General features: G+C 47.2%; 1 protein-coding gene across 1 annotated transcript; it reads right to left on the bottom strand.

The window, feature by feature from the left end:
• Positions 1–23,248: 23,248 nt before the first annotated feature.
• Positions 23,249–31,084, bottom strand: OTX2 (orthodenticle homeobox 2). The gene is made up of 5 exons (XM_074908906.1): positions 30,795–31,084; positions 30,495–30,586; positions 26,550–26,766; positions 26,018–26,169; positions 23,249–24,584 (listed from the first exon to the last, which is right to left on the bottom strand). Exons 3-5 carry the CDS (start codon positions 26,644–26,646, stop codon positions 23,964–23,966), a joined length of 870 nt encoding a protein of 289 aa, XP_074765007.1. The 5' UTR covers positions 26,647–26,766; positions 30,495–30,586; positions 30,795–31,084; the 3' UTR covers positions 23,249–23,963.
• Between the last annotated feature and the right edge of the window lie 40,270 nt (positions 31,085–71,354).

Below are 71,354 nucleotides of genomic sequence, written 5' to 3'. Positions count from 1 at the left end.
CAGTCCCAGACACTGGCTGTGCAGATCCTGTAAGCGGAGCCGAAGGAATGAAGCTGTCAGGGACGGATGGGCTGGAGGTGCTGCAGCTAGCCCTACGGTGCACGTCCATGGACTTCCCATGGTACCTGGCTGCATGGGGCAGGCAGGATGGGACATATTCACCCGCCTCACTCTGCTGGGCCTTCACTGGTTCGGGCTCTCCCAGAGCTTCACTTTTTTATCTCGACTTCTCACAGAGCTCCTGCCCAGATCTCAGCACATCCTGGTAAGGGCAGTGTGCTGTCCAGTGGTTGTCATTCTGGATGTGGTATGGCACCATCACCTGTCCCTTCATTTTCTTCATGGGTTTCTCCCCCTTCTCCTCTTGGCAGTGGAAGAGATCCTTGTTGACAGTGCAGCTCATTCACATGTTGTCACTAGTAGGGATGGTGGCCACTGTAGGACCAGGGGCGTTGAGTGCTGATTTGCCCAACAATTTCTTGAAAGCCTCACTTCTGAAAGCCTTCCTGGTTTCAGTTGAGATTGATGATCACATGGTGTCACTCCCCTCCTGACACTCTGGTGTTGCCATCAATTATTTCCTTCACAGGTTGGAAGGGACCTCCTGGTCTCCCTCCTGCCCAGGAGTGGCTCTGGGGCCTCCCTCGGTCACCCTTCTCAGGGTGGTGCAGTTCAGCAGCTTCTTGTCATCACACATAATATCTGCCCTCCTATTTCCCCTGTCCTGCTCAACAGAACTTGAGCTGGAGGGGGAGGATTGCTGTTGTTTTGTAAAAAAAAAAAAAAAAAAAAAAAAAAAAAGAGGGTTTTTTCTCTCTCTTTTGTAGTAACTAGAATACTACAGATTATAAAGCAAAAAAGTAGGATGAAGATACATTGGAGTAGTGGAGAATTCATACATAAATCACATCTCTATATACTGCACATAATGTCAAGGCTGGTGAGAAGCTTAGCCATGTCCTACACATGGACAGCTTTTTAATTACTTGATGGAGTGACTAGCTGTGATTTGCAGAGAAACCTGGGAACGAGACATCTGTCTCCCACTAAACGAGGGCAATTGGTGAGGTTAGGTACCTGTTGTCTTTGAAAAGGAGTCCAACCCTCTAGCATGGCCATGGCCCAATGCATGTGTGTTATAACTGAAGCAAGCAGGAGCCAGGCTAGGGTTCAAGTACCACGAATCCATTCCCACCTCTTGTGTCCTTGCAGCATGATGCAGGTATCCGTGTAACCCCTCTGCCTCCCTCTAAATAATGATACTGCTTCTAAGGAGTCACCCAGGCATCGTGTGGGATATCCTGGGCTGTTGTACATGTCTTGCCTTGAAATCCTGGGTTGGATATTGCTAGCTGGCATTGTGTCTCTCTGCCGTTGGGCCAGATCTCAAGGCAGCAAAGTATGTCCACAATGAACAAGATTTTACTTTGAGAATGAGCCCTGGAAACTGGATTATAAGTACTTGGCTCAACATAAATAGGACATGATGGTCTGGTCCGTTTATACAGATAAGTATGTGTTTGGGGTGGATGTAATTGTGTGTTGTACGTGTCCATGTTGTGTGTAAAATACACCCATACACACTGGCATAGATTCACTCTATTTGTGAATGAACTATGTTTCATAAAAATACGTAGCACCGCAAGAATTAATAGCAAAGGCGCGTTGCCACAATGAACATTTTATGCAAGCTTATAGGCATAATGTAATGAACAAAGTGAGACGAGAAACACCGAGAACAATATCTTCACTCTATCAGCAGTTTACTTCAGTCTACTTATGTATGATCAAAGACTACAAATATAGTTTAAACAGCATGAAATAATCGCCAGGTTTGCAACGTGAAATAATTTTAGAAAAAAAAAAAAAAAAAAAAAGAAAAGGCAAAACATACAACGGGCTCAATGCCACAATGCAATGGGCGTGTGGGCTCATTTTGTGATGAACAGCCAAGGAACGGCAGCGGCAGGGAAATGAGGCTAAAGGAGCTAACCTCCCTCCTACCTCTTCTTTGAAGATTTCCACATTCTGGGGAGAGGGTAATGAAAATATTTTACCTCCTCTATTACAGATGTGTCAATGAACAAAAAAAAAGAAAAAGCCCAAACAGAAAAAAAAAACAACAGTGTAGTGTAATGCAATTGCAAGGCAGATGTTGGAGGGAGGGCAGGGTTTCTCCCTCAGGCTGCAGTGGTGGAGAAGAGCTCAACCAAAGGCACATACAGAGCAGTTGAATTATTCCCAAGGGAATAAAGGGTACCAAAACTCACTCCCTGCAGCCCACAGAAAGCGTCTTCTGCTTTCCCTCCCCTGTTTGCCTTGCTTAGCATGACGCCTCCTTCCGCTCCAAAATCACATAGATGAGTTTTTCCATGGCCCCTCCATATCCAGACCTGCTACAGGGGACAGACTGATATCCCTGACTGTGGAGATAAGCCAAATGCATCCTTCTCCTCCATTTAGCACTTCTAACCCCCTCTGCCCTCCGCCCCCTCCTCAGACAGGCCATTGGGCATCGGTTGCTGATTCCGCAGCAGTGCTGGGTGGGAAACCTGAGCAGAGGAGCTGCTCTGAGGGTTTCCCATATCCCCAGTAGGTCCCTGCACTGGGGTGCAGCCGAGCAGGCAGAGTGGTGGGAGGAAGAACAACCCTCCTGCCCTCTGCAGATCAGCCTGGGCTGGAGGCTGCAGCCCTCCTCCAGGACTGGGAGATCAAGGCTTGGGATACAGCTGGTGGTGAGGAGGGCTGGCATCCTTGTGTGTTGTTTCAGCCAAATGAGGGACCTCCAGGTCACAACTGACCACAACAGGAGCAGAAGGTGTTCAGTGACAGCCACATTTTCACACATGGTGCAAACATCGAGGCAGGAGGGCTGTTGCTGCATCCCAGCATCCTCAGCTACAGGCGAAGGCAGTTACATCTGTCACTGTAGGTATCAGTGATTACAGTCAAGGCTGTTTAATTTTTTCCATTTAGTCTCCTGTTTTCAGTTGCTGTTGCTTGTCAATAACTAAATACTTCACTTGAGATCCTCGATGTTTACTCTCTGCCTTAGGGTGAATTCTGCAATTCTTTCTGGTTTCAGTTGTTTGGTTTGGTTTTTTGTCGTCTTTTTTTCTTTTTTTCCAAGGACAGCAAAATGCCCCAGCCTTTCCGAGTTTTGAATTAGTGTTGCTAATGCTAAAAATTGGCTTCAGCAGCTGTCAGTTTTAACCCTTTTATATTTTATAATTAGTATTTTACCATTTAGGAATGCTCATGTTTGATTTGGGGGAGAAACATGGATTTTGGCAGATGGACAGTACCAGAGGGGGACGCTTACTGTTTTCTGTCCCCCGTAAAACGTATATAAATGCAGCCACATTGCAGCGTTGCTCTTTACACACCTTCAGTCAAGTGGTGCAGACACCATGCAGCTAAAAACCCAGCCCCAAACATAAAACCACCAGACACCACCAACTCTGAGTTTCCGAGAAAAGCCAGCGGCCATCCCCTTTTGACCCCGAGCTGGTTTGGAAGCCACAAGATGGCCGGGTGTTTTACTCGCTGCTCTTTCACCAACCGGCACAAATAATTCTGTGAACTTCACAGCCCTTATTACCGAGCACGGCCTAATAATGTCATCTCAGGAGGCAAGTAATTGCAGTAATTAAGAGGTTGCACAAGGTCACTTGAGGCAGGGCTGGGAATACAAGCTTTTGTCTCTCACCCCGCTGCTGCGCCCTACGAATATGCACGCTGCAGCCTCACGCTGTCTGTAACCACCGGGCCCAACTCCCTTTCAAAACCGGGGATAAAAGTCTGGAGCGATATCAGCAAAAGTGGCTTTAAACCTCCTTTTGCCTTTCCCTACCCAGAAAGCCTCCTGCTTTATAGAAATGGTTTGAAGTTAGTGTGTTTTGTGGGAGGTGGGTTGGAGATTTGTGGAGGAGGAGGAAAGAAGAGCATTGGTGTATTGTGGGAGGAGCTGATTGTCCCAAACTGCTGTCCTTGCTTTAAGAACTTTGCAATGTTTTACCTGAAAAATCTTTTATACTGCACAAAGTGCATAAACTCTTTCCTATCAGGCTCTTGGTACGTACATACATAAGGGAAACAGGCATCACATTCCACGGGCTCCATTCATAGGGGCTTTTCCTAATTTTTGATGGCTCAATTTTGCCCCTTTCAGGCTGTCTGAAGCGTGTGGCTGCTTGTCTGTCATCTGCATGTGACTTCATTTATGGGAGAGCCTGTTCTGCGGAGAGGAGGGACGATGGGGAGCACAAACCCACCACCCGGCATTGCCTCTCTCCTCATCTCTCCAGCTGATGGAGCAGATGAGGGATGCGGTGAGTTACATAAATGTAGGAACCAGAAACTTAATGAAATGGCTCTAAATGTGACAGCATTCATGAAAAGATTAATTACCAGGAGTAAAGGGGGAAGGATGCCAGGAATTGATAGGATTGGTACCAATACCAAAAGCCTGCTGTGCTACTAGAGCCATAATATGCAGTCCTAATCTGTGGGCCTATTGTTTTTCTTACAGAAACAACAGGCTTCAACCAATGATACAAAAGGGGCTACATTACAGTTTCTGCAGGAAAAACAACAACAACCATTAGAAATAATTACCTTAAGACAAATCGGCAAGCAGAGTGTGGCACACACTAATATCCTCCCAAGCATGAGTCTCTGGGAAGAGAGGGACTGTTGCTGTATTTATCCCAGTGGTTGCGCAAATGAAGGGAGAGAATTAGAAGAAAGTGGGAGAGAATGAGAAACAAAACGAGACAAGGACAAAAAGAGTGAGAGAAGAGTGAGCAGGTTTTCCCATCAGCGACCGGTCAGTGCTCTCATCCCTGGCATGAACGTGTCAGAGGACGTGGGCTGCTGTCTCCCTGCTTGCGCTCTTCCTGTGCAATTTCAGCAGAGCGAATACGTATTCATTTGGATTTGCTGGTTAGGCCCTCAATTTGCCAGGGAGTAATTAACTATGAGGAAGGGCAGCAAAGAATCAAACCCAGAAACTCTCTTAATTGAGATCATTATTACTGTTCTCTGCAAAGACCTGCCCTCTCTACTTCCCCTGAGGCAAAGGAGTCTATATTTTTAATTTGTTCTTGCCCATCTTCTCTCCTTGGCAGAATTGAGGGATCTGACATATGAAATCACAAACTAACCCGTGGCAGGATAAAAATGAAAAAGCTCCATTTTGCAGCGGGATTAGACGAACACATTTGACTAATGGCGATTTCCTGCTGCATTTTATGTTGACTGTGATTGTGCAGAAAACTTTAAACTCAGATTTCAAATGACTGAAGACACTGAGAACATTGTAGTAACTCCCAGGACAATGAGGTTTTACAGGATGCTGCCAAATACATCCTTAGACAGCATTTCCCTCTATATTTTGAGTTATTTTTATGTGTAAATATATTGTATATGTTAATATTTACACGCTGTTTCTCTTCAATTGGTATGTGTGTGTGTGTATTGGTCAGTACTGCATTTTAACTGTAATAATAGCATATAAAATACACATACAAATAAGTATAATTTTGTATCTAGAGATATAAATGACCATGCAAACGAGGACTTCATCTATATGGATCTGTGCTTATGAACAGATCTGGGTGTAGCAGTCTCTGTAAAAACATCTGACACCATCTGTAATGGAGACTGTAAGAGAAATATAGATAGATAACCAAACTGTCTATTGAAAAGGACGTACCTATAGCTATCTTACTTGAAACAAAAATTGCACATTACATAACATCTACAGTGTTAATACATAACATATGGTGTCTGTTTCACATGCTAATAGTGACTTTTTAATTTGAAGTCAGCCCCAATGAACCTAAATCCACACTGTCTCCAGGATTAATTATGAGTACTAGACTGTGATACCAAGCCTCTGTTCTTGATAAGCTTTATAAACCAGGTTTGCACAGAGGATAAAATAGCTCCTGAGAGCTGTCATATTTAACCTATACACAACCTGACAGTACATCTCTTGGAGAAAGCAAGCAACTTGGTAAGGTTCTATCAATCAGGGCATGGGCGCTACCAGGCTAAGACACACAGCATTTATGGATGTTGGTAGTAATTCCAGAGGCCCAGATACCCATCTAGCATAACCTGTGGAAATGCTTTATTCAATATGCAAAGGTTAATTGAAAAGCAAGAAGATGGGGTCAAATAGAGTGCAACGTCATGAGGTCCATGGCTCCCACGTTAACCAATATCCTTCTGTGCTGGCATTGCTTCTCCTGCCCTTAGGCCCATGTGTTTGGGAGCTCCTCTGGTGATGTTCCTCCAGTCTGGGGTGAGGGGTGAAATCCTGAGGATCAGGAGAACACAAGTGACCATGCGTGGCTTGGCCTGAAGTAGAGATGCTTAGAGAAAAACCATAAAAACAAGGCCAGCCCTCACCCTTATCACCTCTATTCCCTGCAGCACTGAGCTTCCCAAGTCAGAGGCTGTATCTTTTTTTCTAAAATAGCCCTGGCTGGTGCTCACTGCATGAATTTGTCTATAGCTTTCTCAAGCTGTTTGTGCTTCGATTTCCACAGAGGAGAGGGGAGTGCACAGTCAGTGAGTGCTCTCACTGGCCCAAGGTAATTTCATAGCAGTACAAAAGCCCTCAGTGTCACTTTAAATAGGTTTAGGTGCAAAGATCAGAGTCTACCCTAAGCACAGCTATAATGTTCTTCCTTGGAGGAAACCGCTTCTTGATTCCCATGAGGATCCTGCTGCGGTGAAGACATTAGAGCTAGTTTTCTCTGAAATACTTATGCTTGGATGCTCAGGTGGCTGCAAGTTCATCTTCTCTTCCTTGACAAATAGGCCCACTTAAAGAATTGAAACTTTCTTTCTTTTTCTGATTCTCTTTTATTAACCTCTGGTTTTTAAATTACTGAAAAATATATTTAAAGTGGTTTTCAAGGTCACTGGAAAGCTACATTTTTGAAGTGTCAGTAGAAAATAACCAACTTTCGAACCACAAAACCGGTGATATTTATTTCTGAACCTGCGAAACCGGTGATAAACCCAAGCTGTTTACATTAGTTTGAAATCTGTTTTCCTGGTTTCGGCCAGCTATGGCCCTTCTGCAGCTACTTTCCCTCCAGATAATTTGCCATTCCCACTGCAGCATAAATTCTTCTCCAGACAGTAATGCGGTGGCTGCCAGCCCTGCCACCAAAATGGCCCTGTCTCACAAGCTAAGTCGGATCAGCCTGAGACAGGATTTTCCTGACACAAACTGTCTGTCAGGGCTGCAGAACCAGGGGAGCGGAGTGTCTGAGGGTGGCATTCACATCTGTGGTTTGGTACCAAGCTACTGCCCCTGGCCAGTGCCTGATGCCATGGTATTGCCTGCAATCATCTTGGAACGACAGGAACGATCATTTGTAATAATTAACAATCCCAGAAGAGTTTTCATGAGAACTGATGTGTTTATCTGTCATGCCCTGGCTAAATTCCAGCAAGGACTACATGACATACTGCCTCTGTAATTGTATTTCATCCACTTAAATTCTCCTACAATCTCCATCAGGAAGGATAGTCCTCGTTATTCCTTGTCTAGTAGCTCTTGCACTGGGTTGCTGCACTCAGAAATAGCTGCTGAGCCAGAAACAGTTCAGTTACAAATGATCAGTATTGCAAATTCTTCTGATTTGATGATGAGCCTTAAGATTTTTCGTATTTTTCCTAAAGCTTTAACTGTTGGAGTCATTATGAAGCACAAGGATCTCAGTTTTCATGTTTTTAAGTAAGTGGCTAGCCCTTGTAGTTGAAAACACGAGGCATGTTTACCCTAGAGGCTGAGAAGCCAGATGGTGGATAAAGAAAATGCAACAATTTTGGGTTTTAATCTCATGATTTTTTAAGCCAATCTCATAATTTTGGGGAGCTGGACTCACAGTTTGTGAATGTTTGCAGTTGGCAATACTGACTGATCATAATGTATCTCTTGTTTATCAAACAGGAGTGCCGCAGAGCTTAATTAATTGCTGGTTTAATTCATGTCTGCCAAAAGCTTTGAAATCCTTGGATTCATTTAGCTCCTTTTAGGACAAAATACAATTTCCAATGCTAAATCTGCTCAGATCTGCTACTCTGGGAATCTTTCAGTAGCCAGCAGTTCAGCTTAACTGATAAAATGCATTTCTGTAGTGTTCTCACTCTAGAAACTTTGAAGGCCCCATTCCCTGGAGGCAGTGATTGTACATGACCACCAGAGGAACAGTGACTCTCCAGTGGGCTCCTGGGGATAAAACTAGACAATCTTCTGAGTCACGTTCACACCCAATGTTGGGGGTATCACCCACCAGCACCCAGAGTGAGCAGGAACTCGTGCAGGAGTCTTCCAGTGCCACTGGAGGCTAGGAGAAGTCATGCTGTGTTGAACCAGCTCTCAGGCTGCTGAAGGTCTCCTCTGACCCCAACCTGAACAGGGCTGCTCTATCATGAATGCTGAAGTGCATCATCCCTGCATGGCACCACACCCAAATAAAAGGAGATCAACCCACAACTGTGTCATAAAGAGCTTGACTCTAGGTTTTCACTGAGCGTCATCCAAAGCAACAGCTCGAATCCGTCTTTCCATCTTACCCACTGCTGGACTGAAGCAAACATTAAGCCTTTAGTAGAACTGGCTCATTTGGTGGGATGGCCGTTCTGCAACGAGACACCACCTCCCCACCATCCCATTGCAACCCAAACGCAGGCTTGGTAGCCACGTATTTATATGACACAAAGTTATTACTACTCTGAAAACATTTGCATAGAAGAAGCAGCTCCTTCTAACCCTTCCCTAGACATCTTAGAAAAAAGGACAGGTGTTGCTCAGACTCAATTTGTTTCCTCCCAGAGTCATTCAGGCAGCTGGGGCATGGAAAATGGTGTGTCATGCAGTAAAATAAGGTGCCTCATGCTAGGCCTGGTGAGAATGTCTTTTAAGCCAAAATAATGCTGGGTCTTATTTACTTGACAGCTCAGACATTAATTTAAGACAGGCACAAATGAATCACCAGCCATGTTACAGTTGCCTCGTTGGAATCCCTCTGCTATAATCTCATAGTTTTTTCACCTAATTAATTTCCCCTTTCCTTGCACCAGTGTTTCATGAGTGTATCTTGTTTGAAGGAGATTAAGAGTCACACACTTCATTAGTAAGGTGTAAATTATCAGAGAGACCCTCTCCATCCACCTGCTTAATTGGGTTAATGAAGCGTCTCTGTGGGCCCTGGTAAGACAGCACTGCTCTCTGCTCCCTGCAGGCGTTACCAGGGCTGTTTGGAAAAGAGATGGAGACCATGAAGTTCCCACCTTTGTGCTTTTTGAGAGTTGCAGGCATTTAGTAAAAAAATAAAACAGGAAGAAAAAAAGCTAAAGTTGACACAAACTGCAAGATAAAACATTTCTCTCTGTAAAATTACAGTCATAAATATTGCTCAAATCAGTCTATATCAGAACTTTCTTAAACCTAATTCCTAATTAATACTAATTCCTATTTTTTTTTTCTACCTAAACCACCCAGATTGCAATAATATAACACACACAGAGATGCCATTCACGTTCAGTTAAATCACTGAAGTGGTATGTAGGCCACAGCGATGCAAAGGTAAAACTGGGGTGCATGTTCAGTCTCCAGTACGGTGATGTGGGGTGCAGAGAGTTCTGGGCAGTGCTGCCAGAAGGGTTGGTGCCCCCCATCCCTGCTAGAGCTGATCCCACATGGAAACCAGGTCCCTTTATCTCTGCACATCCCTGTCTCGCCTCTTCTTGGGTTTTGGAGGCTATTCTTGCAAGGGAAAATGATAAAACTCATATCAGGCGCATACATTACAGCACATCCTCCGAACAGGAAATTTTAAGTTGATACTAGAGATTATTTGCACTGCAACTCTCGGCTCGGAAAGTCACGCTCTTCCGATCTGGTACAGAAAGACGGGGTGATGACTCATGAGCACTGAGCACATTGGGGCGTACATTGATGTCGCTTGTGGGGTGAGACGGGCTCAGCGCTGCTGAAAGCCAAAGCTGATGCTGAGCGAGGTCAAAGCATCATGAACGCTGAAGCTCTTTAAATGTTCTTGCAGGCTCTTTCTCGTGAGCAAGTCATTGAACTCAGACTTGTGCAGCCAGAAACAAATCCATCAGCAGTCCCGAGCCTCAACTGAATGGACAATTTGTGCACAGAAAATGAGGAGAAAGTCTGTGGGTAAATTATTTGTCACAAATTATTCGCCCAGCTCTACCTGACAGAGCAGCGTTCTGCGTTTGATCTCTGTGAGCGACTGTCGAGGGAATCAAAGGGAGTTTTGTCAGAGGATTAAGTGCAGAAGATGTCGTCGAGAACTACATTAAAGATAAGAAATCCAGAGTGTGGCCCAAAGTGCCTAATCCCAGCACAACTAGTGAATTATTAAGTTGGTCATTTGACAGAAGGAGGAAAAAAAATCCAACTGTTTTTGAGACTGCCTAAAAAGAGGTTTCTATTAAAATACAGCAGTTGCATAATGAGAAAGCAACGTGCGGTTCCAGCATGAGAGCTGGGCTCTTGCGCCAGTCGCTGCAGCTATGGAGTGATGGCAGAAAAACAGCAGCTTCCAAGGGCTGCCCATTTTCCCAGGTGTCGGACTTTGAAGTGCCAGCTCCAGCTGCCAGGGGGAAAGCACAGTTTTGAGGTATCAGCAGTAGCTCACCTTCGGAGGCTTGAGACACCTGGCTGATCCCAGATCACACCCAAACCAATCCCTCAAGAGGTCCATCCTACATATAGTGTCTCCATGCCTTGTTGGTAAAACAGGGATGCTCAAATTTCCCTTTCTTCCAGGAGCATGTAACTTCTCTGCTTGTGCCATGTTGCCAGAGGGAGTTGGAGCTGGTATAGCAACATGCATTATTGAAGCACTATTGGGAAACCAAAAAAGACATAGGATGGGGCAACCCACGTCAGACTCTGTGGTGGCTTGGAGAAGTAGGAAGGAGGTGTTTGGAAGCAGCCTTGGGAACACCCCGCTGGGACAGCCACTGCAGCTGTATCTCTGGAAATCAGTCGTTTAAGTAAAAACTGCTCCAGTTCCCAAAACATGATCCCCTGTTTTGTTCCTACGTAGCACAGGGCAAAAGAAATGTGGTGGGTGCCACCATTCAGTGGGAGTCACGGCAAGCACAGGGTAATGATGGCCAGGAGAACATTCAGCGATTAAAGAATAAAGCAAACAGGCAAGTCTCAGACCGCTAGAAATGCTGGATTTCTAGACAAAGAGGCTCCCACAAGCACGAGAGGGTCTGCATAGGCAGCTTGACCATGGGGATGAATACGAGAAAATAGAAATCTTAAGAGTCTTATGGGGAAAAGGGAAGAGGAGGGAGTGAAACACCATCTCCAGGAATCCTGCCAGGGATCCTGGAGCAGCTGATAAAGGTATTTGATGAGCTGAGGAAACCTTGGCAGAATGAGATACCGTTTGTTACATAAAAGCAAGAGGAGGGGAGGCAAGAGGTACTTGTACTACAGAGGGGGGAACTCTGGCATCATAACGTTGCCTTGCAGACACCGCTGAGTCCCTCACCAGGGACAGGCTCACCTGTGAGACAGGACAAGGTGCTGAGCGGGAGAACCAACCCCACAGCAGTGACTCCGATTAAGAAGGGCAGCACCAGGGTCCCATGTATGACACAGAGAGAAGGGAGCAAAAATGCTCCACAGGAGCAATGGGGAACAGAGTCACTTAAGTGGTCTCAATGCCACCACTACTGGGAAATGTGAACTGAGGACACAGGGAAGAGGGAAATGTTTCTGAGACACGCTGTCACCCCAACGTACAACGGGCATTTCTGCTGAGGCCATCTTGGGCAAGTACGGTGCAATGGGAATCCCTGGGACACCCTCACAATTGTCCCGACGCTGTGAAGGACCATTAGGACATGTTTGGTGTGGAAGAGAGGTGGGTCCAAGAGGACAATGCCCATCTGTGGCAACTGCCAAAGAGTTGGCTGGAGGTCGAGGTTCATGGATGTCCCTGCCAGGGGACACACTATGGGATTACCCAAAGGGGCTTCACAAAACAGAACAGAGCAAAAGACCACCTGGTCCCACCACTGCATCCAAGTGGCTGTTAGTTATAACTCCTTATCCTCCAGATCAAACCAGTGATCAGCTTTAAGTAATCCATGTTTCTGGAAGATGTATTTCTGTGTTGTGGACACAAATCAGGAGAGAGCAGCGCTCAAGGGAGCTGGGGCAAACGATCCCTCACTCCACTGGAGGTCTGGGCTCTCATGGGAGGTGACAGTAATCCCTCAGGCTCCCTTTTGGTCACAGACACAAGCTGCAACAAGGGACAGATAGGAAAAAAAAACTCTCCTCCGTTCAGCAGTTGAGCCCTGGGGCAAGGACTAGAGAAGCTGAGAGGAATCTCCATCCTTGGAAATATTCAAAATTTGACCAAAGCAACGTGATTTAACTTTGAAGTTAGCTCCGCTTTGAGCAGAATCTAGGACTGGAGACCTTCAGTGGTCCCTTCAAGTTTGGACTGTTCTATGGCTTTTCCATTCTACAACTATCGAGTTTATGCAGAATATTGTCTAACAAGCAGCAGCCAATGTGAATTTGCCAAGAACAAATCTACCCAGTTCAAGGAGCAACTGAAACGTGCTGGGCAGCTCCATCGCAGGGGAGAGGTTACTGCCTCTCACCTGCTCCCTGTGCCTTTCTCTGGATATTCCCATCCCCTCAGAGATCTGCTGGCACTGCTCCATGTGCAATTGGTCTCCAAGCTACCAGAGTCCCCCAGGCTACTAATATGCTTCCATTAAAAGGATGTGCATGCAGAGGGGACATAACTCTTGAGCACACAGCAGCTAGAGGAGCATTCCTGACTGCTGCCGATGGCTGCCAACCCGTGAAAACACACGTGGGAGACACCGACACGGGAGAGGTGGGGAAGGACGTCATGACCCTGTTTGTTGAAGCAAAGTGATGAACAGATCTGCTGAAAGGTGAACCAGCTTCAGTTTGTTTGCTGACACCTCGCTGCTTGGATACTCAAACCTTGCAATCCTCTGCCACCGTTTGGCAATAGCACAGTCCTGCCTGCCTTGCACCCCTCTCCTTTATCTTTTCTTTTTTGTAATTCAGCCGGAAAGAAACTCTTCCAAAACAATGGCACACCCGTGCCTGTCCTCACCGAAAGCAAATGATTTATAAATAAGCTCAACTTCCCACCACATTAGGGTGAGGGCCTGTAAATCATCACTCTATACATGAAGATTTGCTTTGGTGAAAGTTCTGGTGAAACATGTGTCTTGCTTAGGTTCCAAAATCCAGGGAGGTCTGAACCGTTGTCCTTGCCTCTCTTCTGATGTGCACTGCCTCCAAATCCATCACCATGCTAGTGCTTGGGCCAGGAATACAGAGTAGTGGCAAAGTCCCCTTCTTCCAACGCTGGACAAGGAATGAAAATGGAAAATGACCCCTAAAAGACCTTTAGATATCTTTCCAGCCCTCTCATTTTTTTCCTTATGGATGAAAATAAAACAGTTTGCAGTTTATCTCTCTGTCCTGAGGACATCAGGAAGAGGCTTCCAGCCATCTCAGTAGTGGGGGCATGTACCGGCCACCTCGGCTGGGGCACAATCAGGAGGAAGAGATGCGCTGTAAACAGCAGCAGTCTGCCTGGGGTTTGTGTTTTAACGGGTTCAAGAATGGGTGTTAGCATATGCTAACCACTCTTCTTCGCAGGGTGATCATTATGCAAATGCCTACAGTAAACAGGTAGGAAATTAGATCTAATCAGGACAACCCCCTCCCTCTCCTGACACAGGAAAGTTGACTGGATCACTTTGCTCTCAGTACAAACCAAAAGAAGGCTGAATTCCAGCCTGTAACCTCAGTTTTTTCATTTGTCCTTTTGTTCTCGTGCGTTTGGTTTCTTGCATATGTCACTGGAAACCTAAGGGCAGCCTTGTGATTGCTTTAATTTTAAAGCTCCCAAACCAGGCTGGTATGGCTGAGTCTAGAATTAATGCCGCTTGTGGATTTCTGTGATTTGAAGGCAAATAAAAAATAAGCACATCATGCCTGGTCTCCATGAGTAATTTGACTCTGTATAATGTCTAATCACTGTCTATTAAACTGCAGAGTGAGTAAAGAGGCTGTGTGTTAATACTGATGGGGACAGTTACAGTCACAGATACTAAGTACGAGCCCACGAGCATCACTGGATTCTTTGATTAGCAGGAGACCTACACGTCTTCGGTGCTGCCAGGGGGCCACGCAGCTGATTTCTGTCTCACACCCCCTCTCCCCATGCAGCTCAGCCCGTCTCCTGCATTACAACACCTCAACTCCTCTGCGCCCAAGTGCCAGACACAACTGGTTGATTTGCCCCTTGCTGCATCAAGGGGCTGTGTCTGACACAGGAACACCAACCTGGTGCCTCATCTCACCCAACTCACCTACATGTGACCACGTGCGGCATCTTGTTTGACCCTGCTGCCTTGTCCCCAGCCCAGCAAGCTTAACGCCCGTGGCCAAAGTCCCTTCAGGCTCCCCTGGCAGGCACCTTATCATCCTGACACCAAAATTGCTCACAAACATAGCACAGACAGAGCTAATCCTCAGGCCAACGCAGACTGCAAAGGAAATTGCTTCAGCCCCTACCATCAGTGCTCCTCTGGGCCCTGCCAGCAGCAAGCAGTGCCCTTGTCCCTGGGTCCTCTCTTCTTGTCCCCTTCCCAGCTGGGCTAAGGGTGCCCTCTACAAGGCTCATCTCCTGGTTAGAAAATCTCAGCCTCACCGAAGTCTTAGAAAGGATCAGACATCTTCTTGCAGCAAAAGGAAATGGATGCTGCAGAGTCACCCTGGCAGGGAGGGACCTGCATATCCCTTGGCACCCCAAGGGTGCTATTTGATCTCTTTTTGTCTTTGATTACTGCAGTCTGAGCCAATGGTATGGTGGTGACGAGAGCCTCAATAGGCCCTCACTGGTCAGTGATGGCATCAAAGTGAAAAATTAAATGTCCCAGACTAAGGTTCTCCCTGGGAAATTAGACATATAGGGACCATTTTAATGTAGCTGCATCGATACAAGTAATTAAATACATGTAGCAAGGCTCTAAATTTGGTCTCAATTATATAGGGGCCAGGGTGCTGCAGGGTGACCTCTGCATCTTCAGTTATTCCCACCAAACTTCAAACAGCTCCAGCACACTGTTTATTAGTATTTTACTATCAATCCACCACCATCCCTTCCAATGTCACAGACTTGCAGCAGACCTGGCACCCTGCAAAATCCTGAAGGCATTCCCCAAAAACACAGGGAAAGAGATTCAGATGTCTCCTCAGTGACCCGTTGTGCAGTCACCTGTCTCCCTGTTGATATGGGAGGCCATGAGTTAGAATCGAGCTTTGGCAGCCTTCAGCAGTTTAAGTGGCTCCTGGCAGTACCTGCCAAAGGAGGTGGATGGTTTGCATACCTGGAGAGGTTGGCATTGTGTCCCCAGTCCCCACAGCAGGGAGGCAGCAGGAGAGAGAGCAGCCAAAGAAAAAAAAGAAAGAGCATTGGTGCAGCAAGGGCTGGCCCAAACTGTTCCAGGAAATTCTTACAAGACATTTCCCAGGACTGGGTTACCTTAAGAATTCCAGCGTTGCACTAGCAGTGGGAGAGTGCCCTTGTTCCACTGCCGATGGCCTCTTCCACGTAGGTGGGAAGGGCCAGACACTGACAGCATGATGTTCTTCTGCCACATTCATCTTGGATAAGCCATCAGCCTAGAGGTCTTACAGCCTGGGGATCCTACCATAATACAAATCACAGCAGCACAGGCCACCCGTACCACTGGTACCCTGATCTCTGGCTCTCATCTCTCTCCTACACCATCTGTGTTGGATTTGCCATGTCCAGAGATGATCCAGAAGCAAATTTCCCCAGGAGCTATCTGGTGAATCCTCCATCCTCTAGAAAGCCCTGCAGATAGCTCTGAAATAGCAGAGTAACCTGGATGGTTTCAGTAAAGGATGTGCCATCCAATATTTTAAGTAATTATGGACAGGAGCAAACACCCACTGCATATCTTTTAGAAAGGCACGGTCATTTGACTGTAATACTTAAAAAAATCTTCATCTCTTCCATGTCCTAAGGCAATTTCTTTCAGCTGCTAACTTTTCTTTTTCTCTGACATCCAGTTTGGTTAATCTTATTTTAACTTATCAGCCTGGGTGCTGTTACCAGATGGGTAAACACACACTTTTGTCTTCCATGTAATGCTCTGCACTCACCAAATATACTTACATCATCTCAACCCTCTCTTGGATAACTCACAGATTGACAGGATCTCCCCATGTACCTTTCTGCCAAGCAGGTTCCCCACTCCTTGAGTTGCTTTCATGGCTCTTTCTGAACCCTTCCTAACCCTCCACTTTCCGTTTCAAAGCCTGACTCTGAGATTTGAATAACATCATTGCAGTAGAGGTCTCCTCTCCCACCCGATTTGGGGATTTCCAGGGTTTCAGTGGCAACGTCTCCTGCTCTCATCCCACCAGTGACCCAGAGCTGAACCCTTTTAGGTTCCACCAGACTCCATCACCCTTCTCACCATCCCACCATCCCAGCTCCTGCAACCCCACAGCTGTCGGGAGGGCTTAGCACTCCCCGGCCTGTGCATGGCCCAGCTTTCCAAACCCTCCTGCAGGGATGCTGAGTTGCTCTAGATCTCTCTCCAGGTGCACTTGCCCCCCCTTTTCAGTTCAGCCTTGCTTTCTTTGCCAAGCTCTCCATGCTCTGGATGCCTCTTTCTATCACTTCTCTCCCTTCATCAGCTCTGGTGATTTGGTGTTTAACAGTTGTGCCTGCATGCTCTTTCACACGGCTAACAAAAATGTTAAATAAAGCCAAGCCCGTGCGGCCTCCTCCACGCCACACTGAACAAACACCCTCACAACTCAACACACTCCTTGTGCAGCTCTGCAGCCCCCTGGGCAATACTCTCACTCAGATCAGCCTCCTTTAACTCCCCAGACAAGCTTCCCTGGGGTATGGCCCTGGGGTATTTCCCTAATTAAGAGGAGCCTGATTATCCAAAGAAATCAAACCTGGAGCCACTGTGGCCCACAGGGCCTCCAAAAATCAGTGAGACACAGCAGTGAGGTTGCCTGTCCTTCCACCACCGTGGCATGAAGGGACTGGCTTGCATGGATGGAGAGATATTTTATTCTTAACAGTAACATCGGGAGATAAATCGGCTCTACCTCTGCTTTAAAGTGTGTCTGAAAGCAAAAGAAATTTGCCACTTCTAAAAGGGAATGAGGATGCAGGAGTACCAGACCCTGGTGGAGAACACACCGTGGGCACCAGGACTGCCTCTCCCCTCTGCACAGGGGAGGGATGAGAAAGGCAGCCCAGTATGGGCATCCTCACTGCATCCGAGGACTGGTGCTTGGAAACACAAGGCATGTGGCAAATCTTACCAAAAAGTCACAAAAAAATCAAAGCAGGTCAGTAGGAAATTTCTTGTTCTCGACGTTGACATCCGAACCTCACAATCCCCTTTGGGAAAGCCAAAAATGCTCCAAGTCTTGAAAACCCTCCTGTGTCATTACTTCAGCCAAGTGGGAGTTAAATCACCTCCCAGCAAGCTGGGAACTGCTATTAATGGTGATGGAGGGAGGGTGGAAGCACCACTGCGAGTTGCAGCAGCTCTCTGCTAGGTGCTGTGTGTACACACAAAATGCAGTCCCTGCTGGAAAGGTTACAGACCAGACAGGACTTTTAAAATATATTTTCTGAAGCATAAAGGAGGTAAGTTGCCCTCCCTGGTCCCTCATGCCCTCTCCTCCCTCTCCAGCCTGGTCCCAGACCCTCCCAGGGCACAGGGCTCTGTGGGGCCAGCTACCCCCCATGGAGGGTTAGATGATGCATTTTCTAAGCAACAGCAGCTCTGGTAGAAATATTGCATCTCTTGTTACCAGCATCCACACAAGAATAAATACCAGGGTCCCTACCTGTGAGCATGTGAGGGGAGGCAGGGAGAGAACCAGCTCCTCCTTGAAAACAGAAAACAACAGAAATATGGTCCAGTTTTTCCAGCAATTAGCTCCATAGGGATCTCCGTAAGGAGGTCTCTGGTCTCGCAGAGGCACCTCCTTTCCTCTTGCTCTCCCTATAATGATGCTACCTCAGCCTTCCAAATTTAATTAATCATGTACAGTGGCTTGGTCCTGGCAAGGGCTGGGTGTCACCAGGAGGCCTTTGAGACCAAGGAAGGTGCTCTGGGAGTCTGAAGGGGAGGCTCCACTGGTGCCTCCAACTCTGCACCTCAGGAAAAAACCCAAACTGGGATCAAGCCCCACAACAGTGTGATCCTGCGCGTGGGGATGCCTTTGTCACAGGTCATCCCATGGTCCCCAGACCACATGATGCCATTCCCACATCTCTTTAAATGAAGAACGGGGAAGGGACGACGCCAAGGAAGATGCCTTCTTTTCATCACATCGCGCACTAAGAAGTATTTGCCGATAAGCTGATAATCAGGTGGCCTGGCCACCCCCGGTATGTTAGACCTTGCTGCTTAGAGAATATTTGATCATACAGTATCTCCATTAGGAGTTTGTAATCCGCTATCACAGCATTTGAGAGCCATTTGAGTATAAGGAGATTTTTCTTAATGGTTCATGAGCCTAAAAGTCAAAATTGACTCTCAGAGCAGATTTTAACAGTTTGTGCAGCATTTATATATTTATCCATCTCTTCACCACCTCTTCTCTCCTCTGCCATCACCTCCCTCCACTGTGCTGCAGCGCAGAGGTGCAGCAGCAATAACAGCAGCGGGGAGACACTGGGCAGCCCCAGCACATGGATCAGCTGAACAGCATTTTTCCTTCCCTTCTCTCTTTTTCTGTCCCCTTTCCCTTCCCTTCCCTTCCCTTCCCTTCCCTTCCCTTCCCTTCCCTTCCCTTCCCTTCCCTTCCCTTCCCTTCCCTTCCCTTCCCTTCCCTTCCCTTCCCTTCCTCTCTCCTCTCTCTCCTTTCCTTCCTTCCTTCCTTCCTTCCTTCCTTCCTTCCTTCCTTCCTTCCTTCCTTCCTTCCTTCCTTCCTTCCTTCCTTCCTTCCTTCCTTCCTTCCTTCCTTCCTTCCTTCCTTCCTTCCTTCCTTCCTTCCTTCCTTCCCTTTTTTCCTTCCTTTCCTCTCTCCCCCTGAACCCATGCCCAATGCCTCCCTCCACACTCCAGCCCAGCCCAGCCCCAACACCGCATCCTGACACCCCCCCCAGACCCCCAAGTCGTGACCCTTCACCCCAGCACTGCCAGACCCATTTCCCCCACAGCCACTGGTGCCAGAGGCACGGCTCTACCCTCCTGTGCTATATGAGATACACACCGTGACGTGCATTCCTGCAATAAACACTTATGTTATGCACCAATATCTGCACTTATGCCACGCGTTGGTGCCACGAGCGTTCACAGAGGTGCAGAAAGGGGCATTCACGCTCTGGGCGTCGCTGACGTGCCGCTGTGTGCTGGATCCGTCGATGCGCGTGCGTTGCAGCCAGCGTTCATGCCACATGTATTTAGAGAAACACACAATTCCTCTGCCTGGAGGTGTGGGGAGGGGGTGCACCCCCTCCATCCCTCCCTGCTGCAGGGCTGGGACGGGGGGGCAGAGGTGTCCCCTCTGCAGGTGACAGCCCCCTGCATGGGAGGGAGGCCGTGACCCCCTGTGACCATGGGGGGGCTGCTTTCTAGGGTTTGCTTTCCCACCCCCCCCCGCCCCGGCCCTGTGTGGCCCCAGAGGCTGGGGGGAACCTGTCCTCCCTTCTCTGTGGGAGATGGGAGATGGAGGGAGGGTGGGAGACCCTTCTACTGTCTCCACTCCCCATTTGGTCCCCAAAACTAGATGGGGTCCTGGACCCAAACCAAGTTCAAACTCGAGCCCAAACCATACTCGGCCCTCCCAAACCCCAAGCCATACCCATACCCAACCTTCCCAATCCTCTTTCTAACCTTCCCAGACCCAAACTCAGCCCTCCCAAACCCAAATCCATACCCAACCCTCCAGCCCCATCACCTCCACCCCCCTCAAACCCCAGGTAGGGGCAGTGCCAGGGCTGCAAGTGGGGGGTCAGGGGGTGCCTGTGCTCCCTCCCAGTGCCAGGTGGGGAAGCTCTGCTGTGAGTCCCTAAATCTGGCTTTTTCCAGTCACTCTCCCCCGTCTCCTTGGAAACTGGCAGCAATCCCTAGTCCCGGGCTCCTCCTGGAAATGCAATCACCCCAAAACTTGTCCCTGTTTTGGGGGTCCCTGGGCTGGCTCAGCCTGGGGTGGGAGCAAAGCCACCCTGGGCAAGGGCTGGTTACTGGGGAGAGACTGGGCAGTGTGGGCTGGTGCTGGCAAGGAGCAGGCAGCGAGTGGGCAGGGAGCAGGCAGGGTGTGGGCAGGGGCCAACATGGAGGATGGGGCAAGGAGCAGGCGGGGATCAGGCCGGGAGTGGGAAGGTGGATCAGGCAGGTGCAGGCAGGGGAGCGGGCAGTCTGTGGGCAGGGTGCAGGCAGGCGAACGGACAGGGAATCAGGCAAGTGAGCAGCCCAGGAGCAGGAGGGGATCAGACAAGGAGTAGGCAGGGTGCAGGCAGGGCATTGGGCAGCGAGCAGGCAGAGGAGCTGGCATCTGAGGCAGCTCGACTGTGGATGGGGTCAAGGCTTCCCTCCTAGTTTTCTGTTTTTTCAAATTTGGGTTTTTTCTTCCCTCTGGTGGGAAATGTCACCTTGCAAAACAGGGAGAGGCTTCGCCTATATGTGTATTTTGTGGGACTGGGGGGGGCGGGACATCAAATCAAACACCCTTCTAATGAGCTCTTTGCCCCTAAACCTGGCTTTCCAACACTAAACCGATGTGGTCCCCCCAGCTTTTCCGCCGATTTTATTTGATCCAGAACTGCCTCCCACAGCCTGAGTTCAGAGGAAACGAATTGAGCTGGAAGGGAGATCTAAAACATCAAAAAATGAAAAAGGTGTTTAAAAGCTCTTTATATAATATTTTGTGTTTGCCAGCTCACCTTGGGATTTTACCCTTTGCCCACGCGAGTGCCCATTTAAATTAAAATCAGAAACAAACAGGTTGAGAAAATGTGAAAAGTGCAAAAAGCCAGGGGAAATTCAGAGAAATTCCTGCCATTAAGTGGCTTTTCTGATAAAAACGAGCACTAGCCAGAGGAACTCATCCTTTACAGATGAGGAAATACTCAGGAAAGAAAAGTAAAAGATAAGACGGGAAAAGCAAAATGGGAATAGAGGTTTTAAAGAGGCTTTAAAAAGAAAATAATCAAAAGCCCAGGAAACAAAGAGCTCTTCCAGGCAGGTGGGATGCTGCACCCCAGTTCAACAAGGGCTTGTTTTTTTCTGAGCATATTTTGCTTGAATAGTTGGTTTTCTTTTTTTTTTGAGGTGGGGGGGTGGGTGTTTAAAGTTTGTTGGTTTGAACCATATCAGCGGAGAAATGAAAGTTTCCGCGCTGCTGCCTGGGAGCAGCCGGTGGCAGGGACCTGGCTGAGCCGTCCCCAGCAGCCCCAGCCTCTGCGCTGCCTTGTGCTTCCCAAACCCTCCCTGCATGTCCCCTCCCATTAAAAAAAAATAAATAAATGAGAGAATCACCGACCGACAAGTGCTAACACGAAGCGACATAAAATCTCGCCTTCGTTCGGAGCCGGCTGATATGTTTATTTTCAAGGCTGATCTTTGCTGGCGGTGCGGGGACATAAATGCTGCCGTGGGAAGGAGAGGATTTGCTGGTGCCCGCGGAGGGGGACAGCCCGTTTGGGATGCGGGGATGCAAAGCTGAGGGACGGCAGCGGTGTTCACGCTCCCCGGTGCTGGGGACCGCGGTGGGGAGACGGTGGCCACATGCCTGTGGCTCCAAGTGACTCGGAGGCAGGAGGGTGCTGGTGACAAGCCATGGGGGACAGCTGGTGACAGGGAGAGGGATGGTGATGGGTGCTTTTTTCTGCGTCTCTCTCTTTCCAGAGGTCCATTTTTTTGGTGCGTTAAATCCAGACTGAGTTCAGGGCTCGAGGGACCCCAGCGATGATGCACGCGGGAAGGAGAGAGGGAGAAGGACAGAGAGAAAGCCACCAAGAGCGGGGATGCTTGGGAAGGGCCTCATCCTGCATCACAGGGCGTTGTGGCTTCGACTTGTGAAATTGTAGCTTAAAGATTTGTCCCCCTCCTTCCCCAGCACCTCCACTTGGATGATCCTGCCTCATTGCTCCCAGGTCCCCCCTTCTCCTCCTTGGATCAGCCTGGAAAGTTTAGGGCTGTCCCCAAAGGCAACTGAGGATTCACATCTCCCGGGAGGCCACAGAGCAAACACATCCCTCCCCACGAGGTGATTTGGGAAAGCCTGGGGAGGGGAAGGTCACATTGTCCAAGGTCTGTTTGTAATGAATGATTTTGGTGTAAAAAATTTTTTTTAAAAAAATAAAATAATCCTCCCTTCATTTTGCTTCCTTCACCTTGGGGAGCCGCCAGCAAAACCCCCTTTGTCTGAGCCCTGCAGAGTCAGCCGGACCCTCCTGGTCCCCTGTGCCTGGCTGCAACCGAGAAATCCCTGCGGCAGACGGCATCACCCCTCTCCGTCACTCGCCGGATGCGATTAAAATGGAAGACAACCATCAAGTGTGCTAGAACCATTTTAATATAATTATACATATCTGCCAAATCCAGGAAAAAAGGTTTATGCATATATATCTTTTTTTTTTTTTTTTTTCAGTTAACATCTGCAAGCATAAACGACAATGAATTTCTCGGTTTAAATTCATCCAGGTCAGAGCAACTGCCCAAAGTCCTGTTGGATTTGACGGTTACTGCCAGCGTGGCCAGCAGTAAATGAGCTCCAGAGGAGTTTAATGTCCTCGGGTGGGGTTTTTTCGGTCTTTTCTCTTTCATTCAGAGACAGTTTGTTGTAAAAAGTTTCAGTGCAGTTCACCTCGGGTGAAAGGCGATCGTGTTTTTGTGTTTTTCTTTTTTTTTTTTTTTAATATATATTTTTTTATTATTTTTTAAAAGATGATAATAGGTAACTCAGTTGCTCTGAATTTCACTTATAATTATAACCTATTTAAATCACAGCAGAACTCCCGCTGGTGCAGAGTTCATAGTTGCATACAATACAGGAGATCACAGTTTTGAAGTCTAGCACAGATTAAAAACCACAGATGTACCATTTATATAAGACACACACTGATTGTCTCTTAAAAACTACATATTGACTCCTTATGAACATTATCTTTTTTTTTTTTTAATCTTTAAATAAAGTAGTGCAGCTAGGACAATCAGTCACACAACCCACACAGCCCTGAACCAAGTTCTCCGGGTGCCAACTTGAGCAAGTTGGGCATGAAACAGTTGGATGAGCTCAAGAGCGAGAGAGAAAGAAAGAGGGAGGGAGAAAAGGAGGGAGAAAAAGAGAGATGTTGTCCATTCTGAATATTTTAACCGAGGGTTGGCTAACACATTGGAAACCTCTGGGTGAAGGATCTTTCCACGCACACACAAAAAAAGAAATAAAAACCTAGACTTTTTTTTTTTTACTTTTTTTTTTTTTTTTTTTTTTTAAAACTGGCCTGTAGGTGGGACGATCTCCCACCTCTTCCAAACAAAGAAACCCAACAATTGCCTAAAACTAGAAAGAACACAGATGGGTCTGTCTGTTTTCTGCTCACTAGATGATCTGTCCGTTTAAGGCCTTCCTCCTCCGTTTTTCCTCTTTATTATTCCTTTTCCAGAGCGTCTGAGCAGGAGATGAGTCTGAACGGGATCACACCAACACTGTCCCCCTCTTGTTGCTGTCGGTTTTTTTGTTCGTTTGTTTGTCCGTTATTTTTCTCTTTAATTTAACCAAGACCTGACTAAAACTGGAGCGTTCAGCCCAGCCTGTTCGTTCTCGTCGCGATTTTTCTCGTTATCACAAAGGTTCTTCACAAAACCTGGAACTTCCATGACGATGTCTGGTCCTTATAATCCAAGCAGTCAGCATTGAAGTTTAACTTCCAGGAGGCGGTTTGGTCTTTATAATCCAAGCAATCGGTGGTGGAGTTAAAGCCCAAACTGGAGGCTCCATAGCCCTGGGTGGAGAGGGAGGCTGGAGACTGGTTGAGGTGGCTGGTGACCGCGTTGGCACCCATGGGACTCAGGGTGGCCCCCGGTCCGGGAAGCTGGTGGTGCATAGGGGTCAAGTAAGATCCACAGTCCATCCCTCCAAAATAAGAGGTCGAGCCAGCGTATCCTTGGCTGTAGCCTGATGCCTGGGTGTAGGTCATAGGATAGGATCTCTGCATGCAGGAGGAAGAGGTGGACAGGGGGTCTGAGAGCGGGGAGATGGACGCTGGGCTCCAGATGGATACGGGGGCACTGCTGCTGGAAATGGTGGGGACTGAGGTGCTGGAGGGGGGGGTGAACTGCCCGCTGGTCCCGCTCTCCGAACTCACTTCCCGGGCTGGCGAATTCTTCTTTTTAGCTGGCCGTACCTTGTTCTGGCCCCCGTTCTGCTGCTGCTGCTGCTGCTGCCGGCACTTGGCTCGGCGGTTTTTAAACCATACCTTGAGACCCAGAAACAGGGAGGGAGAGAGAAAAAAGCTTGGTGTTAGGGATGTGCAGGCAAACCCAAGGGGGAAAGAGCCGGTGGTGGGGAGGCCTCGCCGGGGAAGGGGCACTAAAAGCGCTCCCCACCAGCGGAGGGTTGCAGGCTGCTGCAAAGAAAAGCTCCGGGGCTCCCCCTCCCTGAGATCATTAGCAGTAATAACAAGTGAAAATGGGCAAATCAAACTGCTTAATAAGGTCACTTTTGGGGGAAAGTGTGTGGGGGAGCTCTCCCTATTTGCTGTTTGCCAGCCGGGGACCCCCAGGAATCACCATTTAAGGCCTATTGAAGTCAAGCCCTTAATTAGAAACAATAGAGCATCAGAAAGGGAAGGAGCAATTAGGGAAACAGAGGCAGGGGTTGGGGAGGAGGGGGTAAAGATGTCTCATTTACCCTCTAAATAGACCCTCTGCTCTCACCCCCAGCCAGAGCCAGCCCCCCAACCCATCTCACCCTCTTTTAGCAGGGACCAAGGGGGCTGGCTCTGGGGAGGAGGGGGCCCGGGGAGTTTTCGTGGGGACAAGGCTGGGGTTTGGCGTGGGGGGATCTCAGTCCCCGGAGGCCACGCTCCACCGGGGCACAGCACCACGCTGCCTCGGGAAGCCTTCGCAGGGAGGAGAGCGGGGAGGATGGCTTTGGGGCTCCAGGGGTGTCCTGGATCCGTGCCAGTGGCAGCACAGGCCCCCCCAGCACCCCCCTCCTGCCCTGCCAGCAGCACCTCCAAAATACTGCCTGGATTGGGCCCCTGCAGGCTGCTTACAGAGGAGACACAGCCCAGCCCCAGGAGAGGGGTCCCCTCCACCAAGGCATCCCCTCGCTCATCAAAGTCCCTTCAAAGGGAGAGGAAGCCCCCAGTCTGGACTGGTGTGAAAGGGGATCCCAGTCTGGCCCTGCTCCAGGGATGAAGGGATCCCTGGGGAAGGGAAGGGGGGGGATCCTTTATGGCTTCCCCAGGAGCCCCAAGTGCCTGCAGGACAGTCTGGGATTTGGCACCCGGGTCAGGGTGCGGTGCAGAGCCTGGGGGTGCTGGGGGGCCCTCCGCGGCTCAGAGGGGCCGAGGGGGGCGGTATGGGGTGCGGAGGGCTCAGGAGCTGGGATGCAGGAGCTGCACAAACCCCCTCCAGTGCACAGAGAGGAGGAGGGGCGGGGGAGCACACTGCTACTACATCCCCCCTACACCCTCACCCATCTTTGAGCCTCCTTCAGCCCACGGGGGCTCCATTTCTCTCCAGGACCCACCCCATCCCCCTCAACTAGCCCCCTAGCCTCCCTGCTAGCCACGGGCCAGCCCAAACCCTGCACGTCGAGGTGGAGGTGGGGGACAGGCGGGGGTCTCCGGGTTTCCCCCCCGCCAAACCACACACACACACACACACACCTCCCGCTTCCTACCTGCACTCTGGACTCGGGCAGGTTGATTTTCAGCGCCACCTCCTCCCGCATGAAGATGTCGGGGTAGCGGGTTTTGGCGAAAAGGGCCTCCAGCACATCCAGCTGCGCCCGGGTGAAGGTCGTGCGCTCCCGCCGCTGCTTTCGGGGGGTGGCTGCGAACGGAGCCAGAGGCCCTGGCTGTCAGTCAGCGGCCCGTGTGGCCCCTCCGGCACCCCCATTCCCACCCTCCCTCCCCTCTCCGGGACTATCCGCATCCCAATCTTCAGCCCCACTCCCAAATGCCTCCTCCCCATCTCCCCTGGATGGGTCTGGGAGCACCTGCCCCCCGCTTTTGCAGACCCTTCTCCGGTAAACAAGTTGAGGGTGAGGAAGAAGGGAGAAAGGGAGACCCCACGCCCCCCCCCCCCCCGCCTTTCCCCCCAGCCATCACGGTCCTTGGACACGTTGTGCCTCCAAAAACCCGGCGGCTTCTCCTCCGTGGGACAAAAAAGGGGAGTGAGGTGGGGGAAGAGGGAAGAAAAACGTGGCTTACCGGGATAACCGACGGACGGATGCAACAAATCCATGCCCGAGGTTGTGAGACTCAGGCCATTGACTGCATAAGGTGGTTGCTTAAGATAAGACATCATGCTAAAGTTGTGGCGGGGAGGAGAGTTGGCCGAAATCCGGGCGAGGGGGAGCCGCCCGAGCGCCCTGCCTGCCCCGGGCGGTGCTGGGGGTGCCGTCGGGCGGGGGGGGCCGCCAGGTGCCTGCGGAGGAGGGAGAGGATTGGGGGGTGGTGGTGGGGTGGTGGGGTGTCAGGCCAGCTCGCTGCCCCCCTCCTCCCCAGCTTTTATCCCCGCTGCCTCCCCCCCGCCACCCCCACCACCCCCCCCTCCCGCCGCCACCGTCAATCCTCCAGCTCCTAAAGCCGGACCCCAGCCGGATTTGGGAGCTGGGAGAGACTGACCAGATAAACGCATCTCTCCCCCCAAAAAACGGTGAAGAGGGGAGGGAAAAGAAGAGGGGCACATCCCAACCAGTAATTACTGCCCGAACAAAACCACCACCATCACCCCCACCCCCCCCAACCCCATGCCTTCAACTGCCCGCATTGTACGGCAGCCCGGGGCATTTGCATAGGATTCCCGGCCGGGCACCGGCTAATTGTCTCAAGCAAAACTTGATTGGGGCCATTGGCAGACACAAAGAACCCCTCGGCTAAATAAATAATGCAGATAACAAAGCCCAAGGGTGAGAAACAAAGAAACAATTCAAGAAACCTATCTCTCCCCTTAGTCTCTTGCAAGGACTTTAATTATCCCAGGTTTGGGCAACATTCAAACCTTCCCCTTCCCCCCCCCCCCCCTCCCTTTTCCCCTTCCCCCCGACGTTGCTGCATTTCAGAGCTCAAATGCCCGCTCGGGAAGAGACAAACTTTTCAGTTCTACCGCCATCAGTCCACGTCTGCAGTAATTTCCACCGGCCATTTGCACCTAATTAGTACTCCGGGTAATTAGATTTGGAGGCAAGTAACAGATTTATTAGGCTTTCAAGAAACTCTTGATGACGGAGCTGAAGCTAAACAAACACCTCGGTGGGGAGCGGCCCCGGGACGGCCCCGGTGGGGTGGGGGGGGGGTGTTGGGGGGGTGAGCGGCTCCTCCGGTTCCCCCGGGTCCCCGCTCGCTGCCCCCGGCCCGGCCGGGCTTTCTAAATCGGGGGTGGGGGTCAGGGGGACCCCAAACACACCCTCCGCCAAGAAATGGCCGACAAGGGGCCAACCCGGGGCTGTTGAAAGGGTTAAGAGTGTTTTCCCATGGGGAAAATAAATAGTTAAATCAATTTGTCTTTGGGGGAAAAATCTCGCTCTTTCCTCCAAACCCCGGCGGTCAACGGAAAAACGAACTCCAGAACAACTTTCTGCTGCAAACACCCCCAAAACTCCGTGTTTCGGTTAACGAGAGCAGACGGGAGCGGAGCCGCCGCCCCGGGAAGGCTGGGGGGCTTCTGCGGGACCCCCCGGTCTCGGTGCACCCCCCGCCCGGCCCCGCCAGCGCCGTCGGTGCTGGGTGTCCGTGGTGCAGAGTTTCCCCTTTTTCCCCCTCGGGGAAGAGCTTTTGCCGCCCTCAACTGCGCTGAGCGGCTCCGCGGGCGCGCATCTAGCGCGGGGAGCGCAAGGTTGGGCCCCACTTTTAACATCCCTCCCCAGAGGGAAGCTGAAAGGGGGGAGATTTAGCCAAGGGGAAGCCCCGCTCCGCGCCGGTGTCGGGGCGGCTTCGCCCGCCAGTTTGTTCGTCAGCGCAAGATGCGCGGGAGAGCAAAACTGATTTTGCTGCCCGCTTAAAAACGAGCAAACAAACAAAAAATAAAACTCCAAACACCCCCCCAACAACAACAACAAAACCCCCAAACCAAAACAATCAAAAAAAACCCCAAACCGACCCCAAACTTCAACTCGGCGGCATCACGCCGAGGCGCCAGCCCAGCGCGGCCGCCCGCGGAGCCTCTCGGCCGCGGCCGCGCATCCCGGGGCCGTCCTGCAGCCCGCGGAGCAACGGCTCCGCTCCGCAATCTGTCACCTTTCCCCCTCCTCCCCCCTCCCCGCTCCGCAAAGAGCCCGGCTACCAGTTGCTCTGCCCTCGCTCAATAATAATTACCCCATCCGAGAATTAATTATAATAAATGTTTTCTTGATAAACTAACGAGATAATCCGGGCGGCACACGCTCCCTAATTACGGGCCACCGGCCCCAGCTCCGCTGATCGCCCGGGATGATTAATGCAAGGCAGCGATCCGCGGCCGGGCGCGCAGGCTGCGCCTCTGCCCTTGGCCGAGCCGCGGAGGGACGCGGGGGGCTTGGCCGGGCCGCGGAGCAGCGCGGAGAGGATCCCACGGAGTGTGTGTGGAGAGGAAGGTGCCGAGATAGAAAAAGGTGTTTGTTTTGGTTTGCAAACAACGAGAGCTCGGTTCCCTGCCCTCACCGGGCTCCACCGCCTTCGCATTTCTTTTTTCTTTTTTTTTTTTTTCTTTTTAAGCGAATTTTTGGGGTTTGGTTGTTTGTTTGTTTTGGGTTTTTTTTCTTTTTTTTTTTTCTCCCCCAGAGGGAGGGTTTGAGTTGATATTTCCAAACACGGGAATTTTCCCCCCGTGAGAAGGCAAAGGGAATGAACCCACTATCGGCTCCTGCGCAGCCCCCCGCGCTTCGCTCCCCAAAGCTGCGCGCAGCTCCGCGGCCGCCGGCTCCTCTCCGGCGCGGGCAAACGAACGGGCCGGCCGGGAGCGGCGGAGCCGGGCTCGGCGGGCAGCAACCTCCGCCACGGAGCCGTCTGACCCATCTCTGCCTCTTCACCGCCACCCGGTCGCGTTTTCTAACGTTTTTAAAAATTGGTTTTGTTTGTTTGTTTTTAACTAGAGTTGCATCTTTTCCAAAGGAAGAAAAAAAAAAAAAATCCTAACGCTCAACTTCTCGGAGGCGCCGAAATCTAAATAAATCTCTGCAGCGAAGGAGGTTTGTAGCGCTTAAGAAACTTGTGCCGGTGCACAAGGACTTTCCCGACTTTCTCTTTGTCAACGCGGTGCAATTCAAGGCAGAGAGACCGGGGCGCGGAGCAGTGCGCGTATACCCGGTCGGTGTCTTTGGGAACCAATTTCCCACGGCTCAAAAAAAAATAAAAATAAAAAAAATAAATAAAGGAGGTGGAAAACAGCTCCAGCCCTTCTCCGACCTGGGTGCCATTCTCGCCAGCCATTTCACCCACATCGAGCCGTGAAGCTCCGGCCCCAAACGCCTTCAAGGTTTCTCTCCCTGCTATTTCCAGCCCGGTTCTCCCGCCGCCGCGAGTGCTCAAAGACATCTTAAAAAAATTACTTTGCTGAGTCTCCGCATCCCGAGGAGGAGGAGAAGGAGGAGGAGAGGGTCTCAAGCAAGGAGCCGAGAGAGGGGGGGAAATATTTTCCCGGTTATTTCTAATTTTAAAAGTCCACCTTGGGGCCAAGGAATAGCTAAAGGCCAAAGGATCAGCTCGGGGTGGGGTGGGGGAATAAAAATAAAAATCCTGTACCCAACGAAACCGCGGTTGAAGAACCGCGCCTGCCTGCGGAGGAGCGAAGAGGCTCCGCGCCCGGCCGCGGCGGCGGAGTGGCCGGGGGGGGGGGGGAATTTGGCCCTTGGCTTTTTCATCCAGCAGCTCCCGGGCCCGGCCGAGGGGCCGCCGCCGCCTCCGGCTCCCCCCGACCGGGGCCGCCTCCCTCCTCCGCCCGGCCGGGCCCGGCTCTCCCCCGGGGAGCCCCGCACCTCTCCCGGGGAGCCGCCTGCTCCCCTCCGGCTCACCGCTACCAACACAGTGCCCCCCCCATCCCCGACCCCCCAAACCGCACACATACTCTTTAAAAAAAAAAAAAAATAAATAAAAATCAATTTAATTCCCTTTTCCCCTGTATTTCTGCCCGCCGAGCGATGTCCCTCAGGAAGGATGGAGCGAGCGGGTCGGACTTACCTGCGAGCCTCGCCGGAGCCGCGGGCAGGGCTGGGGGGCGCGGGGGGGAACCTGCCGTCCGGGTCCTCGCCAAATTCAGGGGTCGGGCTGAGCTGGGAGAGAAAGCACAAAGCGGGAGGTTAGAGAGCTCGCCGCATGCACATGCCCACGACATGGGAAGGGGAGGGAGTGGGGGTAGGGGGGGTGGGGGGGGGGGGGGAGAAAAAATGTTTGGAAAAGAAGAATAAATGGGGGAGAAAGGGGAGGGGACGGTGCAGGAAAGGGATGCGGGGATGCGCGGGGTCTGGGGTCGGTACATACAGAGCTGGCCGGTGCTGGAGCTGGTCAAGTGATTTTATTTTTAATAATAGTGGCAGGGTGCGTTGGAGCTGAGGTCTCTACCTCTCTCGGGGAGCTTTGCTGAGAAAGCGCCTCTCTGGCAACTTTTTGACGCAAACTCTCCAACCAATGGCAGGGAGAGAGTGATTGACACATCTAAGCCAGGGGGAAAATAATAAAAACACACAACAGGGGGAGGAAAAAACAGGCCGCTGCTGTACCGGGGGGACAATCAAGCGAGAAATAACAGCCACCGAAATGACACGAGAATATACATTAAAAGAACCTGCGCGGTTTAAAAATATACATTATGGAGCGGAGCGTATGAAGTCATTGTCCAAATTAATGTGATGGACAGCAGTGATGGCGTTAGTGCCTTGCCCGGGGAAGGAGAGGAGGGGGGGCAGCAAAAACCTGAGGGGGAGGGGGGGGTATAATAATAATAACAACAAAAGATATTAAAATATAAAAGTAAATATTTGGAAAGAGGGGGACGCGGAGCCTGCCAGGAGCCCTTGGCCGAGCAGCGTGGAGCTGGGCGAAAGGAAACCCCAATGGGGAGACCCGACACCCCCACCCCCCCTCCCCCGTCCTCGGGACAGAGGGGAGCGGGGTGTGAGGGTGCCCCCAGCCCCGGGTCCTCCCTACCGCACCCGCGGAGCGGCCCGCACCAGCCATTCCGCCTCCCAGGGGCCAAGTGTCCCCGAGGCGTGGGGAATTGAGTCACCTGGGGGGGGGGGGGGGGGGGGGGAAATAAATGTATTTTAAAAATTTTTTTTGAAAGATATATAGGGATGATAGTTAGAATGGGACTTGCGCTGAATTTGCAAAATACGGACGTGCACATAATTTAATAGAAATAAAGTTGGTGCTGCAAAAAGGTGTGTGTGGGATGTGAGGAGGACCGGGGGGGGGGGGGGGGGGGCGCTCCCTGCTGGGGTGGGCACCGGGATGCGCCTCTCGCACCTCCCGTCCCCGCTCAACTTCTCCCGGGTGAAAGAAACCCGAAAATAAAGCTTTGGCAAAAGGCAGGAGGAGAGAGGCGGCTCAGGTCGGAGGGAGGGAGCGCTCACACACTTTCCTCACTTCTGACAATAGGGGAAAAAAATGCAGCGGCTCGATCATTTTAATGGGGTGACCTATGTTAATGAAGTTATAGCAATTAATTCGCCTCTTTGTGGCTCTCTCAATGTGGTTGCCCTTGGACTTCAGCGCAACACCGGGCGCTGTGGGTGCAGCCCGGGCTGGCGGTTTGCAGGAGCAGGTTTGGGATGCTCGGGGCTGGGCTGGGTGTTGTGGTTTCGGTTTTCGGGGCGGGGGGTGGTGGTGTTTTTTTTTTTTTTTTTTCCTTTCCAGAGAGGAGGAGGAAGGAGGGGGCAGAAGGGAAGGAGGGAGGGGAGAGGAGGGGAAATTAAACAAATAAACAAACAAACAAACAAAATAACCCCTCGCACAAAAGCAGCTGCAGCCCTGCCCGCCGGAGCCGCTCCCACTTTGGCCGCTTGCTTTTTGTTTTGCTTTTTTTTTTTTTTTTTTTTTTTTTTTTTTGAGAGGCGACTTCGAGGAAAGTTGGTACCCGGGGTCCCCCCGATTGGTACCCCCCGGCCCCCCGGGGACCCTCGGCCCCTGCACAACTTGAGAGTTTTGTTTTGTTTGTTGCTTCCCCCCTCCCCGGAGCCGTGAGACACTTTTAGGGGACTTTTCGTGGGTTTGTTTTGTTGCCGATTTTTTTTTTTTGAGGGGCGGTTTCAGCCCCCCATCCCTTTGCAGCATCATCCACCCCTCCCAGCCTTGCACAGAGATCCGCGCCGGGCAAATCCTTCCCTCTCACCTCCCCGCATGTCGGCGCGGCCAGCCACCCCTCAGCCTCTCCTTTAGCAGAGCACCAGTAATAAATATCCCGATTGAACCCTTCTCTCCCCCCCCTTCCCCCCCCCCCCCCCCCAGCCCTTTGCCATCGTCTCCCGCCCCCACATATTATTTAATAACCTTAATCCACCTTGGAAGAATGAGAGAGATAATTCGTTCCCGTGTATCCTGAACAGGAGGGTATTTTCGAAATCGATTACAAATAAAAGGGGACCAAAAAAAAAAAAAAAGAAGAAGAAGAAGAAGAAGAAGAAGAAAGAAAGAAAGAAAGAAAGAAAGGGGTGTTTGGGGGCTGGAGGAAGCCGGGCTGTGGCAGAGGAGAGCTGAGCTAGGCAGAGAAATAAAAATTCCGTGCTGGGAGAGCAGGTTGGGAAGCGCAGCCCTTGCAGCCCAGCCGGGCTGCCAGCCTTGCCTGCATCTGCCTGGCCGTGGGGCAGTGGGCAGGCAGAGCTGCTGCCCTGCCTGCAGCCTGCCAGAGGCAGCAGGGACATCCCAGCTTTTCCCTCTGCCCCCCCAACTCCCCCCCACCCCCCCCACCCCGCCCCAGCCTGAGAAGTTGGGAATAATTCACGCGGCCAATAAAACAAGTGGCAGAGATGGACAGTGTTACTTAAATAAACAAGGGTCTCTTTAAAATTCTCATCCACTTCAGATGTCTAAAGTAAGATTGTGATGATTTTGTCACGGTTTGGTAAATTTACCCCTTTAAGAGGCTTTCATAAATCCCAGAACACACCTTCAGCCAGATTTGAATATAGATTTAGGTTTTAAAACCCAGAAGCTGGGAACACCGCTTTATCAAAGAGAATTTCCCTTTAGCTTAGCAATGTGTCGGAATGGCTCTTGCAAAGATTGGATCTGAGAGGGGGGAAAAAGGGGGAACCTTCTTCCCTGGAGCAATCCTGCACACACTTCGCAGCTGCCTCTGCCTTCAGACTTCTGCAGCTCGAGGAAAAGTTTAAAAAAAAAAAAATTAATAATTGTTGCAGCTGTAGGAACTTGGTTTTTTTTTTTAATGATTTTTTTTTTTAAAAAAAACTTTCCAATCTCTTCTGGTCCATTTGGAAAGCGTTTCAGAGCAGGTACAGTCCCAGAGAGCCAGACTAGCTGGGGCTAACGGGGAGTGAGTGGAGATGTGTGATTTTCTGCCCTCTAAGAACTTTGTGCTCAGAAAACCAAAATCTGCTTCTGGGATGAAAAGAAACTGTAACTTCTGCTTCTCAGTAAGTTCTCCAACTTTCCGATGCCAATCGTGTTACAGAGCCATTTTCTCTCTTTGCATATCTGTGTTTCTTCTCTTCTCTTCTCTTTCTCCCTCTTCTCCTTCCTCTGATTTAATTTCCGACTCTTCTTACTAACGCGACCGTTTCGCGAGTGGTTTTATTGCCGTGTGTATCGCTCACCGGGCTGATGGCGCTGAGCTGCTGCCCTTCTATATTATGACCAAGGGGGGGGGAAAAAAAAAATAAATCAATTATTCAGGTCGGGTGAAAGTTAAGGAGGGAAGCAAAAAACTCCCCAAATGAACCGGTTTATTATTTGTCATCTTTGTATCTCTGATCGGCTCCGGAGAGCGATGCACGCTACGCACTTTTAAGCTTTTCCCTCATCGGATTTGTGTCTAGTTAAAATATTCCAGACTTTCCTTGAAGTTTATCTGCAATTCAATTGCGGGTTGATGAGTTTTTTTAGGGTTTTGGGGTTTTTTGGTTTGTTGTGTTTTTTTTTTTTTTGGGTTGTTTTGTTGTTTGTTTTTTTTTTTTTTTTTTTTAGTTCGACACTCCCCCTCACCCCCAAATCTCCCTTTTGGGGGTGCAAAGCCAGAGACTCTGGCAAAGCTGTGTCACTTCGAGAAAGGATCGGATTCGTTTTAAAATGCTGGAATGCTAAAAAAAAAAAACCCAACCAAATCCTCTCATTTTCCAAGCGTCTGGGAGAGGGATGACAGAGCCGTCACCTCCTTTGGGGAAGGAAAGTAAAAAAAAAAAATTATATATATCAAGGCAACATCTTCGCCTAGATGAAACCAAGTTTCATAATTGGGAGAGGGGGACGGGGGGGGGGCGGGGGGAGAGGAGGGGATGTTGGAGGCATTTAGGGGCGATCTGCAGTTTGCCCAGCTCATCTCGGAGCCAGAAAAGTCCTAAAAACGCTGCCCCGAGAGCAGGGAAAGTGAGGTCAGGGCTCGCACCTGAGGGAAGGTCTTATGTGCACCGGGGGGAGGGGGGAAAATTGTACCCCCCCCCCAAAAAAAAAAAAAAAATCCCAAACACTTACATTGAAAAATAAATCAACAGTATTAAATCAAAAATATATATATATTGGGGGGAAGCTGTGTGGTGAGGGGGGGTACGGGGGGGGAAGGGGACACGCGTGGGGGCCGGTGCGGGGCGTCCCCCGGGGGCCGGTACGGGAGGCTGGGGCAGGGGGGTGGGGGTGTGTGTGTTGATGAAAGGCGCTAATACTGCCAGTTTACATAATTTTTCTCTCCAGGCCATGAAGTTACCTTGATGAGCAGCTCTCTGCAGCAATCAGATTATAGCTCCCAACCCAGATATTAAAATAACGGTTACAGTCCCATATCTTGCGTGTTGGCAAACTTGGGAGAAATGAAGGGGTCGGGGGGAGGGGGGGGAGGGAGAGAAAGAGCCAGAAAAGGGGTTTTGTAAGAAAGAAGAAAAGAAAACCGCAGAGAAGCTTTAAACTAGTCTTTCGTTTGTAACCTTTTACAACCTTTATTTCCCGTATATGAAAAGCTCCTTTTATTGGGACCCAGAAAGAACTTTTATTCCCCCCCCCCCCCCACCACCCTTTTTGGATTTTTTAATTAGAGCCCATCAGTTGCAGCCATATATATAGGAATCGATATAAAGTAATCCGTGGAGATGGGCTAAGGTTTTAATCGAAAATCTTCTTTGCCATTCTTTGCAGATCTTCTTTAGCCGCTGGCTGGTGGAGAAACAAATGTTCATTACAAAAATACTCCCCGAAACTCCCAAAGCAGCCCCCCCCCCCCAACCAAACAAAGCCACAATGCAGAAAGCTTGCAAAAGATCAGAAACCAACTGTTGTTACCGTGTGAATAAGAAATTACTCTTATGCTTAACTTCATTCTCCCTTGCAGGCAGTTATTTTTTCATATTGGAAACTTTAAAACTAGCTCCGAAGACTACAGCTAATTTTTCCTTTCTTAAATTGTATATGGGGAATGGTATTTTCCGTGGGAAGGGTCTGGCTTGTGCGCCCGCCAGTGTCTGTGTGTCCGGTAACAAAGATCCCACAAGTACCACACTGCGGTGAAATCCAGACTCTTGCAGCTTCTCAGGCTCAGGCTCACAAATATCGCACTTTCTTGTCTTTTTTTTTTTTTTGTCCCCCCCCCTTCTTTTTATTTATTTATTTCCCCCCCCCCCTTTCTTTCTCTTCTTCTTCTTTTTTTTTTTTTTTTTTTTAAGTGTTTTGCATTATGTAAAATTTAAGTCTTCTCTTTCATGCGATGGAATATTTCTTTTCCAATGCAAAAAAAGAAAGGAGGAAAAAATCCCAACTCCGCCAAAGCTCCCCCAACCTTCCTCCTTTCTAAAGAACTAAGGCTGTTTTTCTCCAGGGGAAGGAGGGGAGTGGAAGCTAAATATTAAACAATGCAGGCAGCTTCGGGTTTATTTTGGTAAATTAATTGTGAGACTATTCTAGCTCCTGTGTGTTTCTGCATGATTAAACTGTGCTATTTGTTCCCCAAAGCTGCACATTAGCAGAAAGTGCAAGTCTATTTTAAAGCATCATCCTCAGGTTTAATGTAAGCAAACTAGGCTGAGTGAAAAGTTTACCCGAGTAATTGCAGCTAAGAGTCGACTGTAGTTGCTTTAATCATTATTTTCTATCTGATGAGTGCGTTTTAAAGAATGGACCCTACATTTTTTTAATCTGAAGGAAGCGAATCTGACCGTATTTGTACCCCAACCTCGCGTCTTATCTGTATGAAATTTCAATTTATTTAAAAGCCTGGTATTTAATACACTACACGGGCCACATTTAGTTTAGACAAACCCCCTCTTGTACTTTCTCCGTAATCACGCCTAATGAAAACGTGGGATTTTCCCATTATTAAAAAAAAAAAAAAAAAAAAAAAAAAAAAAGTGAAAATATAATGCATCTTCATTAGGAAAATTGACTGCTGTGCTCAAGACAGTTCTTAATTGAAAAGGCAACCTATTTTAATGGTGTGGTTGAGGAGAAGATTACATACTTTATCCAAACACAAAGACAATTAATAATGAGGACCAGGCTGCTGCCATTAACTCTAATGCAGTTACATCAATGTCAATGGAAGTGCTCGTACCTGAGAGGTGATGGGGGGGGGACGGGGGACACCCCGCGGCCCCTCGCCCTGCCCGGCCACAGCTCAGCCCCTCCGCCGCCTCCCCGGCATCGCCGCCGTCTCCCCCGCTCCACCGAGAAAACCCAGCAGCATCCTCCCCGCCGCTCCCCCCCCCCCCCCTTTTCCCTGTTCCCATTATTATTATTATTATTATTTTAATTTTTTTTTTTTTTTTTTTAATGGCAGCACAACCCCAAGAAGTTGCGCGACTCGGGCTCGCCCCCGCCGCCGGGTTTAAAGGGACTTTTAAGAGCAGCCTAATTCAGGACATTTAAGAGCATGACAATGCGGAGCGGTGGTCGCGGTTAAGCTGCAGTTTGCAAACGACTCCGCGCCCCACAGCCCGGGGAAAAGTCCTTTCCACCCCCCCCACCCCACCCCACAGCCCCCCGGCTCATTTCCAGCGCTGCCTTCTACCTGAGCGACGCCTTCGCTTAAGGCATTTCTTGGGGCTTAAAAAAAAAAAGAAAAAAAAATTAAACTTTTATTTTGCTCCATTTGTTGATAAAGTGTGTTTATGACGAGCGTTGGAGGTTGAGGATTTGTTCTGTATTTTTTTTTTTCTCTTTCCCTAGGAGGGACGGCTTGGTCAAGCCCCGTTCACCCGAAGCCGGGCGGTGTTTCCGCGGCTGCGGAGTGGGAGGCGGGGGGGGGGGGGGGTAGGCGGCGGAGCGGTGCCGGGCGGTGCGCGCCCTTCACCGATTTAAACAAAGTCCCGCTCAAACCCCTTTTCCTCGGAAGCGAAGTTGATTTGACAATCACAAATAAAATAATTAAACCAGAGCGGCGCAATTTCTCCCTCCAAAAAAAAAAAAACCAACCCCAAACCCAACCCCAAAAGCCCCGATAAACGGTTCCGCCCCCCCCCCCCCCCCCCCATCCCATCCCCGCGGGCAACTTTCCCGCAGATCTTTGTCCTGCACCGAGCCTAGTAAAGCAGAGCCGGTAACCCGGGGGGGTGCACGGTTGGGTTTTTTGGTTTGGTTTGGTTTGGTTTTTTTTTTTTTTTGAAGGGGGAGGATTCCCAGCCGGGGTCCCGCAACTCCCGCCGTGGCGGAGCGGGGAGGGGGGGGTGGGGGCGGAGCGGTCCCGCTCAACCGTCTCCGATGGGTGCAAATAGGCTTTTTGGGTTATTTTGTTGTTTTTGTCGGTGTTTTTGTGCCCTGCCCGGTGCTGGCACCGGGAGACAATGCGGCCGGTGGCTGCCCGGCGGGGCGGGCTCCCGCCTGCCCCCCGTCCCCCCCCCTCCACCGGCGGTCCCCGGGCCTAATCCCGGCTATTCCCCCGCCGGCGGCTTTTAATCTCCACCGGGGGGAGGAGAAGGAAGGGAGAAGGGGGTGCGGGGGGGCCCGGTGCCGGTGCCCAGCGCGCCCGCCCCAGGCGCGGCCCCGCCCCGCCGCCCCCCCCGCGCCCCGCGCAGGGGAGGGGGGTCTGGCGGCCTCACGGTGGGTCCCCGGAGGGTGGGCGGGAGGATGGACGGACAGACAGAGTGCCTGGGCTCTCTGACAGCCGGACAGGGCTGTGCTCGGCAGACAGACAGGCAGACATGGCAATGCCCGGCCTCTCCTCGCAGACAGACAGACGGACAGGGCTGTGCCCAGCATCCCCTCCCGGACAGACAGGGCAGTGTGTGGGTGCCCTCCCAGACAGACAGACAGACATGAGGGCGTCCAGCCTCCCTTCCCAGACAGACAGACATGGTGGTAGGATGGACAGAGCAGTGCCATCCACCTCTCCCAGAGAGACAGACAGCCAGACGTGGTAGTAGGATGTGCAGAGCAGTGCCCATCCATATCTCCCAGACAGACAGACAGCTGTGGCCCACCAGCCCATGCAGAAGAGAGCTGCTCAGGCTGGGTCTACCCTGGTGAGCAGAGCTGAGGGCAGCCCAGGTGGGGCCAGGCTAATCCCCAGACAGACAGACAGACAGACGGGCCGTGCCCCGCTCACCCCGCATGACAAGGGGGTGCCCCGTTAAATCCCTGGCAGACCAGGTGGAGCATGGCTAATCCCCCGGCAGAGATGGGCAGCGGCCGGCGCAGGCAGGCAGGCAGGGCTGGCTTGGGCAGGGCTGTGGTTCGGACCAGAAACACCCGGCCATGTTCAACTGGTTGTTGGACAGATGGACAAAACATCACCCAGCCGGGTTTCTGCTGGGAGAAGTAAAGCCCAACCGGGAGTTAACGGGTCCGTGGCCCTCGCGGTGAAGGGATTTTTCTACCTGCAGAAAAAAAAAAAACAAACAAAAAACCGCCGCCAATTTCCTTCCTTGCACAGGCAGGGAGAGGCAGAGCGGTGGGGTCCAAACTGGCTGTGGCCTTTAGGAACTACCCTAACATCCGCAATCAGAGATAAAAAGAAAGTTCCTGCTGGTTCCCTTCCAGACAAATGAGCCTGGCCGGGTCTCTTTGCTCTTTAGCAGCATCTGCCCACCCTCGGCACCTGATTCCTTCCAGGAGCCTTTCATCTCCCTCCCCTGCCTGCTCCCAGAGCCCCGGCTGATCTGCCCGCGGGCTTAATGGTACAGGAGGATGCGAGTCCCCCGGGACAGCACCGTGCCCACCTCCTTCTTCTCATCCTTGCTCTCCCCGCAGCTCCCCCTCTCCCGCGCCGACTCAGATTCCTGCTGGCGAAGGGATTTTTGACAGAAGGAGAGGGGTTTCTGGAGCTTTCATTTTCCTGTCCGGAGACAGCCGTGCTAGGGACTGTGTCCTGATTTCTCTGAAGTCTGCCCCTGTCAGGGGGACGTTAATGATAACGCTGGTTTATGCCTGTGTCTACGAAGCAGGAACTTGAACCAGACGCAGCAGGATTTTCCGTGGAAGTGCGGCTGCCTTCTGTGTTTATTTTCATACTGATGGTGTAGGTAAATCCAATACCAACAGGTTGTTGAGAAGAAAAAAAACCTCCTTTCGTGTGCACTCACTGATAAACATGGCGATGAGGTCCTTTGGCGGGAGGTTTTTAGGAAAATAAATGCCTTCTGGATGGATTTTTTTGACATTTCTTAGCTGTGTCCTGTCCCCACACACTGCTACGGCGCAGGGTTCAAATCAGTTGCCTGAATATGGTTGTCAGGAGCATCCAAGATGCTCTTGAGTCCCCAAGACACCCACATAGCACTGGTAGGTCTGGAGGAGGATTTGCAGGAGATTTGTGCCCCCCTGGCTCAGCAGCTGGAGGTTGGCTGGGACATGGGGGGGGACATCTCAGGTGACACTGGACACCTGTGTTTAGGCAGCAGAGCCACATTTGCAGTCTGAGCTGCTCTAACCTGTAGCAGTTGGTTCTTCAGCTCCTTCCTGGTGCAAGGTGATGCCTCCGTTAAAGCTTTTTGCATCCACAGCTGAAATGCAGGAGTATAAATCACACAACCCTGCCCATGCATTTTCCTGAACTCACTGTGACCATTCCTTGGTGCCTCCTTTAGGTGGACCAGTGATGTGGCTGCCTCAATGGATGCGGCATCTTGATTGAAAAGTCAACATTAAACACCAAGAAGGGTCTGAGTTCAGGAGGTGCCGACAACCCAATTAGTGAGAGCAGAATCCTTCCGAGGTGGCTTAGTTTGGCCACCTGAAGCACATTCTTGCTTGCTCGTGTCTGCCTAGGGAGTGTTTTGTGCTGAGTCTATGGAGGAGACGTGGAGAATATCATCTGAGCCTTGAAGTTCTTTTCCTATGTATAAAGCCAGACCCATCAGGATGATGTGCAGATAACATCATAGATAAAATATGCTGGCACTTTATTTGAAGCTTGCTTTGGCAAGGATGGGTGAGAGTGGGGCTGGCTGTAGGTGCTCGTCTGAGGAGGAGAGCCATGACCAATGCTCTGGCTTGTCTCCACTCTGCTTCTCAGGGCAGTGCTGGGATCGGGGCTGGTGTAAAGGCAATAGTCTGCTGGAGAGGAGAAACCACAGAAACCGGCTCTTCGGAAGGGAGGAGGAGGATGGAGCAGTGGTAGTGATCGCTGCGGTGCTCACAAGTCCTGTGTGTGGGGAGAGTCTTGGGGTGGGTGCGTGTGTGTATGTGCAGGAAGATGGAGCTGGCCGGGGCAGGAATGTCCAGCTGGGAGCTGCTGTGCCACACATCTCTTCCTTGTATTGCTTTTGAGGAAAAGGAGAGTATATATTTTCACCTCATCAGTTCATGCTCTTGTCTTTAGTGAAACACAGAAAGCAGTAACTTCAGCCCCATCTTCGTTCTTGTAATATTTTGCCTTTAGCCCCAGCATACTTTTCTTGTGTCATAGCTTGCTTTTGGACTACCTGTAGGATTTTGAACTACTGCTCTAGGATTCCTACCTGAGCATAGAGCTGGGAGTAGGTTTCTATAGCTCCATATTTAGTGCAGTTACTGTGATTTAGTCTATGCAGTCCATAACTCTACATGTTTGATATCTGATGAGAAATTCAGGACAAGCTGCAGCATGTCTTTATGTGGTACAGCCAGTCACAGGCCATACCATCAATTTGAATATTTTATTGAAATGCAACTTTCCAATTTTGACAGAAGCTTATCAAGAAATGCACATTATAGTATAATAGTATAATTGCCCAACTCCCCTTAACTTACTGCACTTCTTTGTTAAAGAACCTCTACAAAAGTAAGAAGGCCAATCCTTTTCACATAACTAAGGATTTTTAAACCAGAGTGCATTTTTTAATAAAATGTTTTATTTTCATGGTATCCTCTTGCATTGTAGATAGTTTCAGCCTCTGTGCTTGGATTAATTGTTACAGGAGTTATTATATAAAGCCTATTAGAAAAAAAAAAAAAAAGAACTCCTATAAACACCACTGGCTGTATTTTACCCTGCACTTGTCATTAAAAAAAGCTTTCCAGTGTGAGAAGTATAAATTATTATTGATGAAACACAGGACTTTTAACACTCCAGATTTTTTGCATGCACTAAAATCACAAATCCAAGTCCATTTACTAAAGTAAATAGAGTACAAGCTGTTTCTCAGGCAGAAGAGCTAATTTTGCAGTCCGAGTGGGCCTTCATTTTGAGGAAAAATATTTCTGAGAGAAATGGGTCTCTATGCTCCCATAAAGACGGTTTTTAGATTGCGGCAGCGAGCCTCGGAAGTTTGTACATTTTTGCTTCAAATGTGGCCATTTTGTCAAACTTGTGCATAACTGAAAAGCTTGAAGGAAAAATCAGCCTGGAATGGAAATGGTAAATTGATTTTGAGAATTGCAGTTGGGGACCTTAGAAAAATGTAGACAAGGATGTTATGGGTTGTAAAAAAAAAAAAAGACTGACCAATAATTGGGTATCTATGGGTGAGCCAATAACGGAACATCATGCTGAATGAAACTTTTGTTATTACTCTGTATATTATTAAATACTTTAATTAGCACTAGTTATGAAATCTAGCATTTGAATATCTTACGAATGCTAATGAATTAACTCACACCACACCTGGATGATATAGGGATCATCTCCCTTTTGCAAGGGAGGAACTGTCCTACCAATTAAGGTCAAGCAAAAAGCTTATGGGAGGACTGGTCTGGTGCCTCAACTGCTTTTCACATACACACCGACATCCTTTTTTCAGGCTTTTCATTGCCTGTCTTCAAAATCCAAGGAAGTAACGCTCACAGCATCTTCCAGAGAAGGAATTTCAAACAACACTTCTACAGTCCTTGATGAGGCACCATTCATGTGGTTTAGAGACCCATGGAGAAGTGGGCAAATGGACACCTCCACATGATGTCCCAGAGTGCTAAATTTTGCTCAGGTTTAACTGAAGGATGTGTAAAAATTCATGTGGCTACGCATCTGGGGCAGATCGAGAGTGCAAGGTGCTCATTCCGATAGTGAGCCTCACAAACATTTGTGAAGAGCTGCTTTTGCCCTCTGTGTACCTCATGATCCTGAACTTTTAGGGAGCTCTACTGCAAGTATAGGACCGTGCAGCTTCAAGGGCTTAATTTGCCTACTTGCCTTAATTAGAACCAGTTGTATTTAAGAAAGCCTCACTGTGAACCAAAGGATTGCAAATTTATACCCTGGAAAGTTCTTCCTTTTTAAAAGATGGAAGAATATTGAGGGATGTGCCCAAATTTGCTAGAGGTGGCATCATTCCCCTGCAGCCTCCCATTCCTGCTTCTCCAGAAAGCAGTGACAGCTGAGCAGGAGCTCAGCATCTTCATGCATTAGCACCCATCCCTAGCATAGAGGATATCTTGGGTTATATGAATTAATAGCCTTGGGGATTTTCACCTTTCACTGAAATGTTTTCTTCTTCCTTTTATGCACTAACATCACCAGTGTCCTTACAGTGAAAGTGAAGAAGAGCCATTTGATTTCTAGGGGAATATGGCAGCGGTGGCTGTGGAAGGGGCACTGGGTATGCCCTCCTCTTAGAGCCATTTTTTTCGCTGTGTGTCTGGCTTGGGAGTGGGAAGGAGAGACTAGATTCCAAATTTATTAAACCCAAGAAAAATATTGCAGCATGGGTGAAAAACTTTCCAATCTGTGTCCTGAAGGAACATTTATAAATGCATCAAATGTCAGTTTGTACTTCAATTATTTCATCTTTCCCTACTCTTACTGTAAAAAGCCTGCAGTTTCTATCCTTGCCTTTTCTTTTTTTTTTTTCTTTTTTTTTTTTTTTTCCACTTTAAGACAGCAAATCCTCCATGCTGAATCTTTATAAAGGCCTTAAACCAGCCCCAAATGGCTCTCACTCCCAAAATCCTCCTCCTGTGATTTCCCGAAGTGGTCACCTGGCCAATAGCTGGGATTCCCTTTTCTCTGCAGCAGTGCAGACAGGCTTTTACCCTGAACTTCATCCCAAACTGAGTCCTGTTAGGATATTTCTTAGAAAACTCATCCACTACCAACCCATTCATCTGCTCTAGACTTGGGCTTCTAACTTCTTCTTCTGTTTAGTTGGTGCGGAAGGGAGCGGTCTGGCTGATGGAAAAGTCAGCATGTTAATCCTAAACCCTTCAGTCGGGTTTTGAGCACCTTACATACAGAGCTGGGTGGATGAAGCATTTTGATTTTATGACTGAAGCAGAAAACAGCATAAAAGTGCACTGCATGCAACTGAAAACAGATATTTTTTACCCCCAGATTTTACAGATAATGTAAAAATCCTTGGAAATATGATTTTGAATAAGCCATAGACACTGTGCTTAGCTGGCATAAATTATTTTATATTTTGGCTACTGAATATTTTATTTTAGACTACTTAAAACTTTTTTTTTTTTAGTCTATTTTTGGTAGGAAAATGCTATTTTAAAATAATTTAAAAAGAAAGTTTCATTTAGAAGAAGTAGAAAAACCAAACACTGGCATGGCAAAAAAACCGCAACAATGGCAAGTATTCGTTGAAAGAACATCCAAATGAATTAAGACTTTTTTATTTTCCAAATTTCACTCACACTCAAAAATAGTTTTGAATGGCATGACACTCAAATTTTCAGTGAACTTACTATCTATCAAGAAATAAAATAATAGCTTAGTTCTCCCCACATGCTGTGACATCCCTTAATTCCTTAATTGCTTTAATGTGAGCAGGTTTAGGTTATGTTTATACTATTTTATTTTTTTTTTTTTAAAATGCCCACTATTGTACGTGTCTGCTGAAATTGCTTCACTAGTGGGAAGAGGGTGAAGGAGGGAGGGAGCAGGCGTGTGTAAAACACCGCATCCCCTGCTCAGAGCTGGTTTCAACACCGGCATCCGGCAGCGTTGATCCCCGCGCCCTAGAAATCACCACCACCTGCAGTTTTGTTGCTGACAGTGCAAGAAAGGACACATTTACCTTCCCTAATATGAACAGGCAAAGCTTCTACGAAACGAAAAAGAATCAGAAAATCTTTTGATTAACCAGCTATTCATGAAAACACAACTATGTTAAAACATCAGGCAGGTTTTTGCTGATGCGGCATCCTGAGAGCCTTAAATTCACAGGAATATCATTTTGGGGCATCCTTCTGGGTGTGAGCTTGTGGCTTGTGGGGCACTTTTGGGTGGGGGCACAGAGAAAACCACTGATTTGACCATAACACAAGGCATGGTGGAGCACCAGCAAGTGGAGACTACTAGCAGTAGGGTTTGGTATAGAGCTTTATGTACCCTTAAAGGCGTGTATCTAAAGCAAATGTAATTGAGACAAGGACAGAGAAACCCAGACAGTCCGTCAGCAGCTTCCCCATGTGACAAACCCAGGGGCAACTCCAATGTGATCGGTGCGGCCGCCTGTTCTGCTTGCCAGAGAGCCAGATGCTGCTGCTTGGAAGGACCTCGTCCACAGCTTGTTGCCGGGCTCCTGTGATTGCTGTCCAAAGAGCAGCGGCGTGGCGTGCTGGGATGACTGGGATCCCAGCATCCCACTACAATTTCTCCCCCTCCCAATAATGTTATTTTAAATTAAAGATGTAAAAAAAAAAAAAAAAAAAAAAATCAGATACAATTTTTATACCTCCTCTTCATGTAATAAGCATCTTAAGAACACGATAAAAACCATTCCAATGGAATGAAAAAAAAAAATTACAAAATTGTGACGGTGGGAACACCCCCCTCCACAAACTCCAAATCTCTGGGTCTATTCCTCTAACGGCTGAATGGTGAGATGAAACAAACCTTTTCCTTCTGATGACAGTAGTTAGAACATGACAAGCTATATTGGTTAATTAACCAGTTAATGTAATAAACTCATCCTCAGATTGTAATGGCTATAACAAATAAGCGAGACCCTCTGCTGACTGCACGCCTCTCCCTTCAGTGGAACCATATTGATTTTTCCAGAGAATATTTTCAGTGTTTTAACTTGCTAGAAAATGTTTTGAGGATAGTTTGACCTTGCACATCCGTAACTAGAAAGCTCTGATTTCAGCTAATGTGAAGTGACTTTTTGGCACCACAGGGATTACGGATGAGGTCTGGTAATGCAGAGTTGAGTTCAAGAGTAAATATAACTCTCTCAAAGCAAACCTCTATCTCCTTTTCGAAGGGATTGCTTTAGGCATATCAGGTCCAATTTTGCAGTAGATGTAGAGTAGGGCTGCTCCTCTGAGTACACAGGCAAGACAGGTGGATCAGGCTTGAGGTGCCCACAACTGCTCATCCATGGTCTCCCACGCTCTTTTTTACAAACTACGGTGAGCTCAGCTACACCTGTGACTAACACATTTTCCTTTGCTCAGTCCTGGTTTTATTTTTAAATTGAGCTGTATTTGTTGGGTGCTTGGATAAAGGAAAGAAGCGAAAAAAAACAAAGTCTGCTTGTGACGGAGACAAGCTTAATTCCATTTAAAACCATTTGCAACACAGAATTGAAATGAAAGCACAACATAAAACAAAATTACAGCATTCATTAGATTTTGCTGTTGTTGGGCTGCTACCTACACACTCAGTCCAGCAGCTTTCTAAGCAATCAAGTGGTGCCATGTTGCCTGATTTTAAATAAAACCCAAGATCCTCCTCTGTCATTATTTCCGCTGGATTTTATCCCTGTCATTGTTCAGCTCTAACAGTGCCTTTTGAAGTGCTGAACTCATTGTGAAAATGGCTGATGTTGAGCTCTACCTGTTGCCTATCTCCATGTTGTAGCCTGAGAGAAAAAAAAAAAAGGGGGAGAATACAGCTCCAGCTGGGCTAGGATGATTTGGCCCTAAGAGTCTTTAAATGAAAGAAAGTGGTGAAAACTCCCAGTGTTTTTAGTTGGAACAAGTGTTGAGGTAGCTCTAAGAGAAGGCAGTGCTCATTTTTCACCTCCCTCTGCTTTGCAGGCAATGGGTTCTGTTTGTCAGACTGATTTCTTTGGTGCTTCAAGGTCTGTTCCCTGGGATGTGACTTTCTGGGGGGTCTCCTAAGCCAGGCTGGACTGAGCCAAGGTTTCCCAAACCTGCCTGAGGTTTCCTGAAATATCCAATCCTAAGGACTATTGCACCTAACTACTGGGTGTTGCACAGTGTCTCCTCATCCCGGCTGGGCTGGTGACCCCACAGCTGGTCCAGGCACGTGTGAAAATGAAGAAGGCAGGACAAGGACTGGGGACTGGCACAATATTCATAGTGTGCCATGCACTTGGTGAGTTTCATGGATGACCGGTACTAGCTGAGCTGGAGGTCTCTGGGCAAGTAAAAGCTATTTCTGCCCACAAGATGTCCAAGAGAGTATGTTAACATCATCTCTGCTACTACTGCTAGAAAGCGAGTGGTAGGAGAGGACCTCCTTTGAGGCGCAGTGGCCTTGCATCAGTTTATAGATCTAGATCAGATAGGGATTGTTTAACCCAAGAGTTTAGGATTTTCTGTGTCCACAAGCCTTTGCATTTGTGGATTAGTAATTACTTCTGCAATTGTCATATCTGAGAAGCAAACTAACTGCAAGGGGCAGAAGCTATAGGGAAATACTGATGGCATTTTATACTACGTTTACCAAGTCCATTAGATGGGATGCTGGCTGTATCTTTTCTGGCCAAAGTGTTCAGTAAGGCATTCGTTCAACCTGGCACCAGTCCGTGTTTCTTAACGTAGCATCTACCAGCTGTACATATTTCTTGGGTTTAAGGTGTTGGATTACATCAACACCCCTTTAATTTCCATTCTCATGGGAGTATTTTAATCGCTCATACTCCTCCTGATTAGTCAGTGCAAAAGCATGAGGAATGGGAGCTGTGACCTGAAGGGGGAAGGAGAGATGCAAACACCAGTGTTGCACAAGACACAGCTTACTCATTTATATTTATGTACGATTCAGATGTGGAATAAAACTACTACATTTAAAAGGAAATGTACTTTTAATAAGGGTCTTCACTTATAGCTGTTTTGATATAACCTTCACATTACCCACTGCATTTTCCTTACACTATTCTGGCTTTATGGTCTGCTGACTCACAGACATGTATCTTCTTCATTATTTAAAAAAAGTGATTGCTTTATAGTGATCTTTCTATGTATATAAAATGAACGCTATTTCCATTTGCTTTTGAATTTTTTATACATAGTACAAAACCACTGCTGTCATTAGTTTAATATGGAGAGCCTCTTAAAACGGTCCAAGCATCATCTGCTTTATTAGTGCCTGCTTGATAAAGCTTCCACATTCTACAGTTAGTTTGCTTCTGAGCATGCTAAGACTTTACAATATGCACTGAGATTTTGATAAAATCTCATCAAAGCCTGCTAAAAGATCTCCTTTATCTATTTTGATTGGCTTGATTACATCGATTAATGAAACACTGGAGGATTTTATGTGATGAGATTAAATAATGCAATTAGTTTTAATAATTTTTCTAAAAAATAGAATTAGGTAGGAACAAAAGGGAAAAAAGAGAGCAATGTTCTGTGTACAGTGTTCATAATAAGTCATAATTCTTTGCTTTACCCCTTGGAATGGTGGCATTTTACAGATTTCAGATGCAGGAATGCTCAGGAGGAAATGTGAGGAAGTTAATATGGGGGTGAATCTTAACTCTATGGTATTTTACAGGCTGTCACTCATGCCAGTGCTAGGAAGGAGTCCTTGTGGGCACCCTGAAGGCAGGTCCTTATCTGACCCCATCATTTTTCCCCAGTACCACAGATGTGTCTTAGTCCAAGAAGAGACGTTTGTGGAAATTAGAAAATTAAAATGAGTATAGTCATTGTCCCAACTACTGAAAGCTAATGGCAAGCAGGTTCACTACCAATGTAAGAGGAGCCCAAAAAGACAAAATTGTTTTTCTACTGACCATTCTTCAGTTGCTGCTCAGTTTATTTGTTTACAAACTGCCACCTCTCCTAGGACACCACGCGGGGACCTTCCTGGGAGGATTTCTATCCCACATGGGCTTTGGGAGAGGTACTAGAGTGTTCTACTTGCACATTTACCTTCTACTTCAGGGTCAAGTCTGCTCAATTCTGCTCCTGGATCTGTCCTGGACTCTCTAGTCAGTCCTGAGCAAATCCTACAGACCTGGAATCAGGTACGCTCATGGGTACCCATATCTAAGATGAACATAGCTGCATGTTGTCAAGATGATGAGGAACAGCTCAGCCCCATGTTATCCATGGCTGCCAGTCCTTAGTTCTCAGTGCAACGAGTGGGCAGGTGAAATGACAGTTTTAAAAATATCCTTACAGTGGCCTGTCTGGGAAGACTCCCCAACACCTCTGCGTTCCCTGTGTTGGAAGTCAAGAGCAGGTCTGAATTGCTTAACGCTGTCTTGAACTTAAATGCTGTTGCAGGTGCTTATGTCAGCTCTAAGCATTAGCATAGGAGGTCTAAATAGGGCTTCCCTTTTCTTTGTTTTTCATTTGTCTTGGCTATAGTGTAGCTAGGCTAATGTTCACGTGCCGTTTGGGGGTTCAGTGATGTCTGCCATTTTTAATTCATCCTGGAGACCTTGCAGGGAAGTGGCAATACAAATGCAGAGTCTCGGCGCTGGAGATTGAGGTCTTACTGGCATTTTCTACACCTAGAATATAAATTCTAATTGCCATTTATTTTTCTTCTCATCTGTGTATATCTCTATATCTTGTTTACTGTCACTCTGCACTAAGCTGTTACTTCAAAGCATTTTCCTTGTATAATCGCAATCAGTAAACTGCATAACAGCTGTGTTAAATACACTGCCTCTTCCCTTACAGTATCATTCCTGGGAAGAAAAGGCAAGCAGAAGCTGTGCATTTTGAATCCAGATCTGATTTCACAGATAGCAGGCAGCTGAAGTATGTACACTCAGGGTTTAGAGAGGTTTGGGACTACATTTTTTTATTTGGGATCGCCTTTGTTAGGAAGCAAGTCCTCAATGAATCCTTGCCTTTGGCAGAGTTTAATGCCTCTTGAGTAAACTTGTCTTTGTAAATATTGGGTGCCAGGTGATGTGCAGACCAGAGGAGGTGGACTTGTGATAGATGTTTGGGAAAGACCCTGATTGCTTGGAACAAAGTTCCCGGTTCAATCACTTATTTTGCTTGTTTCTGTCTTCATCCATCCTTGCAGCTCATCCTTGTACCTCTCCACTCAGCGGGTCATGGAGAAGTTGCATCATCCATGTGCTCCATGGTTGGATCCATGGCTCAGACAGTGCAAGAAAGAACATGCTGGTTGAACCTAAGCAGGATCCCCTTTTATATCCTTTTGAACACCTTTTCCAGTTCATAGGCTGATTCTGGATGCTTTAGCAAGGAAGGCATGAAATCTTGGGTTTTCTTCTGGCTTTGCTACTGGACCATCGTGTGGCCTTGGGTACATTCCCATCCTACCCTTTGAGTGCTTTGATTTGTCACACTTTAAACTCCCCATAGTACAGACTGTCTCCTACATTGTGTTTGTATCATACTCAGCTCAGTGGGGTCCTGATACGATTGGAAATTTAATATGGCATCAATATTTTAACTCCAGTCACTACACTATGCACCAACTCAGTTTACTCCTTTACTGCTAGTAGCCCAAATACATGTATGAGTCAAAGCCCAGACTGCTCAAGCTGAGATAAGCTAATTACCCTATTAAAACAGGTATCTAGATGATCTGTTCTGAGGGAAATGTTGGGCCTTTGTTGCAAGGGCTGGCAGCGAGGAGCTGAGAGTGCATGTAGGGTGTGCAGAGTAGCATCTGTGTGTCGTGTGGACTGGCCAGAAAAAATACTCAAGGTCTCCCTTTGCCTACTGTTACAGGTCTGGGGAAAAAAAAGAAACAGGACTCAGGTGGAGAATGAATGCTTTGAAGAGGTTCCCACCCCATAACCTAAGTCATGGTCCCTGCCTGCACACCAGCCTTCTCCACAATACAGATCCTACAGCCTGCAGATGCTTGGGCCAAATGCTCCTACCTGTGTGCACGCCTCTTTGGGTTTGCTGTCGCATTGACAACACTGATTATTCATGGAAAAGTGTGGGTTCAGTCACAAGGAGGCAGATACCAAAACCACAACAGGTAAATAAGAAGGTGAAAATTATGTGGTGCTTTTTTTTTTTTTTTTTCCCACCAGCAAAAGTTCCCTTAGCATCTGAAAATTTGCCTCTCTACTGCAGAAAATACCATTTGCAGACTGCTAGAACAGGCTGAGATCAGATTCTGTAAGTGTCGTCCCTTTAGGGCTGTCAAGGAAGTAAAATATTCATCCCCTGAGGCTCTGCCATGGAGCAAATATATTAACTAACAAAAATAAATGATATTCTTTCTAATAAAATATTCAATTGCTTGTTTGTTCTAACAAATATAAGAAATGGAGGTTTAATCAAGGAAAACAAGACTTTACATCAGACCACAAGGTATTCTTGGCTAGAAGTCTGCTAATATGCTTGAATAATTCTGGTAATAGTAAAACTGAGCCATCCAGAGAGGGTAGCTCTTACATTGATTTAGAGTGACAGGATTTGGGGAGACAAAGGAGTAGCCAAATTAGCTCTGAAAAATTATCATTTATGAAAGTTTTGCTAATGTCTCATCTTGAAGCCTGATATGATATGTTTCAGGTTTCTGCTCTGTTTATTTGCTTGTTTGGAAAAGCAGACATGGTAATAAATTGGCAAATAATCAAAGTAGAGAGGGGACTTTGAGGGTCTGGGAGTTCTCCTGGTGATTCCTGTCTAGGAGAGCAATTTCCCTCCTTCCATGTATCAGTGCTTCACATTTTCCTCACCACACAGAATTTATTTTATCCAGACAGATTAACACAGACTCTCAGATTGATAATTGGCACATATAGATATGAACTCCCTCTGTCTTGCCCCCCCAAACCCCAATCCCCACGTCTTCCCTCTGCCAAACCCTGCATTGTTTCAACCTACTGCTCAAACAGACTGTAAACCCTCCACCAAAGTTTTCATGAATAACATTGCAATCTTTGGAACAAATCCAGAGCCAGTTTGAAGATAATAGGAACACTGAGTACTAAATATCACATTGACAGAAGACATGACACCATGCTGGCAGAAGACATGTGTGCATGACTTTTATAGTAACCAGGGCACTCATTGCTTGGTAGTCAGAGGACAGCTAAGTAAACTGTTGAAAAAAAAAAAAAAAGGCAATTTTTAATATCTCATGACTTTAGCTGGAGAAGATCATGTGTATTACAGGAGAGAGAGATATGGTGCCATTTGCAAATGGCCTTCTGTATAGAGACTCTCTGGAGCTGGGTCTCCTGGGTATTTGATATTGAGGAATCACGTGGAAGTTCTTTATATACATATTGGGTAGGAATTTCTAATAACAGGATCAGCTCTGAAAGTTACCACTGATGGTATGTAAAGGCAATTGATAGGTTTCAGAGTCATCACATAATGGAAGGAAAACAGGGGCATGTCCATCTTTTAAAGTTATTTAAAATAACTTCTTTCCCCCTAATTGCTAGTCTTTAATATGTAGTCTAAGTACTTCTGCATGTCCCACTTCAGAATCACAGAAGAATATCTAATCTATCTTTCAGTGTGTTAGCCAACTCAAATTTCAAGTTAAATTAATTGCCCTAGAGGGAAAAAACCCCTTATCTATAATATTTTCTGCAATCTGTGTCTCAACTCAGAACTCCTCAAGAGAACCACAAGACTTTGGAGCAAGCTCTTCGCAAAGTTGATGTATTTTAGGTACCTACCTCCTGCATTCAGGCTAAGGAATTCAGCTGGAGGCAGTGGTAGGTCAGAGCTTGAGGTCAGGTTCTTGAATTATGGCCTGGTCTCAGTGATTACTTAATGCTGTGCCTTTGCAGGTAGAAGTTACACAAACTGAAAAAAAGGAAAAGATCTGAAAGTGGTGGGGTCTCTGTCTTTCTCATATAGGAAAAGTCCTAGCTCTGTGAGCAGGCTTGAAGTGGGATGTTACACGAGTACCGGTCTGGGAGAGAGCACTTGTCATCTTGCTAGACCCCGCCTAAACTGAGTAAAAGGACTTTTTTTAAAGCATCCTCAACTCCAAAACTCTATACCTTCCTTCAGAAGAGGTGCTTAGTGGTGTCAACGAGCTCATGGTGCCAATTTGACTGAGATGGAGCGGGCCACACCAAAGGATGGTGTGCACCACTGGACATGCCTTCGCTGAAGCTGTGGAGATGAGGAGGCTCAGTAGTGAGCACACTTCACCATCTTGTGGAAGAGCTTTATCTTTTATTGCTTGTACAGGATCAAGCACTTTCACTTCAACAGGAGATTACTTCTGTTTGAAGCCTTAACCATACACTGTAACGCTTAGATATAAAAAGGCATGGAAGGCAAAGCATAGAGGAATTAAATGATATATTATATATGCATGCAACAGATTGAACCTAGCGCAAGCCCCATGTTAGCTGTGAATATCTGTTCCACTTCACGAGAGCGCTTGCCTTTATTTATCGCTGTTTTCTAGTGATATCAACGGGGTTTGTGCATACTGTCTGGAAGAGAACTGAATTCTGCCGCCTTTTCTTAGGCAAAACCCCCAGTCAGGAACAAAGGTTCTGATGACAGTCAGATAAATGTCTCAATTCACGAGCACTCTTTACAGGTGACTGTTTATGTATTAGAGATGCAAATGATGGTTTTGTTTCAAATGAGGTAAATCTAAGATTAAACTCCCATCGAAGAGTAAATGTTCCCTTTACCTTTCATGTGTAGTAGCTTGAAAGAGCCTACACAACAATAAATTGCATTACAGAAGCTCCCACTGACACAACCATATGTTAGCAGTCTCTGTTTTGAAGGGTTACAGCTCAGTTGTAAGAATTTGCTGTGGGCTGAAATTTGGCAGTCTCTGCTTAGTAGTTAGATTTTAAAACGGAGCTACAAATGCATACCAATTCCTTGCAAGTCATCTCAAAAATCGCAGAGGAGGGGGGGGTGGTGGGGGAAAGCCAAAGCTCGTTGAATTTAAGTTTGGCGCTTATATGACTAAGACCCGTCACCAACATGGTGAAATGAAAATGTGTGTGGTGGTAACACCCGGTCTGAGCGCTTCTTCCCTTGAGGAGAATTTTAAAAAATAAGCTGCAAACCAAAGGAGGGAAAGAGCTGCCTTCTGGCACTGCGGCCTCAGCAGGTTGCAGCTCCTGAGGCTGTGGGAAGACAATGACCTGTGGTATTCGGGAACATGATCAGCTTGCAATGAGAGCCCGGCAAAAAGGGGGGGTGAAGAGTGAAAGGCTGAAAGTTGAGGAGCAGACGGTGCTTTTTTTTTTTTTTTTTTTTTTTGTAAGTCCTGAGTCATGCTGCCTTCACATTCCCACTTCTTGGCTGTGAGGAAAATGGAAAGACTTCCTACTGGGAGCAGGTCCCTCTGCTGCCCAACTGCGCTGGGTGGCCACAGGGGAAGGAGGGATGGGGCAGAAGTTTGTCATGAGTTAAACAATATAAAGATGCTTAAAAAGAGACAAGAGATGAGCATCAACATCTGTCTTTACCGCACTCATTATGGTTTTTAGTGCCTGTTTAGGTTGTTGCTGATTTGAGATGAGGAGAGTTCAGCCCCTTCCCCAGAAGAAATTGGCCTCCACTGGAGGTTCCTTTAGTCTAGCTGGATGCTCTTATGAAATCATAGAAGATGGGACTTGAAGGGAGGTCAGAGTGTGTCTGGTCCACCCCGCTGCTGGATCAGTTTTGAACCTGATCAGTGCTGTGGCCGGTGTGGGTGAATGTCTGACAGGAAGGCTTTTTTCTTGACAGCCTTCTGAAGACATCAGTTACTGTCACTGAAACGTTCTTTGCGGGCACCAAGACAGACCAGCAATAACTTCTAAGTTGTATATGAGGCCATTTTGTATATGAGTCACAATTCTGGCCGAGGTAGAAAAGAGGTGCTATGTACTCATGCCTAATTTGGTTTTTAGTGGACACTGGAATGAGTGTCTCTTTTCCCCTCTCTCCCCTGGTCACATGCCCTGGCGGTAGAGCGTGAAGGACCTTCAATACCATCATGGGCTAGTAGCTACAGAGGTTCGTTTGGAAAGGACTAAGCCCCAGATGAACAATTCAGTACTGCTTTTAGTATACGAGCAATGTTTTCTTGGTGATCTTAGGGGATGTCGTGGGCTGGATGTACAAGGTGAGGCTGTAAGCACTGTGCAGGTAGAAGTGTGCACTCTGGGTGGGAGCTGGGAGGACTCTGAAGGGTACTCACCATGCCACCATGTGACCCCTTCCCCTCACCAGGGTTGTCACCGTGCCGTCACTGGAGCTGCTGTGGCCGTTTGCATGTAGGTGTGTCCATGTAGCTGTGACGGTCAGCTCTTCAGACTGTCTCCTAGAAGGATGAGCAACCTACCAGTGATACCCTTTAAAAGGAATTCCTTTAGCTCAAGGAGAAAAGCTCTGATCTGGGATGCAGCAGGCTATGGTGTGGTCCTTCTGGAGGCAGGGTGGGAGGTGGCTCATCTAGCCTTTGTGGCTGGTGGAGTTGCATAGATTTGCTACAAAACTCTAATTCATCACTGCCACTCTAACGGTGCTTGACAAAATTCAATGACCATATGCGAAGAGATATAAATCATGCTGTTTCCTGGTGGGTAGGCAAATGTAGGAATGTGCTATTTGAAGAGGCTCAGCCAATTTGACAGATTTCTTCTGTAGTTCGTGTGAGTGACTTTTAAAGGTGGGTGAACCTCAGCGGGTTCCAAACACAGCCTGGATTAGAGGGGGGACCGCAATTAAGGCTGTTAGCCCAGATCAACTGAGATCACATGTCTGTGTGAACCGCCTCTCATATGAGAACATGGAACTATCTTTCTTTGTCTCATTCCTGCTTTTGGTCCTCAAAATCTGACTGCTTGGTGCCATTTGGATCTTCCTGGCTGGAAGAAGAAGATAAAAAAACCTCCAGTATTCTTCAGGCATGTAACCAAGGCAAGCAAATTTCTACATGTGGGGGCCCAATAGTCCACTTCAAATCAGGAACTGGAGAAAGAGGTGTTTCTAAAATGTATTTCAGGCCCTGGATAGACTGAATTATCCTGTGGACATGCTCTTTCCTTTCTGCTGGCTTCCCAGAGGATGCAAAGACACACGTTCATGTCCCCCTTGGACAAAGAAAACTGTGTTTGGGTCAAAGTGTGAGCGAATTGTTTGAATCCAGCCGGAAAGGCTGTGCACAGACATGAGCTGAACCTTTTGTGGTTGTCTTTACCAGAAAACCAGCCTTTCTCTGCTGAGCAGTCTCCCGAGTTACTTTACAGGAAGGATCTAATGTGTTGTATGAAAAGTAAAGAAATTAAATAGCAAGCGTTCCACTTGACCAAAAGGTCAAAGTCTCTCTGATTAAAATGCTTTGTTATTTTAAGATCAGGGAATGTCACATAACCATTATATATAAATGGCAAAGTTTCTGTGTGAGCTGACTGCTGAAGAGCATTGCTAACTGTCCTTGGGGGTGCCAGATGAATCCACCTTCCTGAAGCAGTTCCCATGTCCTACAAACTCTGCTGCATGGCCAGCAGGCAAGGAAACCCTTGCTGTTGGAGAGATGAATACTCTTCTGCTTTCCAGTTCTATGCATGCAATGTTGTATTTCTTGCACGACTGTTATTGGAGTGTACTTGTGCTGTTTTCTCTTCTCGCTCTCTTTAAATTAAAAAGGCAAGCCCAAAACTGATGTATAACATTTTGGTTTTGTAATGCAAGCTTTGGTTCTGAAAATGCCCCCCTACTTGGCAAGTGGGTGACTAGTAGAAGGGGCAATACAGCGAGACCAAAAAGATTGACTTTGCATTGACTTTGGACTTTGCGGATCTGCTGAGCAGAGACTGAAGTGGCTCTGACTCACACGGTGCTCGGATATGACTCTGAGACATAAATAAATGTCCACAGAAAGCTGAGTTGATATACTTGGATTTTACGTCTGTCTTTCCAGATCAGGGAAATAATAAGAGGGGGTGTCAATGGATTAATTAAATATTTAGTTTATTTGACAGTTTGCAAATAACATTGTTACAAGTGGATCGTCCTGCTTTGGACTTTAAGTAATGTTAGATTTGGCTTTAAATGATGAAGTCCAATACACTGATGGCGTGAGAATGAGAGAAGGTCAGGAAGGTCATTTACAGTTAGAATAAATACCTTGAAGTTCAGATGATTCATAATCCCAGTCCCCAAATCCTGCCTGTTATAGAAATGTATTGTAATAATAATACTGAAATAAACTCTTTGAATTAGCTGCTTTTCTTCAAGTGTGCCAGACAGAGCAGGAAATTCAGGAAGGATAAGGTCTGAGGTCCTAACAAAACAGCCTCTCTCTGCTGGTATCCCCTAACATGCCCTGGAATGTCTTCTTTTAATGATAAAATGCTTCTTTTTCAATTCTACATGCATTTCTTCTCCAATGGATTATTGAAATTGAACTTAATCTTCTGCTGTGAAGAAGATATCAGAAGGGTCAAAGGAAAGAAGAGAAAAATTATATTTTCACATACTTTTTTTTGGATATGAGTAAACACGTACAGAGCTTTATAGCCTGGACGGAACAGAGCTGTGGGGAGATGATGAACTCTCCTTTCTCTCTGCATTCTCATCCCATGTCTTATTTTCCCTTCTGCTTAGTGGGAAGAGATGCAAAAAGAGCAATTTGTCCTTTGCATGCTGTTTTGAGAGTTGAGGGAGTGTCTTGACTCGCTCACAAAATGATGAATTATAGATTCATTGAGCAATAGGGCTGGAAGGTACCTCAGAGACCTCCAGTGCTGGAAATTGCACCATCTCACCAGATAATCTGTTCCAGCGTGTCACCATCCATCTGTTAAGCAGAGGATCACAGCTTCAGCTTTTGCCTTGGGCCTTCAGTCCTAGGCAGGCTAGGACTGTTCTCCGCCGAACGGGAGATTGGTGAACCTGCTTTGCTCCTTGCACGCAGATTATTTGTATTTTGGCACTTGTGCAGTGCAGAGACTCCTGGCCAGACTCCTGATATTCACAACCTATGTAAATAGCGTGTAGGAAGATATCAGAGAGTTCTTCTGCCCTTGGTGGTGCTCAGGAGGTGTGGATGGGCTGCTTTAGTTGTCTTTGTCCTTGATGTCTGAGATGGCGCTGCATTTGGAGACAGGACAGGGAGTGCTAAGAAATATGTCCCATGTGCTGTATCACCTGGTGGGGCAGAAGCTGGGTTGGGCTGGGTCGAACAGGGTCACATAAAAGGCTGTAGTTATGGTCTGTGCTGCTTCTTCTCTGTCTCTACCTCCACATCAGATCCAGAGGGTGTATGACTTGGGTCACAGCTACCCATTTTCTTTTTGTAGTGAGAAAATGTATTTGCACTGACCTGACCATCGTGGCAGCTCCACAACGTGAATTGATTAGAGCGCCACAAAAAACAACTCTCCAAAAAAGAGAATTTATTTTCCGTTATCCTCTCCTATCCCAACACACACAACATTATTTCAACACGCGGTCCATAGAACATGCAAGACATATCACAGATGCCTACTCACTGCACAGACTGTACACTATTTATACATTATACACACATGCTATTTAACATACTTCTAATTATTTTAAGAGCAGACAAAGAATCTTTTACTTACATAAATCTTATTTTCACATGTGTCTCTGTGTAATGAATTTTCCGAAGATTTCCACACCTACTCTAAGTGAAATTATATCTTGAGGAAAGCATAGCTTGATTGTTAATTCTGAACCATGTTGAAGCTCCTGCATTTTCTGTTTTAATCTAAATTGCTCCTTTGAATGCATTTTATATTAGAATTTGGAAACAGATACATTTATTTTATTTGTTTTTTAATTTTTTTTTTACATGCAGGGTTGAATGCACATATTTTATTATGACTCTCTTTTTGCCATTTACAAAGGAAATGTACACTCTGACAATATCGTGTGCACCAAATCAATGAAATATCCTGTGTTTTCTATTCATTAAGCCCCTAAAGCACTATGCGCAAATTCCCTCACTTTAATTACACACCTCAGGGATGTGCAGGCCAAAAAGGAGGCAGTCAGACAAAAAAGCCTGGTCTCTGCCAAAAGGAAAAAAAAAAATAATACTGGTAAACATTTATTTTCAGCAGGGAAATCTGCTATTAATTCATATAGTGACTTTCCCCAGCTGAAATAATGAGGAAAGCCAAGTGAACCAAATGTTCACAGTGAGCAAACATGAGCAGTAGGAAATCAGCCCATCTTATATTTACATGTTTATTCCATCAGCCTTTGAAGAAGGTTTGCACGATTCTTTTTTTGTGTGTGTGTGTGTGTGTGTGTGGAGTGTCAACGTTTACTCACACTCCTCCAGAGGGGTGACTCGTTAAGTAATGAAAGGCTTCGGCTCTCGTACAGGCACTCAGATTCAGCAGGTCCCATCTGGAAGGGGGGGTTTAAAATTTTGAAATACTTCGGGTGACTCCAAGTAGCTGCAAGTCGGAGTTTGCCCATCTGAGCTGCAGGAATACTTGGCCATGCACTGGGCTGATGGCTTCTGGAGGTGCTGGGCGTCAGGACTTTTCTCTTTACCTGTTGATAACGCTTGTGCTTTCAAATGTATTCTCTATCGCTGCTGTGAGGACAGTCCAGCAATGCTTATTAGGCTCCTTAGAAAAAGACTAAGCCCAGACTTCGCTAACACAACAAAAAGGGCCTTTGCCCATGTATGAACTGTGGATACAAAGTGCTACACCCCATGGGTGCATCAGTTCATCAATACTGATCGGTGAGCCCCCCGTACAACAGATGTGTGCAACGGCCACAGCCTACTCTAAAAAAAAGGGAAGAAAATTCATTGTTACTTGGACTATCACCTTCTTAAGGCAGGGAAAGTCTTTTTTTTTTTATTTGGGTGGGCTAAAAAAATGGCTTCCTGACTGTGATCCCTCCTGGAAACACCCAAATACACCAGGTTATTTTCAGGACCATTTCGTAATATTGTATTCAGGCTATGCAGAAATCCCTCGAATCTGAAAGGAAGCCAGTTGTGTCTTCATTTTAAATTGCACCAATTCTGGAATTTTTTGATTTCACAGTGGTCTGTGCTCAGGATGGAGTTCTGGGTGCTCTGCACCCTGGGCAGAAGAGCTGGAGGGTTTGTAGGCTGTTGTGGCCATTTATCCAGAGCAGGAAGGACAATCTTGCCACCCATGAGTTTTGTATAGAAAGGGAGAGTGTGCAGATATTTTCAGGACCTGCAATTAGTCATTTGAAAGATAGCAAAGCAACTTAAGCAATTTTATTTTTTTATTTTTTTATTTTTTTTAACTGGGTGTGTAGGCTTGTACAACGGAGCTGGTGCTCAAAGAAGGTCAGTGCAAGTTCTTCCTGCAAAAAACATGAACATGGGAGAATATTCTGGGAGACATAGCTCAGGTGTCAGGTATCCATAGTTAAAGCAACAGAGTCAAAAATCTCTTGCAAACACTAAAGCAGAGTAAGTTTAACTATGGCCGATGGTAAACAAATCTGTTTGTGGATTAGTGCCTGTGAAGACCCTGAGTATCAATGTCATTCTACTGAAGCAGCGCATTTTAAAATGGAATTGTTTGATTTAAATGAAAATCAGCAGAAAAGGAAAATATGTATCTGGGCAGAGATGTAGATCGGTAACAGTGTCTCTGGGCTGAAACTTCCTAGTACTGAGGTTTGAGATGATAGCAGGCTTTTTCTGGTATTACTGGGAGGTTTTATCCATTAACCCCAGTAAGTATAAGCTAGCATCACTCCTTGAGTACTGCTTTTTCAGAATTAACATTAGCATCTACCAAAGCCCTCTCTAAATAAATTTTTAGCAGATACATCATTTTTGTTAGAGATGAATAAATGAATAAAATGTATGCGCAATTTCTCTCTTTTTCCTATTCTATAAGAAGCAATGCCCTATTAATTTTGACAGACAACTTGGCATTAGCCACTTTAAAATCCAACATGGGATAAAGTTATGCATTACTAGTCTTTCTACATTTTTGTCAAGAGATGAGCATTTTGCCAGATTTTTTAATAATACGCCAAGAGCTTTGTCAGTCAGTTTGTTTAGCTCTGCGTGGTTATGCCAGTATTTTTCAGCTATCCTGCTGTGTGTGCCACTGCCCTTCACTGCTTTTCTAGCTCCTCCCCTGCAATTAGACAAAGTCAACATAGCAGTCAGGCTGAGCAGCCCCGAGGTACCTGCAGCTATCAACAGTCCAGATTCACAGTCCCGATGAACAAGCTTTGCTTATTCACCGCATCACTACCTCAATTAGGACTTTTTATTATATCTCGGCTATTTATCGCAAACACAACAGATGGAACGGATAACGCTAAACACGTTTTAAGTCCTCACCTAAGAAGAAGGAGGGGGAAAATTATCCAGAAAGAAATAGCAAATGCATAAGGCAGCTTGCAACCAGGAACCAGTTACCATGCCTACTGAAGCCTATTCTAAAGAATGTGTTGGCTGACACACAGAACTCAATGAAAAGATGAAAAAAATGTGCAGGCAATACTAGTTTGGCAGGGATGGTGGGGAATCTGAGACAGAGCTGCTGGTATGGAAGGATCTCACTGCATGCAATTTGCAAACATGCCAATTCAATGGCATGTGATAGACACTAGATGGAATTTAAAGGTCTTAGGGTCTTAGAGAGCTGGAATCACACAAGAAAACTGTGGGTATTAAAAATAGCAATCCTTTTCACCAAACCTTGTGTCTCAGATTTGAATTCAGGACTGTTGAGAGAAATCCCTGCCATCTCTTCCAGGCACGTTTGAAAAATTGCCTGGATGTACCTTAATTCTGCTGTATCTTTACATCCCAATAAACATGCTGCACCAGCGCTGCTGAATTTCCAAAAAAATTCCCATGGCTTCCTTTGTGTGTGTGTGTGTGTGTGTGTGTGTGTGTGTGTGTTGAAAGGGAACTGGCTGCCTAACAGGACTTACACAGCAACTTTGGGTAGTTAACTTTTACGGGATTTCCGAATTTTTCTTGGTGGCTGAGGGGAACGGGGGGGCAAGCTGGGGAAGGGAGAAGAAGAATTACACGAAGGCTGAATTTTTGAGAGAGGTGGTGCTTACGGTTGGGTCCAAATGCTTCACTACAAGTCCGTCCTTTTCCCCAAATAAAAATCTGTACAAATTTCTGTGCACCATCTGTAAACGTCCTTTATGGTTTTATAACACTGCCCTTTTTTTTTTTTTTTTTTTAATCTATATATTATTATTTTACACCAGGTGGTAAAGGTTTGAAAAGTTGGGGGACTTGACTGAGACCTTTGAAAAGACTTCTGTAGAAAGGGAGCAGACTACTCATTTCTCAGTGTCTACTTGGTGGCTTTTTCAGTCCAGCCAAGATGTTGGCTTGGTCTAGGGCCAAGTCCCAATTTCACAGTTTGGATTTAGCAGCAATCTTTTTGAGAGTCATGGTGGTTGCAGGGGTTTGGGTCAGTCTGTTCCTGAGTAAGAGCCATACATATCACTCTTTTGGTTTGTGCTGGGTCTGAACTGGAAAAGTCATGTTTGCTTGGCTCTGACTTGGTCCATGCTCCTCTGTATTAAAATTTAAGGCCAGATCTTCATCTGGTGTAGACCGATGTTCCTGCTTGACAGAAAACACACCTTTTCACATCAGCTCTCCTATCAGCCCTACTCACACCGCATGGTGGGGTGAATTGATGTGTCTTCTAGCAGGAAGCCACTGCATCCTCACTCAGACCCCTGCCATCATCATCAATGCCCACCACCACCGGGCACTGCTACATTCAAAACTAGCAGGATTCAAAACAAAAAGGGGTGACGTGGCATTTTATGGGTGATGAGAAGATGCACAGGTGTGAGAGCACTGAAAATGTCACACACCAGATTTTTTGAGCTTTCTTCTCAAGTGTCTGTGCTCAGTTGTGATCAGAGACATCGACTTTCTGACTGGAAGGTTTCTGCAGTGCCCCCTGCACAGGGACCCACTTTCTATAGGAGGATGATGAGTGTCCCCAGCACAGCCTTGCGTAGTCTGTGACTAGGACACTCTGTGGATGTAGATGTTCAGGCTGAGAAGGAAAGCAAAGCCAGGTCCTCATGCTTCATAAACACCAAGATGTCCAGTTTATTTAAGCATCACTCTGACATCTTTTGAACCCAGATTTATGAACCTTGATCCACTTCTGCTTGGCTACAAAAAGGGTGCGTGGTTCTCTGTGTTCGAGTGGGAGATATGGTGTCTCCTGGAGCACAGAGGAGCATCTTGAGCCTCTCCTAACTGGCAGATATCCCCTCCTGGCCAGTGCTGACAACTCTCCATGCAACAGCATGGCTATTTTGGATCCCATTTTGCTCTTCTTTTCCTATAGGCAGCCAAAATCCCTAATCTGGGCAGTGGATGCCATCAGATGGCTATGTTTTGAAATGGTAGACACAGATGCATGCATTTTTGGAAGGAAGGACTGAGCCTTTTTATGGTTCTAGGCCTAATGGGATCAAGTTGCCATATACCTCTCCTGGATGGGGAAAAGAGAGGTTGTCTATGTGCCATTAATTACTGCAAACCCGGTATGCTGAGGGTTTTCTTCTGGAAGAGAATCAATGTGTCTGTGTTAGGCTGGTGTTACTCATTGGGTGAGTGAGGCTGTATGGTGTACGGGTAGATGGGGAGTCACAGATTGAAAAGCCAGAGACATAACTGCTGGTCTCATCTGCCATGCTGTTTAACGCAGTCCAGAGGATGTCTGTGGATTAACGCATGTTTAGATTGGAGAATCTCACTTGCAAAAATATCCAGTCTTGAGCTGGAAATCTCCAGCAGTGGAGACTCCACCACAGCACTTGGCCATTTTCTCTGGTCATTAATTACTTTGCCATTTCCTCTTTATCTCAGTGGGTCATTCCCACCCCAGACCCTAAGCCTGGAGGTGCCTGTTGGCCTGGTGCCTCTGAGGGCCTTGAGCTATTCAGAAGGAAATTTAGACAGGCTAAATAAGGCTCAATGAGTTTAACTTCAGTTTTCAGGTACTGGATCCCATTATTCATCTTCCAAACAGGGGGCGTGATGGTGCTACCATGTCCAATACCACCTAGCTGAGGAGCTTCTAACGGTGCATGATGTAAAAGTCATTTATGCAGGTGTATTAGATGGACTGTGGAAGTAGTTTAGCAGTGTTAATAAGCTGTGTTTTATAGTCTTCTCCTTCCACTGCTGGGGTTAGCAGGCATGAAGCTGGCTTGGGTGGCTTTGCACCAGCAGTGTAGACATGTCATGACTTCAACGTTGGTCTTTCTGTTGATGAAAACTCTGAGATGTGACAAACCCTGACACCTCAAGAAGAGGCGTAGCTGGGTGGTCAGGGCTCTGGTCAAACATGTCATCCCAGTGTGCTGAGGAGTCTGCAGAACTGCTTCCCCCAGCTAGAGAGCAGTGACCCGGCAGAGCCCTTTACAGTGGTTGACTGTGTACTGGAGTGCCTCATCTTCTTTAGCTTATTAATTCTTCCCTCATAGCCCACTGTTAGGTAGAAATTGCTTTCTTTTTTTACAGATGGGGAATTCCCACCAGGGATGTTGCAGGCCGTATGTACACTCTCTAATATTTAGGCAGCTAACTTAAGTCCCTGGTACAGTTATCAGGTAGAACCTGAGGGAGGGAGTCCTTTCCCCAATTGCCAAGCAGCATCATATGCTCCTGTCTTAGGGATTCAATGTAAAGGAAAAATCTTCCCCAGAAGTAGCTGATTTTTCCAAGACCACACGGGACAGTACTAGCACTGCCGAGACTGAAATGCATGCTGTTTATGTTGTAGCCTAATAGCTATGGATCAGTCTTCTTTCGGATTTATTTTCTGCTAACTTCAGGAGTTTCTCCTGTGATTGGGATCAGGCATTTGTTTAGCAGGGATATCTTCTCAGAAACGCCTATGTCATGGAGTGGAACTGATGATAATGCAGTATGTAAATAAAATGCAACACCACTCTTCATAGTGCATCAAAAAAGTGGAAAAATTTGGATATGATAGGGCCAGATAACTTCATCAGAAACAATTTATCTATAACCACTGTCAAAAAGGAAGATTGTCCTGTGTCAGACCTTCAGGGTTTTGCCCTTGTTCTGCTCAGTGGAAGAGAGAGTGGTTAAGGTGACACCAGTCTGGAGAGGCACCACGGCTACACTGAAGCAGAAGATCAGAATTGAAAAAGTCTTGGTGAGTTTAACTTGGAGCAGGGAGTCATGAAGGGAGAGATGACAGCAGCTGTCAAAACATGTACGAAGCTGTTGTGAGGGGTTGAGTCTGTTCTCTGTCTCCAAGGGGTTAAGGCAAGAGGGAAAAATCATCAGGTGCAGACCTGAGGTTCAGCTTCGGTATTAAGAAACGCTTCCCAAGAGCAGAGATGGTGCAGCTCTGGGACAGACTGCCTGGAGGGTTTGTGAAGGCTTTTAGCTGCATGTTAGAAAAACATCAGTCTGAAAAATACAGGTGACCCTCCCTTGGGGCAGAGGAATGGACTAGGTGACTTCTTGATGCTCTTGCGAGCCTTGTTTTTCTGTGGTTTCATTGTGTTTTGCAAAATTGTCTGGTTTTTTGGATGCATCTGGGCAGAAACATACTTTATCTATCCCTTACAGTGCATTTACCAGTATTACTGAGGGAAAGTAAACATATCTCTTAAAATTCAGCTTATTGTGCTTAAATGCTACAAAATTTCAGGCCATGTGATGTCAGGAATTGCCCATCAGTATTTGTGTGTAGGGCATGGAGGGTATTATTACACATGGCATATGTCTGTGCCCAGGCACACTAGTCAAAGTTTACCGGACTTTATTTCCTTTCTAGTCCACTTCTTGGCGAGCCATAAAACTTCAGACCTAGCCAGATGAAGTCTGGCTCTATTTTAATCAAGAAATTGTGGCACAAAAAGAAACACTTTTCAGGTGTATTCAACTAAAAGCTGATAAAACGGGATATTTTGATAAGAATCCACATCTACAGAAGCCCTGCACAGCAAAACATGAATACTAAAGGCAAAGTGGTATCGATTCCCCTTCCCTTTCAGGCAGACCCTGATCCTACACCTGGGGATGCTGATGAGGAGAACTAACCCAAGGTGAGAGGTCCGCAGACACATGGCAGCAAACATGCTCCCAGTGCCAGCTTTGGATTAGCAGCAACTTGCTCTGGCTGGAAGCATCCCATGATGGGGTAGATTTCTCCAAGATGTTTTTTGTCAGTTGGGAGATAGCCCTACAGAGTTTTTGGTGCCAGGGAAGCGTATGATGCCACCCCTGTCCCCCAGACTCGAGGTGCAGTGCAATGAAGTGGTCTGCTCCTGCCCAGAGGCTCCCCGGGCCAGACGCAGCAACATCATGTGCAAGTGGCCATCAGCAGGAAGATGGCTGGGTTGCTGTGCTGAGTAACTGCATGAAGTTAGTGGCACATGGTTGGGGAGGGGGATTAGTCTGTGGGAGTTTTGGAGCGTGGTTGGAAGAGATAGGGTCCTTGGTGGCCTTCTTCTCCTTGCACCCAACCATTTGCTGTGCCCCACAGGAGTGTGCCTGTACTGGCACAGCTGTTTGCTGGGCAATGATATGAACTGGGTTTAGGGACCTGATCTGGGAATAAACCTTGCAGGAATGTTCAGGGTTTTGAACCTAGATCCTTAACAAAACACTAGGCGCACTGGTACAAGTGAATGGGGTGACACAGAGGGAAGGTCACAGACTTCTTAAATTAGTATCACCAGACTACCACATATGTGTGTCTTTTCTCAAGGTCTGTGACTTGACTGGCTTGAATGATGAGTGTAGAGCCTGCCTGCACAGTGGTATCTGCCACCAGATACCACTATCAGTGCATCATGGCACAAAATGTCACTGCAAATGGAAATCTCCTTCCCTATGACCACCTGGAGGATGTGCAGCCACAAACACCAGGGAGCATCTTACTCATCGAAGTGAATGTGAAGGATGCCATTGTTTTCAATAAGAGCAGGATCAGACCCAAAGCAACCGGCATTCAAAGCAGCATGGAAAAAAACCCCAAACATATATGGTTTGGTGAGGGGGTGGTGTAAGAGGGCATCTTGAGTTAGTTTCAGATTTGTTTTTAAGACTACAGCTGAGTAGAAACACTCCTTTGCTGGGAAACTGTACTTAAATTAACCTGCGATCATACCAACAGATGTAAAATGGAAGCAAATGTATTATACATCACTGTCTTGGACATTAGTTCTGAAACCGCCAGTGATCACACTCTACTTCAAAGAGACCCTCTACCAGGGGCTTGGCTGGGAAGATAAAGCCCTGGCTATTTACCTTCTGACCTTGGTTCAAGACTAAATTGAGAATCTAAATGAAAGTAGTTTGGTGGTCTCAGCTCAATCCCTGGTAGACAGTTGTCCGTATCACAAAAGCACCATCCCTAGTTTAACACAATTTGGCACGGCCGGTCTTCTCTGTTCAGGAGAGACCCTGGGCTAAATTAACACAGAGACTAAATTACATCTCATATGCCATCGTAGAGATGGCAGTCTTCGAAATGGTGCCTTAGAATAGCAGCCTGTGTGGACGCTCTCCAAACTGGCTTCTGGATAAAGAAATCTGTTTTCAGAGCTGCCACTTTCAAGCCTATTGCTTAAGCCAAAAATGAAAATAAAAGCAAATCACAACACAGGCTTTTTAGGAACTCATACTTAGAACAAGGATGATGATCTCGGAGAGATTAAAACACACATTCTAAGCATTTACAGAAATAGCTGAAATTCTATAGATTATTTTCTCCTATTAAAACATCTCATGAGCCATGACCATAAATTGCAGCAAGTAAATATATTTTAAAATTATTATTACTCATTAGAAAATCCAAAAGAAGAGATACTGCCATACAAACGTTCAAGAAGGCATTTGATAAACATGCATATTCATCATTTACTCATATCTGTCTAATTGATCAAATAGATTTAGTGCATGATACTGTAAACAGCTACAGTCATATTTAAATAGGAGCTATCAAAATGTTTACATTCAAACATTCCTGTAAATATTGGCAGGACGTGATTATCCAGTGTATGATAATATAGGATGGGAATTGTGATATGGATAGCATGACATAAATATAAAATTTATAGCCTGTATGTAGGCTATGTGCTGTGAAAGATGCAGAAGCTCTAAGTGGAAGCCCCACAAATCAATAACAAGGTCATTACAAGCGAGAACAAAGCTTGAATACAATGCAGGAAAACAATGTCATATACTCAGTTATACTCTAATTGTGAAATGTCTTTCGAGCAAGCCGAGAGGACAGATGGTGTAGCAGTTTCCATGCTAGCCTCTGACTCCTGCTCACTTTCTGGCTCTTCCTTACTCTTTATGTCTGACTTTGGTCACATTGCTTAGGCTGAATCTTAGTGCTTTTCAGTGCTTCAGGGCAGTAAAAATTAGTAATAGTAAGCGTTCCTATTAGAGAGTCTGGGTGAATATTGGAAGTAGTCTGACAGACATCATTATAAATGCCCTTTATGCCTGCAGCCTCAAAAAGCTTTATAAATGTTTCATTTACTACTTATGGTACTGCTGGAAAGCCAGAGGTATCACCACCCACACGATATGCCTGGGGAAACTGAGGCACAAGGCCATATTAGTGATTTTCAGAAAGTCACACATGGAGGCTGTGGCTCAGCCTTCTGTGCTAGCAATTAGTAAATCCTTCTTTTCCTCTTCCCTGAATTAGCACGGAAATAGGAGGGAAAAAATCTTGTATGATATAAAGCCTGGTGCAGCTGGGGTACTTAATCTGGCAAGGTCAGTACTGGGAGGTAACAGGGGATATCAGTAAACTGCTGCAAATGAAAAGATGATACAAATTCATCAGGCAGCAACAGAAAAATGTGTTTTCTTAAAATCAGGCCCTTGTATACAACACAAACCTCGCCTGCTCAGGTGCTGCAAACCCTTACACCTGTGAGCAGCTTTTTGCACCAGGACTGTTAAAAACCTTTTTGGCTCTCAACAGCGTAAATGCTTGCAAGACTGGGATCCCCCTCTGCTCAAGAAATATCTCTCATGCCACTGGAAAAAAGGCCTCGCTTCAATCCCACTGAAGGCGACAGGAGGGCGCCCATGCCAGGGCTTTAGAGCAGACCCTGCCTGGTAAAGAAGCACGATATATTATATATCTAATTTTCAAAACTGGGTGGCTCAAATATATCTCCGGGGCAGTCTGTGTGATGGCAGAGGTATTTCACGTTGCGTGAACAAGAGGAATCGAAACGGTCATAAAATGATTTCTGTACACGGAGTTAACTTTGCATAGAAGGACAGTAACGTGCAGGTTTTGTGTGTTTTATTTTGCTAGAAAATGGTTCCAGTGCACCCCGCACTGGTCCCCATATGCCATTCTAGACTGGTCTGTCATAAAAATCCCCCCTCATGCTCACAGAAACAGTGACCCCACATAAACATATGCTCCCCAGACAGTCCCAGACTTTACGGCATAATAAATGTGTTTGGGGAGATGCTGTGCCCTGCCGCTTCTAAACGCCTGGGCTGGCTGGGAGGATGTTCAGCGCCGAGCAGGATTGGGCCTTTTTGTACACATGGCGCTTTCACTGACATCAGTGAGGGTTCGGAGCTTGAATCCAAAGACATACATGGGGCTGGCAGGAGGCCGGGGCAGGGGTCTAATCTCCCCTGACTGTGCATGTGAAACCGCTATTAATCTTAATGGGAGTGCCACACACTCATCAAGGGAAGAATAGATGAAAGGGAGAATCACAATAGATCATTAGATTAAGCAAATAAATATAAATGAATATTCGTTTGGCCTTTAAAAATATTTTAGTTGACGATAATGCAAATATTAGGAACGTTCTTTCAAATATAAAGCCTCCTCAGATCGTTTCCTTCCTTCGGAGAATAAGTGAAGAGAAATAACACTTGTCTGAGCACCTCACTTGCGGGGTTCAAGAAGACCCAGCTCGTGCTAAGTGCTTCTAACACACCATGGAAAGAGATTTTTATTTCTTCCTGGATTCTGTATTTTAAAAAAATATGATATTCCTCTGTATGCCGTGCATATTTTTCCCTGCCCCATGGAAAATGGATGACAGGATCCTTCCCTCAGTTTGTGTTATGGGAGCAGGATGAGCCCCGCAGAAGGAGCAGTGCTGGAGGAGGAGGACGAGGAGGAGGAGGAGGAGGAGGTGGAGGAAGAGGAGGAGGCACGGGGAGGTCTGGATGTGCGGCAGCTGAGCAGTGCCCCTCCGAGGGGTTTTCACCCTTGCTCCTCACACAAAACCAGCTGAAAAAGCAAGGGGGGCTCCTCCGAGTGACCCCCCATCATGGGGCAAACTGAGAATTTCCTCCCAGTTATCACTGCTTCTCTGGAATACAAAATGGGAGGGGGGAACCTTTGCTTTTGCTTCGGCCTCTCTGAAACAACATTAAGCCCGTAAATCAATACAAGAGGGTTCGCAGCACCAAAGAGTGGCCTGATCCTGCATCTGGCTCTCTCGGATGGAGGCAGAAAGGAGCTGACTGCAGGCCTGGAGGGAATTGGGAATATTGTCCTGCGGGGATGTTGAATCTATTTGCTTCTAAATCCACCAAAGAAGAGCAGGTCTCATTTCAAACGCTGATATCCAGAAAGCAGCACGCAGATTTTATTAAATTTCCATGTCCTTAAAACTCAGTGGAAGGGCAGGAGCAGAAGTCCATTTCTAACCTTTCTCAAATGTACTGATATTAAGAAGTTAGCCACCATGGGCTGTATCATACTACCATTTTTTTAAGCAAAAATCAATGAAGAACCCTGCCTAAAATCAATGGGATAATTTGCCACATTAGTATTGCTTTCGAGCTAACTCACAGCAGTCTAACAGCGCTTATTTTTGTTAAAAACAACAACATTTTTTTCCCAAGCGATGCTTATAAATCTTCTCCTTTCTTCTCATGTTATGGCACAGGACAAATATGATCTTTACTGGCTCGGAGGAAAGAAAACTTGTGCAAAAATTTTAATGAATGAAAATGCTTTCCCTGTGAGAAATGCTTTCCCATTAGGATCCTGTACGATGAAGTGCAACGACTCTCTGCTGTGAATAATTTTCGCCTGGTCTGTCGTCTCTTCCAAATTATTTACTACGTGCAAAGTCAGCCAGAATTCAGAAGAAATTGGGCTCGTCGTGACGTAACGGGAGATGTGTGGGAACAAAAGGGCATTCCTTTATCCTTGCCTGCAACCCGAGCTCGGCAGCTTTGAAAGCTTCTCAAGTCTTCCACCAAACTCCTACTCCCTCTTTTCTTTTTTTTTTTTCTCTTTTTTTCTTCTTCTGAAAAGTAATTAATATAATCTCATCAGCGGCCCTTACGCAACTGCTCACCTCAGCTTCTCTCTTAGGGTAAAAGCGGTCGTCCTAGGAAGTCGGCAGAGCCGCCCCGAAACACCACCGCTCCCACTGCCCCGGGTACGGCTTTGGAGGATGTTT

This window comes from Athene noctua, chromosome 6 (assembly GCF_965140245.1).
Source record: "Athene noctua chromosome 6, bAthNoc1.hap1.1, whole genome shotgun sequence".
Lineage (NCBI taxonomy): Eukaryota > Metazoa > Chordata > Aves > Strigiformes > Strigidae > Athene > Athene noctua.
The sequence above is the reverse complement of the archived record's forward strand: the minus strand, read 5'-3'. Positions and strand labels throughout refer to the sequence as shown.

Bases quoted from the DNA above. Each gene is read 5' to 3' on its own strand.
- OTX2 (XM_074908906.1), bottom strand. From the start codon at position 26,646: ATGATGTCTTATCTTAAGCAACCACCTTATGCAGTCAATGGCCTGAGT. The intron at 26,170-26,549 runs GTAAGCCACGTT...CTCCGTTCGCAG, and splicing joins TCCGTCCGTCGGTTATCCCG to CCACCCCCCGAAAGCAGCGG. The intron at 24,585-26,017 runs GTAGGAAGCGGG...CTGGGTCTCAAG, and splicing joins TGCCCGAGTCCAGAGTGCAG to GTATGGTTTAAAAACCGCCG.